This window comes from Microtus pennsylvanicus, chromosome 22 (assembly GCF_037038515.1).
Source record: "Microtus pennsylvanicus isolate mMicPen1 chromosome 22, mMicPen1.hap1, whole genome shotgun sequence".
Lineage (NCBI taxonomy): Eukaryota > Metazoa > Chordata > Mammalia > Rodentia > Cricetidae > Microtus > Microtus pennsylvanicus.
The window spans coordinates 5,411,554-5,483,642 of NC_134600.1; positions in this window are offsets into that span (position 1 = coordinate 5,411,554).

Here is a 72,089-nt window from a genome sequence, read left to right on the forward strand (position 1 = left end):
TGAGACTGAAATGGTATTCTGTGGACTCTTTCACCAGAGCTATATTTCATGACACAATCCAGCAGTCTAGGTAATGGAGAAAATCCATAACTAATTGCTGCTATATCAGTTTTAATATCCACACTCATTTTGAGAACTTGACATAGTCCAACTCTCAAGGGCATGCCTGCAATTATGCTTTCGAGGTGTTCAAGTGCTTTATCACAGAGAGACACTTGAACTCCAATGTGAGAAGGTTAATTATTTAGAATATCCCTGAAAACATTCCCTGGCATGAGAGGATTACATGAAGACACCCTGAAGGGACTACAGAGGTCCCAGGAAAGATAAATGTAGAAATTAATGATTAGGTCCATGCAGCGTCCCAGAGGACCGCCAGAGCATATTAACATGAGCCGTTAATCCTGTCTTCAGAAACTACTCTAAGATGCTATTTCTCCCTCTTACAATACATCCCTCTGGAGGACCGTGCTTAAATTGAGCCAAGACTTTGAAGTTCCCGACTTTCGATGTAGGATTAATCCATGGAAATTCCTGTGCTGATGAATAAATATGGCTTGGCCGCCATGTGTGTCTCTCCATGGTCTCCAGTGCACGCTTCCACGATCATAGGGCCTTTAAATGAATGTAGCAGGGAGAGGCTGTTTGCAGAGCTAGCTAGAACACCGAGTTTGCACCCTTCTCCACAAGTCTTACAGAAGAAAAATTAACTTCATAACTATAGCTGGGAGGATTAGGTTCTAATAGTTATTTCCTCAATCACTAAGTGTTTAGGATGCATTTATTAATTAGTTGCATCAGGATTGATGAAATGCATCATTATAATCATTATTTCCTTTCCCCCATTAACTGGAAGCCTCACTTCTTCATTAGAAAGAAGACATTTCTTCTTAAGAAAACTCAAAAACTACCTTCTGTTATTCTATGTAAATACTTTGAAGCTCAACATTCGTTCGCCAAAGCTAGGTTTTAATTCCTGCTGGTCTTCCAGTCTTATCAGTGATCCAAACAAAAGCCTTCCTGTCTGGCTGCCAGGACCACTTCTCCACGGTGCTGTGGTTCTCTCCAGGGTGGGCAGTCTGGCAACAACTGCCACTCATAACTGAACTTGGCTCAGCCGAGGCAGCAGATTGCACGACACAACTCAGTCAGATGACATCTCACAGAAGATATTAAAAAATATTTCTGACTGATTTTAAGGCTTCTACACTTGACAAAACCCATAACTCTCACTATTACTGAGGCCAGGAACTTGCATGTACATGGGCCCTAGACCTTGCAGTAAAACCTACTACTGCATAGGTAAGGAAGGAGAGAATGACTGGGGGGGAAGCGGTAGACGCGATCAGAACATTTTGTGCTGTTGTGAAGCAATTTCCTTTGACTGAAATGGCCGGCCTGAGGAAGGCTCATTTCAGGCTCAAGAAGTTTTTGTTCCCTCCAGGAGAGGTGAGGCTCCTGAAAATCAGGTATGAAATAATTCACAGGTCTCAAGGGAGGAAAGGAGACCATGGGACTCTTCCCTAAGGTTGTCTGCCAATAAATACCTGCTGAGGGGGGAGAGGCTCCTGCCAGTCATATTGATTGGCAGCCTTGGAAAGCGCTAGGGCTGCAGTGTCTGTAAACTGTCACTAGGCTTGGGACTGGGAACAATGAAGCTTTTCGTATCTCTGCTCTTGGTAGCAATGACTTCATCGTTTGCTAAGTTGGTCTTTGTGGACTGGTTCCTTTGGTCAATAGTTGGTCTTTGTTGACTGGTTCATTTGGTCTATTGCTGGTCTTTGTTGACTGGTTCCTTTGGTCTGTAGTTGGTCTTCATTGACTGGTTCCTGGTCTATTATTGGGGTCCTATCCTGGTGAGTAGACATGATTGGTTCATGACTCCCCAAGAAAAGTCTCACCCAACACACCAACAAGTCTACAAACCTGTCCCCAAACTATTTAGTAAGCGAATGAAATGGATTCAACAATGGCGTAATTTTCAGTCTCTTTTTATTTTGGATTACAAGGTGGCCCTTAGCTATGTTTAGTGGAATGCACTAATATATATATGACTTGGCTGTCCCACATCCCCAGAGAAGATCTTTATGTATACCCTCACACACTACTTTGTATTTTAAAACGCTCCTTCAACGTAGACTCAAATCTGGGTCCCATTTTAACTGCCTCCAAATAATTTTATAACGTTGGAACTGTTTCTCAACCTTTTCAAACCACCATTTTCTTAATGGAAAAATGTGGATTCCAATATTATCTAGATTTCCAAAGAACAAAATGAGAGGCAGCTCAAATTGCAGTGTTTTAAGTCCAGAAAAAGTCTAGTAAACTAGATATTTACTACTAAATACTCATTTTTTTCTATCCTTATACACTGCCCCTGTGATTATCATTATCATTCTACACAGAGAACAATCATTCCTCATACCAATTACTAAGTATTAAAATCACTCCATCCCACAAAACTCTTAGATTCTGTGCACAAGTACCGAATCAAAGACTATTTACTTGAATACAAAAGCCTGCATTCACGAATATAAAAGCCCGTGTTACAGCCAAATATTTAAGTGCTTATCATGATGCTGAACAACAAAGTAGTTTTTGGAGAAGCAGCATTTGAGTCAGTGTCTGTGCAAATGTTAGGAGATGACATTTGAGTCAGCAATGCTTATTAACTATCTGCTATGTGACTGACATGATATTGCATAAATGGAAAATTAAAAACAAATGAATAAGATAAATATGACTCAAATGTCATCAAGTTTCCCTTAAGAACTTTGGTATTTTGATTCCCCAAACAGTGTATTTCAAAATCATATTCAAGTTTTTATAATTTCCTACAAAGTCCTACATATGATTTCGGACCTATTTTGTGTACAGATCTGTATGTATTCTAGGCTGGCCTCAAACTCAACTATATAGTTGAGGATGGCAATGAATTCGAATTTCTGATCATCCTGCCTGTATCCTTTGAGTTGTGGGATGATAAGCATGCATCCCCATCTCTGGCACCCAGTTTCAGTGATGCTGGGATTGAACTTATGCCTCTATTCATGCTATGCAAACCCTGTACCAACTCACCAACATCATTGGAATAATTCCTAATGTATTACTTCCACTTCTACATCCCTAAAATGCTGAAGACTTTCTGAAAACAGTTTCATGGGAGAACTTCCATCACCACTTCGTGAAGCATCTCCGCTGTTCCACTCTTCATGTCTCCTGTCTACAAGGGTTCCTATTCATCCTCCTGCACCTCAGCAATTATGGGTCCGCAAAATGGATTGGTGGGCCTCACTAAGCTGTTCGGAAGATATAATTACCTTCTCTTTCTGTTTCTTGTGTGTTGGAAGGTAACTTTTTCATAATGTTTGGCCAGAAACAAAAACACTTAAGAAATTATATCAATGCTTATGATGCAAACTGTTTTATGACAGTGTATTCAATATCTTGACATTTATTTGAGTATCATTATGAGACTTATATAAAATATGATCAAATCAAACCTTTAAAATGCAAGCATAAGAAATAAAAACAGACTTGCCAGCAAGGAAATCTGCTGCAGGATTACATATTAAATATTAAATATCTCCGACTTCAGGTAGGAGTCACCAACGCTGGATGAGTCAATGTGACTCCATTTCAAACACCTGGGTACAACTGCCATCAACGCTGAGGTGGCGGCACACTGAAGAGGGTGTCTTCACTAGGACATGCATTACTGCAGCTTCACTTAGGAGAGCCCACATCCCCGCAGGTGCCCTCACAGGCAGATGGGGATTTCAGGGACGATTTGAACGTTCTCTTCCCAGGAACAAGTGTCAGTGTGCGGGAAATCTGAAGTGCAGTCATTTGGTACCAAGTCAGAATGCTTCCTTGATCGATCTGAATTTGTATCCTGTAAGACCTGGTATGGTGGGAAGATGTGCGGTTTTGTTTTGTTTTGGGATTAAAGCATGATATATATCCCATAGTCTCTCTTTCTGTAAAGGACTGCATTCCTTGCCTATAATTTTCATGAAACATTTCATGCTTTTAAATACCTAGCAGTAATCAATAATTTACTTTGTAATGCACCAGGAAGCTTGGAAATAAAATCTGAGTTGTTAGGTTGAGATCTGTGCACCCCTCTACACTCCCCAGACATCCTCTTTGCTCAAAAGTTTAGGTTTCCTGTCCATATGCATCGCCTCTTAGTTTTACCAGAACACTTATACTGGTACCAAATATTGCCATTCAGATGTTAAAGTTTGACTAATGCCTTAATTAGTCAATATACTTTTTTTCAATTTTGTATCACTTTCTGCTGAGGTTGTGTGGGTGATGCTGGGCCTGGGATTCTCCAAGCCCCATTTCTGCTTTACCTGCTGGTCCCTGTGAGTTATGCCAGGAGATCCCACAGTGGAAGAAAGGAGGGGCTAGACTTCCCCGTTTGTTCCCTGGTCCTTGCTCACATCCCTTCAGTTGACACTTCAGCTTTCTAAAGCAACCGCCTTTCCCTTAGCAGTGGCTGAATTAGTTCTGCAGGTTTTAATTCTAGAGCCAGTTTTTATTATTTTTACTATTATTATTATTACTATTACTACTGTTATTATCATTATTCATTGGTATTAAGATTTATTTTTCCCCTTTTATTGAAAATAGGTTCTTTTCCCCACATAGCATATCCTGATTATTGTTTCCCTTCCTTCTGTTCTTCCCGGTTCACCCCCACCTCCCTTCTCATCCAAACCCAGTCCCTTTCTTCCTCATTAGACAAGAGCTGGCCTCTAAGTGACAATATTAAAATATAACAAAGTAAAATAGAATAAGATGAAAGAAAACCTACTGTATTTATGTTGAACAGGAAAGACCGACAGAAAAGAGCCCAAGGCTTGAAGAATCAGACACCCACTTTTTTACACAGTCAGGAGTCCATAAGAACACTAAACAGAAAGCCATAATATTTATGCAGAGGACCAGTGCAGGCCCTGTGCATGGTGCCTCAGTCTCTGTGAGCTCAGATACCCTTAGCTCATGTTGATTGGAGGCCTAATTTACTTGGTCTTCTCCATCCCCTCTGGCTCTGATACTCTAGTCCTAGAACCAGGCTTATTGCTGGATCCTCAGATGCAACTCCCTGGCTTTCCATGCTTCTCACCTCCTGGGCTGGACCTCTCACCTCCTGGGCTGGAGCGAGAGCAAATTCCGTGGAGGTCAGAGTTTCTGCTGCTTTCACAGGGCCCTAGGGGTGTCGCTGCTTCCTGCCTTCACTCCTCTGTTTCACTGTTTTTTTTTTTTTTTTTTTTTTTTTTTTTTTCCAGACAGGGTTTCTCTGTCGCTTTGGAGCCTGTCCTGGAACTAGCTCTTATAGATCAGGCTTGTCTCGAATTTACAAAGATCCACCTGCCTCTGCCTCCCGAATGCTGGGATTAAAGGCGTGCGCCACCACCGCCCGGCTCCATCAATGGTGTTTAGTGAAAGAGTTTTCCCTGTGCTAAATTGTCTTGTGGCGTACACAAGTCACAATCCACCCCCCCCCCCCATTATTTTTGGGGAAGAACCACTTGAGATGTGATGCTCGAAAGACTTTGTAATGATCTGGGCCAAACAGTTTACACATCTGTTAGAGATTATCTGAGTGGTAATTTTTGTTGAACATCTTAAACGTGTTTTAGAGATTCGCAGTTGTTACCAACCAGTACATTTTCGGTATAGCACACGTGTTTTGGTGAACCTTACAAACAACGCTGGATTTGTTTGCACTATTTATAGGCCCACAAAGAACAAATGATTTCCCATTGTCCTGCTAAATATTGTCATGTTTCTTAATTCTGTTTTTCTTTTATGTCTCTGCGTGGGCTGCATGTATATTCATGCTCCAATGAGTAAGCAAGCCTGCGAGCATGCGTGGTGAAGTCAGCGACCAGTGTTGGGTATCCGCCTCTTATATTTTGAGACAGGGGTCTCTCACTGAACCTGTATCTCACTGACAGGAGCGATTGGCTGGCCAGGGAGCACCAGGAAATCCAGTCTCTGTCTCCTTTGCGTTGAGATCACAAGTGTGCCTTGTTGAACTCTCTTTTCTCTGTGGGTGTGAATGGTGAATTCAGCTGCTCATGCTTGTGTGGTGAACACTTTCCTAATAGAGCTCTAATTTCTTAAGTCTTAAAAGGAAAGACGTGTACCTGTGTGCAGATATCTTGTAGACAACAGGAGGGTGTCAGATCCTCCACAGTTGGAGACGGTGGTGACTTTGAGTCACCAGATATGGGTCCTGGTAACTGAACTCCAGTTCTCTGTATGAACAGTGTGGTGGTTTGAATGAAAATAGCTCCTAGAGGCTTATATATTTGAATACTTAGTCCCCAGTTGGTGGGACTACTTGGGAAGGATTATTATTTAGGACATATGTCACTGGTGGGGATCTTTGAGATGTCAAAAAACCCAATCCATTCCCAGTCACCACACTCGCTGACTTGTTAAAGCCAGAATAATAAACCTTTTTTCTAATGTTGCATTGTTCATGGTGTCTCTTCCCAGCAATAGACATGTAACTAAGTAGGCAATGTGAACCCCAGAGCCGACTTCTCTTGACTTTATTGTGAGATAGTTTCATGGTAGTCTGCATTCTGTGAAAGTCAAATGCTTTTCTTTATGTTTCCTGGCCATTTGAATTGGTTTTCTTGAATTCTTTGTTTTATGGATTCTTCTCTTGAGTTGGTGGTGTTTTATGGATTTGGTAATTTTTAAAATTGTTTTTGTGCTCTAATATTATGTTTTAAAAGTGAATTTAAGCATCTTTCCCCAACCTGCTATATCCCATCATTTTTAATGGAATCTTTTAATTCAGATTTATTTTTAATTTTTCTATATTTAAATTTAGCAATCTTGATATTGAAGTTCTCAGTTTCTCAACTTATTTTTTCCTGTCTTCCCCAGTATTATTTAAATTTATTTATTTTTCCATTCATGGATTTTTTGGATATCTTTAACCCTCATATACACAAACTTAGAGTTTTTGATATTTTAGTTTAAGTTATTTAATTTACTTAAAAAAATCTTTGCTTATTTCAAGTAGTACATATCTTTTTTTTCTGAAATTTAATCCTTTATTCTTTCAGTAATTAAAAAATGTATTTATGATTCTGGTGTATTGATCAGAGTTCCCCATAGAGACACAGAGGGACGGATAATTGAACTTATGAAGAGACTAAACATGTTAGGAGAGCTGACTCACGACCATGGGGATGACAGCGCAGGGTGAGAAACATCTCAAAGCTGGGTGAGTAATCTAGGAAATGCTATTCACTAGGGAAAGTTTTAAAAGATATTTCTTGAGATTAAAATATAACTACAAAATTTTCTCCTTCTTTTTCCATCTAATTACCTTCCCATGTACCCTTCCTTGATCTCTTTCAAATCTATGACCTCTTCTCTTTGATCTCTCTCTCTCTCGCTGTCTCTCTCTTTCTCCCCTCTCTTACACACACACACACACACACACACACACACACACACACACACACACACACACACACAGAGAGAGAGAGAGAGAGAGAGAGAGAAATAGAGAGAGAGATATCTCTAAATATATAAATGCAATCTACTCAATTCATATAGGAAAATTTGGTCCATTGCTATTACGTTCATGGGCTTGATGGTTAAATACATTTTCTGAACTGATTTAAAATTAAATGCAGTTTGTTTGAGTTTTAGATTACTCAACAAATGACATTCCTACTCCCTGTAAACAAACAAACAAACAAACAAACCTAAAAAACACCAAAAAACCAAAAGCCAAAACCAAACAAAACTTCTTCCTTTCTGCTGAAGTGTTTTCCAAAGCCCAGTTCCCATGCTTTGCTATAGTCTTGCTTTGCTGGTTACTTCCCATCGTCCGCAACTTTAATTGCTATTTCCTGTGGTTTAATGTCTTTCTATTGTCCAATTTGCTTTCCTCCATCCGTCTATGTCTGCCTTCACCTTTCCATGAAATGTTTGAATGTTGTCCTTTTTCTTCTGCTTCCCTGTATGCCAACCTTTTAAGTACACATACTGAAAACAATAAACATATATCAGACTCTCTTACTGATTTTGTCCCATAAATGTAAGCAATAGTGAAGACTTACTCAGCCTGTTGCTTTTTCTTTTTTCTTTAGATACCTTTCTTCAACATCTCCCCTCATCCTCATATTTATAGTCACCCCCAGTGCTGTGCCCTGATTTCGGGATAACTTAGACCGCATAGAAGTAGTTGACTGAACACTGCCTACAGCTCTTTAAATTCTCGGGTTTGAAGGTTTTTCAATGTTCCATTATGGGAAAACTAAGGGAAATCACTAGGTGGAAAATTAATTTCCTGGAATACAGCAGCAGTGACTCTCACGCTGGATGGAATGGAGCTGTAGACTTCCTGTGGTCTCAGTTCAGGGCGTTTTAATTCTCTGTAGGTTCTTAAACTCTCTTTGATGGCCAATGAGGAAAGGGGATTTGTACGGGAGTCTGGAGACCTCATCGAATGAATCTAGAGGCAGTAAAAGAAAGTGATTTGAAAAATCCTCTATTCTCCTTCATCCCATTTTCATTTGCTTAGCAGTCCCATCTTCACCTCTGTCTCCAAGGTCTCTTCACTTAAAACCTTGGCTGTCAATAGCTTTGTGTGGACACACATGCCTGCAGTGGGACTGTAGAACTCCTTTCGGTTTGAAGCTTTTGGCTCAGCTTCAAGAAGAAAGTAACGAGAAGGCTTTTTCTGCCCCCTTTTCTTGTGTCCATTACACAGAAGTGATTAAAATGTTTTTAAATTTGTTAAAATGCATAATTAGGTTATAGCTATGTCACTTCCTCATGGAAGTTCATGATTTTTGTTTGTTAAAACATTTATGGTAATATTCCTATATTTTTATAAAAGTTCACATATTGTTGCTCAGTTTAAAATCATGAATATTTTGGGGGAGATAAGAAACCTTTAGGAGGAAGCTGAACTCCATAGGAAAAATTAAACTGCTAACTAATAGACTGGTTTGGAGTGGTCAACACTCTCAGGTAAAAAGGGAGTAAATAATTTGATCTACTTCTTAATAACCATGTTGTGATGGTCTTGACATCAGGTTGACCAGATTCAGAGTTGTCATACACAAATACCTCTGAGAGAGTTTTGTATACACGTAGTTCTGCTATACACAATAAATGATAAGGCTTCTGGAAAGGTGGACCTGGGTTTTGCAATTGTCTGATCATTATGAAGAAGTCCTAGGCTTGTTTGAAGTGAGTCTGCTACTATTGAATAAAAAAAAAAAACTTGGTTAAATCACCTGCCATAGCAATTTTTAGGCATCAGTTTCAAGCAGATCTGGAATGTGTGGTACCTGCTGTGGTTTTGGCGGAGGTGAAACTTTTTGGAGCTAGGCCTAGACTACAAAAGTTAGTTTAGCTCATTAGGGATACAGATGCCTTTGATGGAGAATTTGGCACCCTAGCCCCTCTTTCTTCTTTGTTTCCTGGCTGCTTTAAGGAGAGCAATTTTCTTTATCGTGTGTAGGTCTCAAAGCAAATGGCCGATGACTACATGCTCAAAACTCTAAAATGGTGACCCAGACTCAACCATACCTCCTAATAGTCGATTGCATCGGTGTTTGTGATAGTCACAGAAAACTAATAATGTCCTTCCTGATGTGTCATGAGGTAATGGTTGTGGTCTTGTAACAAAGGATGTTTATAAGAAAACACGCCAATTTTATATGACCCTGGGAACTTCCTAATGAGGATCCACAGACTCCGTTTCTTGTGTTTTAAAGCTTAGGTTCAATCTAATAAATATAAAAATGACTGGAATGTAAAATTTAATAGTGATATAGTTTAGGGCAAGAGTAATTCTTCATGGTTGCTCTGAACAGCATTTCTTTCTCCTGGTAATGGGGCGGGACTCATCTGGCCCAGGCTGAGTGATAAACTATCAGAATTTCTTAATTGGCAGCCCCTACACAGAACAGTAATTTTCCTGACCTGTTTCTGGTTCTGTGATGCATTCTGTGGTAGAAGAAGGGATGGGAGAGCAAGGAAGAGAGGACCATAGAGAGACCTCAACCACCTAACGACCTTCACGTTGGCACTGAGCTTCCCAAAGCACTGTTGGGAGTACCATCTCTGAGTCTTTTTAACAGACTGAAATAGCTTACAGGCGTCCCTTAAAAACGTGCTATGTTCTTACAGACTTCAAAATATGATTGGATTTAAATATGTAGGTCGACTTGAAAGGGTCAAAGGGAACAAAGGCCTGGTGTTAACTAGATTGGCAGTTGTTTGCAAAGAGCCTGAATATGGGCAGGTGCTTTTTGGAAGGACTTTTGTTATTTCTTTCTATGGGGTCTTACCCACTTTCTTCAGCAATTCAGGGTAAGGATTTGCCATTATTTAATCATAATCACACATAACACAATTTATATTTAGCTCAGCACCAGAAATCCATCAAAAGGGAAGCTCTGTTCTTTGTTTGCAGAAGCTAATAATTGCCTTCCCTGAAAAACCTTTCTTCTCTTCCTGAGCTTGGAACAGCTCTATCTTTTGCTTGATAATGCCAAAAACCTTAAGGCTTTTGGTCATTTAAAATGGCTTTCTTTTATTATTTATTTCTTTTTTCATCTGTAAAAGGAGCCTATTTTTTTTTTAGAACAAATTCCCCCTTTTAACATTCCAAATAGAGGATCAGTTGCTAATATAGTACATTTGCATAATGCTTTGGAACTAGAAGGCTCCCAGGGAGCCTTATAACCTTGGGTATACTAGGAAAACCTGCACCCACTAGAGAAACACAATAGCATTCTAAGCAGAGCATATTATAGTCATTCGGTCTACAGCTCACAGAATAATAATCATTTGTGTGATTTGCGAGAGAGAGAGCCCAAAGTCTTTCAAATCATTTCCTTTCTTCCCGCACCAATTTTTCTTCTACAGGCAATTAGTACTTTTCTTGACAAGGGACTGAGGGAAATTTCTCAGATTCTTCTGCCACGTTGGCTGTTAGTATGCCATTCTGCTTGTCTGTTAGTTTATTATCATTTTTAAGGTAATGGTATATTTGCTATCAACTCTGAGGTAGGTTTTTGATCAACTAAGAAATACAGGGAATGAAGGGTTTTGTTAAAGGAAAAACCAAATTGGTCAGGCAAATTTTGTCTCAATTATACTTGTAATTTCTGGCATATTATTCTAGCTTTTTGTTTAATGATATTACTGTCTCTAAAGAACACATCAAAAAATACGAATAATGCATTAAAAAGAGTCAAAATTAAAAAATTTCACTTCTAAATAATAACCATTGAATTAATTTTAAGTAATTACAATTCAAATTTCTTTGTGTACATTATAATAAAAGAAAGCCAGCCAGAAATAATAGCTGACAAAAATGAAAAAAAAACAATAAATGCTACCTAGCACTATGATGCATTAATTTAATTTGCTTGACTTTAATAGAAGAAAAGCAGGCAAACATCAGGGACAGCTAAACTTGTTTTCATTGTACATATTCATAGTTTCTAAAGGTCTCTTTTCAATAGCGAACAAAGAACTGAGAGACAGGTTGTGTTACTGCCTCATCCAATCACAAGCCATGATCTCTTCTGAAATGGAACCCCATTTATTCACTTTCAGTCCAATGTCCAGATGCAGGCGGTATTCATTTAGGCCGTCCCTTCCTGACTAAATGCGTATTCTTCTGCAAAGCAATTTGGAGTTCTCTGAGAATGTCGGCTCATGTTTTATTTTCATAGACATAGATGAGCCCTGGTGCCGTGTTGTTTGCTGGCATTGCATATGGCTTGAAGGAGTCGAGACCAGCGTGGTCTGTAAGGCACTTGGTTTTTACCTCTGCATCCCAAGGAACAGTTCTTGTTCTGGAAATAGTCGATGTGGCTTTTCCTTGGGATAGTGTGTTGCATATTTCCACTAGCACGCTCAAATCAAATGGCCTTTGACTTAAGAAGCCGCCTTTCATGCATTGGTGTGTTTTCCATGCTACACTTGAAGGCAGCAAGGGTAGATATCTCTTTATGGAGACATCAGTGGTCTCTCCTATGCAGCTGATGACCTTGTCTCCCATTGCCTTCATCTCTTGGTCACTGCTGTCTGCATTTACTTAGGACCCTCTCAGCTTTACTCTGTGTCTTTCTCTTAACTGGCTGCTACACCACCTGTCAGATAAGATGCTGTCTGCCTCTCAGATCTTTTGAAGCTTTTGTTTTTCACTCAGTGCAAATGTTTCATGATGATCAAATGGACCAGGAACTAATTTGTAGACTAGAAGAAGCTCACAACCTTATATCGAAATACAGGCAGGGAGGCATGCCCTTGCTTCCTTTCAGGTAAGAAACAATTTACTGTGTGTATGTGACAAACTTTCTCTTTGACTGAACGTCAGACTCAATTGGATGTTTTCTTAATGATTTTTTAGCTCAGCAGATTGTTCCTTGTCACTGGATACAAGCAGAATTTGTTTCATTGTTTTACATCTCAATTTATTTATCCAGTGGGTTTCTCATTCCAAAAGGCTTTATTCCTGTCGGCTCTTCAGCTCACAGCTTATTGCTAACTAATTAGGGTGATTTTTCTTCTGTATCTGTTCTTCTTGACCTGGGGGCACAAAGTGTAACTGGCTTTCCTGAGAATATGCAGGAAGGGAAGGGACATGTATGTTTGACTGATGTGGGAAGTCCTTCTATATATGCATTGCTTTTATTGGTTAATGAATAAAGATTCTTGGGCCTGCACAGGGCAGAATAGTGGTAGGCGGGGGAAACAAAACTGAATGCTGGGAGAAAGAAGGCGGAGTCAGGGAGATGTGAAAGATGCCAGCTGCCAGCTGGAAGCTTGCCAGTAGGACATGAGCCTCTTAGTAGAATATAAAATATTGGAAATGGGTTAATTCTAGATGTAAGAGCTAGCTAGCAATACGCTTAAGTAATTGACTAAGCAGTGATTTAAATAATATAGTTTCTGTGTGATTATTTTGGGAGTCTGGGTAGCTGGGAAACAAACAAGTGGTTGGTCCTGCAACATTTGATGACTTTTTCAAACTTTCCAACAAGTACAGCCTTACCTTTGTTCTGTTTTAATTCAAATAGAGGTAAAGAAGGAGTCTGAGAAATGTACTGAAGAATTGGGGGATGTTTTTGCAGGGGGCGGGGCAACTTGATCTCTCTCTCTCTTTTCTTTGTAGAACCAGTTTAGGAAAGTGGGCATGGCAATGGGATTCACAGCAGACTGTGTATCATTATAGTGCCATGATCATCCATACATAAGCCTTCATCATGAAGTGTTCCATTTTTCTTATGTACTTTATATTTGCTGTCTTAAAATACATTGATTTACTTACTTATTTTGTGTGTGTGTGTGTGTGTGTGTGTGTGTGTGTGTGTGTGCTCGTGTACACACACTAGTGCCACCGTGTATGTATGGAGGCTAGAGGACCATTGTTGGGGATAGTTTCTCTTCTTTCATGATGTGGGTCCTGGAGATTGAGCTCGGGTTGTCAGTCAGGTTGCTGCCCAGACTGAGAACAAATCCTTCACCCGAGTCATTGTCTCTCAGCTAAGTCATCTGTGAAAATGCTGCTGCATCAATAGTTAGAAATATGGCCATTTACCTTTTCATTAATTGGTTAGATTTATTAGTATATCATGCACAGTATCCATAAATTCACCAGTGTTAACATACCACAACAGATAGTTTCTTTAATAATGCAAGTAGGCTTAGTTTCCATATGATCTGAAAATCTTTGTGCTTGCTGCATTCATATCTTGAAGCCCTAACCTCCACCATAAAAGATTTAGAGGGTGAGACCTTTGTGAAATAATTACCTTTAGATAAGATCCTGAAGACTGGGGACTTTATGATGGGATTAGTGTCTTTATGGGCCAAAGATAGCAGATAGCTCCCATATCTGCTCTCTCCCTCTCTTTGTTTCCTCCCTTTATAACCTTTATCTTAACCTTGGATCCTTGAGAACCACAAGGAGCGAGTGCCTTTTGTTTATGTTATACAATATGCTCTCTTCTATGGGGCAGACTGAGATAAGATGGATTTTGGGATGGATGTCGTAGTGCTGCCTAATACCTAAAAATGGGAAAGCAGTTTTGAGACTGGGTGCAAGATGGATGCTTGATATAAGCTTCAGATGCATGCTAAGAATTATTAATGATTGCTAGGGCAAGACCATTAAAGGTGGTTTGTGTAAGAGCCAGGATGAAAAGAAAAGCAAGGTAGAGGAACGTTCTGATAAAAACCAATAAGCAGATTGTTTATAGAAATATTATGGCAGGTGCTCTACTCATGAGATTTCTACCTGAAATGAGAATTATATTCTTAGAGTTTGGAGTAGATTCTGGCTATAAAATGACAAAGAATTTGGATGAATTAAATGTCTATTCTAACTAAATTCTAATCTAGAAAATCTGCACATGATGAAGAGGTATGTTCAGCTTAAACAAAGTATGGAAAGAACATTTTGGAACATCCTAATTAATTATCAATGATATTAATATGAATAAGTAATATACATCTCCAAGAAAGCATGGTTGAGCAAAAAAAAAAAAAGAATCAGAACGCAAAGATTTAGAAATTTTTCAGCCTATTTGCATTAAAACACTTGAGAAGACTTCAGAAGAGAATAGTAGGGTGTGGTTGGCCGTCTTGATATGACGTCATGTTGCGTGGGATGAAACTGCTAGTTTAAAGAATGCTGAGATGGGGTCAGATGAAGGAAGGCTGTTGATTATTTAGATTCTATAAGACAGGGCTGTGAAACTGGCTGAGAACATCCACTTATTTGAGGAAAGGAATGAATACTCCCACAGGTGTTTCAGGGATCAGGCCTCATGTCTCAGGTTCAATAAAACCAAAGATATTAGAGGGCCGTATCGGGTAGGGCTACCTATAAATGTGAGTGAGAAGGCAAGATCTCTTCATGGAAGAGCCTTAGGGGTTGGTTTGTACCTGGTAAAGCAGGTGGAATAGAACCTTGCTTGACGGAACTGTAGCAGCAGGACCACCCATCCCAGGGACCCGGAAGGAAGCAACACAGTCTGAAATGATCCAGGAAGCAGGGCAACATCCCAAGGAGAGTTATTCACGAGTCACAAACATAACGGTGATGAACAGGTTTATTTTTCTTGGAACCTCCCATTTTTAGGTTGAGATTTCTCCCTTTGGAATGGGAAGGGCTACCGCATGCTTGTCCAACCATTACATTTTAGAAGTATGGCATTTGTTAAGTTTTCCAGCTCACAGCTTGATAGAGCTTTGGACTCAGTGTGAATCATATTTTAGCTCTTATGTTTGACTTAGATGGCATTTAGAAGAGAGTTTCAGTCTTAAAAGTGGTATCGAGGTTAAGAAAGAATTGGAAGGTGCTAGATGCAGCCATGGTCTGAGTGTGAAATGTGCCCCAGAAACTGTGGCCATCACATGACCGTCAGTTGGCAGGCCTGCATTTGGAGGTTGTAGTATCTTTAGAATGTGGGACCAAGCTGGAGAAAGTTGGTCATTAAAGATTGAGGCTTAAGGTTTTATAGACGCCTAATTTCTTGTCTTCTCTCAGTTTCCTGATCTTCTCAGATGTAAACAAGCAGCCTCTGCTCCCACTGCCGTGGCGGGATTCCCTTTCATGCCATGAGCTCCAAGAAGCCCTTTCTTCTTAAAACATCTTATAGTCAGTTATTTAGTCCCAGCAATGAGAAAGTAAATATGGAATGGTTGTAATTTGACACAGACGCACTCGCTGTTTAGAGGGTGAGGAGGCAGAACATTTTGGGTAAATGGTTGTGCCTTTTTAGTCAACTCACTGACACTTTAGCTTCCAAAGTAATAGAATTTGGAGGGATTTTGGAGAGATGGGTCATTTAGAAGGTGATTTTGTTCAGATGGGCTCATGAAGTTGGGGTCCCCATGTTGGTACTATGTCTTGAAGAGACAGGGCAGAGATCTGGGCCCCCCTGTATCTTTGCTATGACAATAAGACAGCAGTCTGCATGCAACCCTGGATGGAAGGTTTTTTTAACCTGGCAACTTGGTCATTGCCACCCATCTTGTAAGAATGAAATATCCCAGTCACCTGCTTCCTCCGCAGAATGGTATCAACCTGAGCTATACTGCTTGGTGCAGATGGATCCTCGGCCGTTTGTCATTCATTGTAATCTGTTTTTCAAACACTTACTCTCTTAAACAATATTGGAGAAGGATGGAGATTTGGCTTTTATGTCATCATTTGAGCTTTTTAATTGATCAAAACTGATTTAAATGGAGTTGCTAACACAATGTAGTGATCCATCAAATTTTCAAGAGTTTCCCATTTATCACTCTCTTTTCTGTATATTTCCATATTAAGCATTAGATTTATGTAACTATATATACATATATAGATATATCTAAAGATGGAGATTCACATATTCTCTGCTTACACTTACCACTATCAAGAAGCTCATCTGTCTCTACTTAGTCGCAAACTCAGCATTCTCTTTTGAGTAAATTTTCTCTGATTCATTTATATCGGGCTCTTCTCTGTCTTTTAAACTGCCTTATTTTGCCTGACAGTATAACATGTGCAGTAGAAAATATCTTCTATATTCATGGGGAGTAGGAGGCACAAAAAGAAGAGGCAGTCCAAGAGCTGATGACTATCTATCTATATATCTATATCTATATATATTGTGGTATGGCCCCTTGGTGCTAAATTTGAGTTAAGATCCAAGTGTCTGATGTTAAAAACATTCTTCTTATTTTTTTCCAGGCTTATTTGCTTATATCTTCATTTATTTTTACCCTCACTTGTAAGATTCTCAACGAGCGAACTTCGTAGCTAGCAGTGTGGCTCCTTACTATCCAAAGGTTGGGCAGCGCTCATTTGCAAAGTATGTCACAAACCTGCCTGATACTACACAAAGCCCAGTGTGTTTGGATCTAATGAGAAGATGATGTCCAGATGGGCCAAGGTCATGTCCAGGGTTAGGGGAGAAAAAAAATTATTCAATGTAAATGTAAGGATAAGAAATGTCGTTTCCCCCTGTAAGAGAATGAGTAACACTATGGAAGTGTTCATGCTTTCTGAGTTTAGTAGCAGTGTACTTGAGGATTAGACAAACAAAATATGCGGGTTAGTGTTTATTAGGTAGATTAACTACTTTTGGCTAAAGAAACCTGGAAGGGACCTGACCGTGTTTCCAGAGTGCATGTCTTGGTGGTGTCAGAGATGACTGATTGGAGAACAGCTTCATTAGAGTGGTTATTTTTCTCATCACTGTTAACAAATAGCGGAGAGAACAACCTAAGACACAGAGATAGATTTCGGCTCACAGTTTCGGTTCATGACTGTATGGTTTCCTATACTTGGGCAGAATTTCATGGCGGTGAAAGTTCTTTACACCATGGCTGGCAGGAAGCAGTAAGACAGCCAGCAATCCAGGAGCAACTGCAAGCTTTAAAACCATGTCTTCAATAACTTAGTTTTGCCAATGAGGTCTGATCATCTAAATCCTCCCCCCCTCCAAAAAAAAAAAACACCACCAGCTTGGGACCAGCTTTGCACATAGGATCCTGTGGGCATTTGATATTCAAGGCAGAAAATGTAGGTAGTATACAGTTGGCGTGTACACACCTACAGTTGTAGTTATACCTATGCTCCAAAACATGTCTTAGTGACCCAGAGGTTTTGACTTCTCAGTATAATTCTGTCACATTTCACCATGTCTTTCTCCATAAATAGAAACCTCCCAAATCAAATAAACAAATAAGTAAATAAGCTTCCAATGATCTACTCCATTTATTTTTAATAGAATCAGCTTTTCTATTTTCATTATAGGATAATGAAGCCTTATTGAGAAGACCCGAGGAAGGCAGAGCCAGAACACTAATTTCCTATTCTGAACTTCTACTTAATTAATCCCTAAAACCTATCAATGATTCTATTGACAGCTGGCTTCTCTTGAGGATGCTTGGCAATTTGCCCTTTTGGGGTCCTTTTCTAAGCATTAAAGACAATGGTTAAATGGGACTCCAAAGGCTTCTCTGTTGGGATCCAAGCATTTTGTTTAGCAAGAATAAACAGAGAGTTAGTGAAATAAACAAAAAAGGCAATTGAGAAAAGCATTTCTAATATGTTAGTAAATTTGAGAGTACCATTACCGTCCTTTGATAAGGAAAGTAAATCCATCCTGTGGGGCAAAGCCAAGAGTTGACTTTCTCAGGAAATCCTTGGTATGCTGAACTATATTTAGTCAACAGGGGAAGATTTGATATTTATCATCCATTTAGGGTTTTGGAACTGTGCATGTCTAAAACAAAACATTTAAAATTTTTTATTTTCATGGTTCTTTGTGGTGGTGGTGGTGATGGTGGTGATGGTGGTGGTGGTGATGATGATGGTGGTGGTGGTGATGGTGGTGATGATGGTAGTGGTGGTGATGGTGGTGGTGATGGTGGTGGTGATGGTGGTGGTGATGGTGGTGGTGATGATGGTGATGGTGATGATGATGGTGGTGGTGGTGGTGATGGTGGTGGTGGTGGTGATGGTGATGATGGTGGTGATGGTGGTGGTGATGATGGTGATGGTGGTGATGGTGGTGGTGATGATGATGATGATGGTGGTGGTGGTAATGGTGGTGGTGGTGGTGATGGTGGTGATGATGGTGATGGTGATGATGGTGATGATGGTGGTGGTGGTGATGGTGGTGGTGATGGTGGTGGTGATGGTGGTGGTGATGATGGTGATGGTGATGGTGATGATGGTGGTGATGGTGGTGGTGATGATATAATGATGGTTATCTCTTTAGGTAGCTCATGCATTCACAGGCACTGGCAGTGGTAAATGGGTGATAGAAATAATGGTCATGAGTATTTAGAAATTAATTACAGTTTAAAAAATATTTGAAAGACAGCTCTACAGAAATCAAACAAAACTGTGTGCCCCAGAGATTAGAATCTATTTATACTGAAAGGTGCCTACTGCTTTAAAGGATATTAGGATTCTAAACTAATATTTGGGAGACCCTCTAGGAATATTATAGCAATTTGATGAACTAAAATTACTATTTATAAGGCAGGGAAGGAAACTATATAAAAGGGATTTATGAAAGCAATCAAAGCAGTTTTCCATATGGAGCTGAGAATTGTTCTTTCAAGATCTGTAAAGAATTGTCTTGAAATTTTGGTATTGATTGTATTGAATCTGTAGATTGCTTTTGGTAGGATGGCCAGTTTTGCTACGTTAATCTTACTGATTTATTGGCAAGATAGAGCTTTCCATTTTTTATTCTCATCTTCAAATTTCTTTCTTTCTTTAGAGAACTGACATTTTTATCTTACATGTGTTTTACTTGTTTGGTTAGAGTTACCCCAATATACTTTATATTATTTAAGGCTATTGTGAAAGGTGTTTTTCTTGATTTTCTTCTCATTCTGTTTATATAAAGGGGCTACTGATTATTTTGAGTTAATCTTGTATCCATAGTCTTACTGAAAGTTTTATCAGCTGTAGGAATTCCCTGGTGGAATATTAGAAGTCACTTGTGTATACTATCATATCATCTGCAAGTAATAATACATTGACTACTTCTTTCTTTCAAATTTGTGTCCCCTTGATCTCCTTCAGCTGTCTTATTGCCCTAGCTAGAACTTTAAGTACTATATTGAATGGAGAGAGTAGACTGCCGGGCACTGCGCTCGGTGCACTATTATCCAGTTTGCGAGGTTCAGGCAAGGGGGCTGGAGGTTAAAATATACAAACACACACACACACGAGACAGCGACACGGGTCATCCTTGAATTCCCCAAGAATGCCCCTTTATTGTGTTCAGGAGCAGATTATATAGAGATAGCCACGCCCCAGCCAAACCCACCAGAAACCACTCTCCTGCCATCAGGAACTCCTGAAGGTCTCGTGCTCAGAGCAGCTGTAGGCACTCAGATCAGGGGAAAACAAGTTGTTTACAAGGAATTCAGGATCTGGGGTCTCACTGCTCCCAACAGTAGACAACCTTGTCTTATACCTGATTTTGGTGGAATTGCTTTGAGTTTCTCTCCATTTAACTTGATGTTGGCTATAGGCTTGATGTAAATTACCTTTATTTTGTTGAGGTATGTTCTTTATATTCCTAATCACTCCAGGATTTACATAATAAAGGTATATTAGATTTTGTCAAAGATTTTTCTGCATCTAATGATAATTTTACGTTTTTCTTCTTTCAGCTTGCATATAAACTGAGTTACATTTTATGCAATTGCAAAAGTGAATTACATTTACTGATTTTCATATGTTGAACCATCCCTGCATCTCTGGGATAAAGCCTACTTTATTAAGGTGGATGATCTTTTGATGTGTTCTTGGATTTGGCTTAAGAGTATATTATTGAGTATTTTTGCCTCTATGTTCATGAGGGAAATTGTGATGTAATTTATCTTTCTTTGTTGAATTTTTATATTCATAATCCATAATTGTTGTCTATATCTAGCCACATGGCTTGGTACCTCTTATCAGTGAGGTATTCTCATCTTGCTTCCTCTGCGTCTGGTTTGCGACTGTATCTTTGCCTTTCCTCTTCCCAGAATTCGCTTAGTCTGGCTGCCCTGCCTATACTTTCTATATACTGCCTGTACTTTCTGGCTACTGGCCAGTCAGTATTTTATTAAACCATTATGAGTGACAGACTTTTGCAGTGTACCAGAGAATTATCCCATAGTATTTTGCTGCTTTCCTCTCCTCTCCTCTCCTCTCCTCTCCTCTCCTCTCCTCTCCTCTCCTCTCCTCTCCTTTCCTTTTCTTGAGATAGGGTCTCACACGTAGCCCAGGCTAGCCTAGAATTCAGGGTCATCCTGTGACAGTCTCTTGTGTGAATTTTGATCTTACTGTATAGACATATTTTAAACTGCTCCCACCTGCACTAAGCAGGCTGCATTTGAGATTAATCCTCATCGTTGTATCACTGGTTCCCTATGTTTTACTGCCAATGGTTATTTCATTCTATGATTGTATGTCTTTTCTATTCTCTGCGGACATTTGGCTTGTTTCCAGATTCAGGCTATAATGAATAAAGCTGTTGTAATTACTCAATTCCAGTCTTTCCTTTGACATATGTTTTCATTTCTCTTGGGCACTCATGAGGACTCATGAATGGGATTAGTGTCTTTACACAGGCACAGAGACCTCTCTTGCCTTCTTCCTTCATGTGAGGAAATAGTGAAGGTAGAAATCTGCAGGCCAGGAACCAGTCCTCCCCAGAACCTTACTGTCCTGGCATCCTGACATGGGAATTTTGACCTCCAGAATGTGAGAAAGGTATTTCTCTTATTTATGCCACTCTTTTCTTCTTTATAGTAGCATGATCTGACTGATATGCAAATTGTGTCTTGATTACTTTCTTTTTTTTTTTATTTGTGACAAGTCACTACCGTGAGGTTTTTGTGGCATTGGCCAAATATGGTCTAGTGATCCAATTTATTTTGATTTGCGATTTGTGTGATGAGAACTTTATTCTTCTTATCATTAACCTATATAGGTAATATACTACATTATTTGAAAATATACATTATCCATAGCCTGCTAGATATACTAACGCTATTGGTGCATATTGTGCTGTTTATTATGTCTGCCAATGCTAGTCATTTTATTCAACTTAGGGCTCAAAGTTCTCGAAATTCTGAATGCCAAACCAAAATTTTTATTCTTTGAAGTAGATTAGAAATTCGACAAGCCATGCCAAAGTCAGCCATAATAACCCACAGCAAATGGAGAGCCAGCACTGAGGGAAAGCATGTGTACACATGTCTAGATTTATAGATGCACACATGTCTTAATATGTAAGCTATTTTACAGAAACAGCTGCAAATCAGGTAGCTGGACATGGGTTTACAAAGAAAAGCACACTAGGAGATGATGTTTAAGGACTGAATGAAGCACAACAAACTTTAAAATTTGTAAGAACTTTAATCTAAAAAATGCGAATACCACAGTGGACAATTGAAGGCTGTGTAAATGACAGTACCTTAAAAATACATTGAACTAAGTATGCTATAGTTTGTGTTGTCGTACAATCTCATGCATAGATGTGAACATCTTAAGACTTTTTTCTCTAGGCAAGAGCAGTGCTTTACATCTTTTCAACTATTGTTTAGATCTGTGACCTTACATCCTAATAATGTAAGTATGTTACCAGTATTTGAGAAGCAAGTGCAATGTGGCCCAGGCTCAGTGACTTTGAAATCTGGTCCTATTACTTGCATGCACTTCCTTCCTGAAGTGAGTTATTCAGTTTTCCAAAATATCAGCTTCTATGTTGTTGTTTTTTGGTAGTGCTTGCTATGTAGCTCAGCCTGACCTTGAACTGGCAATCCTCCTGCCTCAGTCCACTGAGTTCAGGGATTATAGGTGTGTGGCTGACGTATTGCTGAGGATCCGTTTATTTATTTATTTATTTTTGGTAAAATTGCTGGCCTCCCAGAGTTTTATGGGCAATAAGTTTAAAGCACAGAAGGTCGTAGAACATTGCCTGTGCTTATGCTAACATGAGCAAGCTTCAGTTTGCTTGTCAACGAATTACCTAAAAATGAAGATATAAACAGACAATGACGGGTTTGAAAAGAATGAAAGCTACTCACATATTATATTATATACATATAATTTGTTTCATGAGGGAAGCTACACATCCATCCCACTACACACAATTTATATGCTGTTACTCTGAGCCACGTTATGAATATATTTGGACATGGAACCTTTGGGGCAGAGTGAGGAATAGGTGTGACCTTAAGCGGGGTCTTCATGGTGCAAATAGCATTGCTGGGAGAAAAGGAAGTTTCTAAAGCATCCTTCTTTGTGTTCTCCTCTCTGTCCAGTTTCTGGTTGTCTGTCATTAAAAGGTGGCTGTTGGTAGGCTAGAAAAGGGTCCTCACTAGGAACAAAATCCAGTCCGCTGGCCACATCCCTTTGCCGTCCCTGTCCCAGAACTGTGGAAAAGAAACGGTTGTTTGTATCATCAATGGTACATAAAAGTTTCCAATGGGATATAATATATTTATAGCAGCACAAGGAAGCTGACGCAAGGGACAGCTAGAACATCAAGCTCACTCCTGAGTGTTTTAAATATTCTCATTAGTCAGGAAGAAGCTTCTGTGCTTGATCTTCGTCAGAAGGGCGAGAAGCAAGGCTATGAACATGTTTCATCAAATGAAGTTTTTAAACTATAAAGAAACACAGGGATCTTTAATCGTAGAAAAACTGTGATGTGTTTAATGGAACAATGTGTTCACAATTAAAGATGAGGTCATCAAAGAAAGACACTGAGGGAGGGTCCTTTCTGGGCTCGGAGGTGACAGTAATCTTTCACAAAAGGGAATTAGAGAGAAAATTGAGTACATTCAGCAAGGTGCGCCTATCCAAAAAGAAATTATTCAACGTCTTTTTTTTAGCACTTGAAAAATTATTGGCACTTGTTACTATTGAGATTGCAGAAAGGAACTTTTCGTTTCCTAAGAAAGCAACGAAGATTAAGCCATTGAGTCAGGACTTGGAATTTTCTCACATAGACAACTGATTGCCTTTCTTGGGCACTCCGTTTGTCTCCCTCCCTTTGGAAGGTCTAACTGCCCTGCTCCTTAGCATATAAAATTACTTGTGAGATTTCTTGTTAGGAGAAGAGTGCTGTTTATTCGTTCCCGGCCGCTCGGATAGCTTAGACCCAAAATAATAATAATCACACAGAAACTGCTTTAATTAAATTACTGCTTGACTTATTAGCTCTAGCTCCTTATTGGCTAACTCTTACACATTAATTTAACCCATTATTAATCTGTGTATCGCCACATAGCAGTGACTTACCGGCAAAGTTTCAACATGTCTGACTCTGATGATGGCTCCATAGCTTCTCTCCTACTCTGCCTCCTTTCTCCCAGCATTCAGTTTAGTTTTCCCCACCTAGCTCTGCTATAGGCCCAAAGCAGTTCCTTTATTAACCAATGAAAGCAACACATAGACAGAAGGACCTCCCGCACCAATTTCTTTCAATTTTATACTTTCCACACTACTATAGAGCTATAGACCAAATATTCTGACTATTACATTTTCAAGAATAGAACATGAAGATGTGACTTTGGGAAAAACAAAGTCAGAGCCCTTGTGACAAATGGCCCTTGATGCACAGTTTACCCTCATCACGTTGCTGACAGTGGTATCAGTTAATAAGCTCAAGCCAGAAAAGCTCTTTCTTCCTCAATAGAGCATTATATAATTGAGTTATCAAACATATTGTTACTTGCTAATTATTGAAATGAATTCTGGAATGAATATTAATTTATAGCTGAATACTTGCTGCTCAACAGTCTTTAGTTCTGAAGAATTAATTTGTTTTCACAAATGACTACATCAAATAAAGGACATGCAATTGTTTAAACAATTTTGAAATATTTAACATATATTTATGCTGTACTTGATAAAAATGGAAAATATGCAATTTTACTGTTAAAGTGTATCACATTTGTTTAAGCAATGGAGTTTTTCTTTCATTACCAATATATAATTCTAATACATCTTACATTGATGAGTGTAGCACAGTTTTTCGGTATATGTAATGTTTATCAGCAAAATGACTTCAAGGCAGAAATAGCCACCCAAATAAATATTCATATTATTTTATAAATCTTTAAAAGTGGACAATCTAAAAAGATGACAAAATACAAGATCCTGTCAAGGCTAAAGGGAAAAGAATGTTCCTTCTACCAAATAAGTACAAACATCCCCGCACTTCAACCTAAAATACACAGACATAAATGAAGACTGTCACACACAGAAAATCCAACGGAACAATCGAACCGCCGACAGCTTGGAAATGGGTGCTGGTAGAGAAATCACCTAGCTTCTGGGAGCTAGAATAATTTTCCAGTACTGTATTTTATAGTATAGGGCTGAATTGTCTTCAAACTATTTTACTTTAGATTCCTTAATTTTGAGCAAAACAAACAATTCAGATCAAATACAAATGAAACAGAACACAAGGAAAACTCTTTTTTCTTGATGTATTGCTTTCTCTATTCTTGATACAGGGGCTATTAGTGTTTCTTGAACATGTTCACCATGGTACCTCTTCTCAAGTCTTTTAATTACCTCTTCTTTATGCTTGGGATATTACAGATACCTGCTAATTTTCTTATTCCAAATGCCAACTTTTCAATGAAGCATAGAATATAGTTCCTAAAACAGCTTATCAACTAAAATTGCAACTTAGACCCCTTAATCTTACGATATCTTCCATAGTATGATATATTCTCCAGTGTGGTACTATGATTCTCTTAGTTCATTTTTTCTCTTGCTGATATAACTACTGGGCAAGCTATACAGAAAGGGGTTGTATTTTGGTGTATGATTCCAGTCCAGGCCTCCTGAGCTGTATGTGGTGAAGCTTTGCCGAAGAGTCCTGTGGCTACTCAAAGTGCGGAATGGTAAGGAATCCCTAGAGGGCCTAGATCAGGTGACTTTTGTAGAAACCAGCTAATAAAATAACTTACTAATTTATCATCCCATTGACCAATACATCTTATGAAAGGGATAATCCACTCATGAGGGCAGTTTGAGTCTGAAAGGTATCACGTGGTTTTTCCTCTTAAGATTTTAGTCAGGGTATTCTTTGTCTTCATTTTATATTTTATTTTACCTTTTCAGCAGAATTTACATGTAATATAATTTATTTTGTATTTAGAAGTTTTCATGTTTATCAGTTTTTTTGGGGGAAGCACAGAATAAAATAATCCAGTACACAGATCCCAGGTGTCTTAGGTGTTTCAAGTTTCCAAGTGTTAAAGATGTTTCCCGTGTTGAATTATTGATATAATTTTATTAGCAAATGTGATTCAATTGACACATTATTAATTTCATAATTTTACTAGGATATTTTTTCAGAATGTGTTTTTTAATTAAAAAGGTGGGACTGTTTATTTTTAAACTAATTCAAGTGTTCAAGAATAGATTACTTATTGCTATAATAATGGGATGTTTGCATACATATCTTCCAGTCTGAGGCATGTCACATAAATGCAGAGTTGAAGATAGAAGCCATGCTAGGGTGATATTATTCAGAACTTCACTGTCTCATACAATGTTAATCCTTGACTAAATACCAATTGATCTAACTGTCCTAAAATTTACTAAAAGTAAAAACTTAGAAAGTAATGAATTAAATATCATTTCTCAAGTGGTCATTGGTATTATTTACCTTTTCCAAATTGGAACTCTGCAACAAAATCTTTTGCTGGATGAATCAAATAATTAGAATTCTACTTTTACTTAGAGTCATCTTTTCATGAAGCTAAGCAAATCATAATTGGGGTGAAATAAGTCCCATTGTGTTCAAATTCCCATTGTCTCTGAACACAGATTTATGCATTTTTGTAAAATGTTAATTTCTAGATTACAAAGTTTCACAAAGAGGTGGCAGACAGAAAAACGGACACTTGAGAGTAATTATATGTAGTTAGATTGGAAATTTCCTTTTTAGGTTGAAAATAATTACATTCATACTTATGCTTTTGACAGTATTGAAGCAGATTGTCAACACTTAAAAGAGCAATTCTATTTAAATGGCTGTGGCTCCCAGCATTCAAGGCATTTTGTCTTTTGCAACCTTTCTTCTTTCATTCTAACATTTTATTTAAGGAAACAAGTAAACCAGTCAAAAGTATTGCACTGTTTTCTTGTTTGATCGTCATAGTCAACCGTGGAATTAACGACAGAAGATCTACAACCAGGGTATTCATATTTGCACTTACGTGATTAGTATTGTATTAATGCATATTTAACATTTTCACTTATGTATTCAAGACAATTATGTCATTAACGGGGACATTTTAAATTGACACTTCAGTTTTCAACAAGCCTCATAGTAAAATACATAATAATAGAAATGGGTTAATTTAAGATATAAGAGTTAGTCAGGAATATGCCTAAGCTATTGGCCAAGCAGTGTTATGATTAATATAGTTTCTGTTTGATTATCTTGGGTTTGGGCAGCCGGAAACACAGAAACAGTCTCCAAACTACAATGAAATTGGATGGATAAGAAGATGGAACGCTCTGGGAGAAGATGGGGGAGGGGTAAACATGATAAAATATTTTGTGTAAAAATTAAATTTAAGAGAATTTAAGTCTCACTATGCTTAATGGTTTCAGCTCTTGGGTTAAAAAAAGATATTTTGGATCTCATGAATATCTCATATCAAGGATCCTAAGAATCAAATACATAAATCAGGAAGAATACAATATGGTATTTAATTTATGAACAGAAGTAAGCTTTACCAAACTATATATCAAATCATATAAAATATTGTTATACATGTTGATAAACTCATAAAAGCAATTAAATCCACAAATCTACTTTTAGGAATTGGAGATGACCTTGTATTTTTATATTCCATTAGTACATTGAATACCTGATTATAAAAAATCAAAGTAAGTGTCCCATAATAAGTATTCATCTCAATACTTACATGTAGCCAGAACTCAACTCAACTCATTGAAGTCTCATAGACATGGGTTTGAATTTAAAAATTTGGCATTACCACACTCCCAACTTATATTCAAATGACATAGTTCAAAGACATTTTATTATCTTTATTTTACACATTTAGCATATTAACTATTTGACATTGTTTTGTTATATTTATAACATATATATATATAATGTTAAAATGTAAATTAAAATGTTTGACAATTATGGTCTTGACATGTAATAAATATTTTGGAATTATTAGGAAAAATTTCCTTCGTGAAATTATTATCCTTCTTCACAATATAGAGAATTACTCTATTTGCTTTGCTGACTGAATATATTTGAGTATCATGTCCAGTAGCTATAAAATCATCCAAAAAAGGGATAAATGCAAATCATCAAAAAAGAGCTAAAAGCACATCACCTTCATTTTACTTCTTTGGATATGGTACCACAGGAATGATTTCCAAAATGAGTTGGGAAAGAAGAAAGAAAGGTTAAAAATAAATAAAAATCTGTCTGGACAAAAAAAATCTAAATGTAGAGAAAGCAAATTTTGGAAAATGCTATATTTACTGGTGGTGTTGGGTAGTGAGGGGGTTTGAAGTTAATTGCTATCAAATTTTTCCTAAAGAAAGATGAGGCATGTGATGGCAGAATTTGTAGTAGTTAAAATAGAGTGAGAAATAAAAGGTTATAGTTTTTAACAGCTCATGTTCAGATTCCAGAGATGAACACCTAAAAAGTTGGTAGTGTAGTGTTAGCCAGCTAGGCGAAGACACCATGCATCCTGAAGGAGGGGCATTTTTGAAGAAGCACAACCTAGATTGTGTATTGAACCTTTTGCACTTTCATCAAATGCCATTGTGCAGATGTCAGCATCTGTAAGAGCTACACATGCTGTACCACTGCAGTTCCAATAATGTTACCGATCAATAATTTTGTAAAAGCAACGTCTTCCTAAAACACTCATGCTTTGTAGAAGTGTAGAATCTCAGTCATCGAGTTAGATGTTAAAATGAAAATTCCTTCTTAATTTGTAGTGAAGCACAAGAAAATTATAGAGTAAAATTTCAGATATGAAGCTTAAGGCCCACTGTGACAATTGAGCACCCTCTGTAACATGTTTGTTGATTTAGCCAGGTCCTCCCTTCTAGGGACTCTTCTTGTTTATGTCAGAGGTAGGTGTCCCCCCACAGTCCTTTAGACCCATGGCTTCAGATTTTGTACTCAGTGGAGAGGAAAAATAACCATCACAAATACACATTATATCTGGAGAGATAGCCTCTTTCTATCGTGCCTCACTCATAAGCGTAGGATACAGCAATGATTTTAAATTGTGTTGACCTGTGCATCTTCTTTCCCAGTTCTTAGGCCACCAAGTAAAATAACAAAAACATACAACTACAAATGTATTAGAATGGCTCAAGACCAGAGCAATTATAATGTAAAGGTTTCTGAGGACATAGAGTAGCAGTAATTTTCAATGCTAGTAGACAAGCAAAATGGTTTAGCAACTTTGTAAGACAGTGTGGCAACTCCTAAGGAAATTAAACATATTCCTCTCCCACCGTCTACTATACTCCTTGATATTTGCCCAGAGGAGCTCAAAACTTAGGTTCACAGAGATAATTGCCCTGACTGTTTACAGCAGCTGTGTTTTTAATTGCTAAACTTTGGAAGTAATGAAAATTTCCTTTAGGAGTGAACAGATAAAGTGTACTACACCCAGACACTGAAAAAGAATGTGTTATGAAGCCATGAAAAGAAGAGGCCTCATCAAAAAGTCTATAGACCAGACATGCCCAAATATACGAGATTCTGGAAATGGCAAAAATATAGAGAAATTCAAATGAGCACTGTTTTTCCGGGGTTATGAAGGAAGAAAGGATGAATAAGCAATACATAGAAGACCCTTGGTGGTGAATATTTATTACCATGCACTCGCCCAGACCCACAGAGTGTAAAACACCAAGCATGAGCTCTCATATAAGATGCAGGGCAGTGATGAAGTATTCATGCAGGTTGGCTAGGTAGACAAAACTCAGCAATCTGGTGGAGGTTGTGGAAAACAAGAAGTGTGTATGTGTGTGTGTGTGTGTGTGTGTGTGTGAGTGCGCGCGCGCGCGTGCATGCGCACGTGTATCAATCTTTTATGGCTCCTCCGAATTTTACTGTGAATCAAAAACTGCTCTAAGACGAATAAGAAAACCTCAGTATATGAAAGTCTAGGGTGGTGGGACAACTTTTACATTGAATTTATTTGAGCCAAAGACCCACATTTGAGGCAAAAACAAAGGTCTGTCTACTCTTTTTTTTTTAAATTTTTTTATTGATAAAAGGAGAATAAAGAAAAGAAAAAAAAAACAAATTTCCACCTCCTCCCACCAGCCTCCCATTTCCCTCCCCCTCCTCCCACTCTTCTCCCCCTCCTCCCACTCTTCTCCCCCTCCTCCCACTCTTCTCCCCTCTTATAGAAAAATAATTATTCAATAACATTTAGAATGACTTCTGTCAATAGTTTTTGTGAGGTCAGTTATGGAAAGGGAATTAAAAACATATGATCAGGATAAGATTCAGATGGAATGATTTTCTCTTATGCAAATCACACCTTCATGTTACTCTGAAAAGTATGAAGGCAAGGTGTAGTTAATACCAGTGATGGCAATATCGTTTGCAAATGGAACCAGTCAGAAGATTTTAATAGGTCTCTGAAGTGTGAGCTGGAGATGAGAAGACAAATGTTTAAAATAAAGCATTCTTAAAAGTTCAAGGTCTTAAAGTCATAGTATTTATGGTCATTCCTGGTTGTGGGAAGAGTATATCCATAAAACTTTTCATGTGTGAGAATAAAGGACATTAGCAGCGCCGAGCACAAAACTTGGCAATGTGCTCGAACCGTGATGAATTCGGTAACATGTCTTGCTCTGTCCCTACTCACAAAGACGGAAGATTTGGGAAAGATCAAGAAGAGCCGACAGTTGCTTTCCAGGAAATGCTGTTTGAATTTCAGTTTTGAAAAAGCTGTAGAAGAATGCATAGTCTGTGATGGCATGATGGGAAAGCATTTTTTTTAAAGATTTATTTTATTTATTACATATATAGTGTTCTAGGTATGCCTGCCCAAAGAGGACACCAGAATGCATTACAGATGGTTGTGATCCACCATGTAGGTGCTGGGAATTGAACTCAGCACCTGTGGTAGGGCAATCAGTGCTCTTAACCTCTGAGCCATCTCTCTAGCCTTGGAAAAGCATTTTTAAGATTCTGTCTTGTTCAAGAGCAGGGATAGACATGGCGCTGTGTGCTCAGGAGTTGGGGAGGAGAACAGGTCAGTGCACAGTTGTATTTCAGCTTGTTTTATTAAATACTGACTTGAAGGACAAAGGCAAACAATTTGTGTTATGAAGAATCTACACGCTAAAATGAAGGGGAAGTGTGTAATGATTGAGAAATCCAGACTGTGGCTTTGGATGGGGGTCCTTTTAGGGTCTCTTTCATTCCTGCAGACTTAGGTCCCTGACAGTTAGATTCTGCCGTTGTCTGGGTTTACAACACGAGCTTGCTGCTCAGATGGCATCCCTCAGGATGCAGTGGTGACCCGTGGACCTTGGGGACAAAGAGAACCCATGGAAATGTACTTCTTTCTGTCCTGGGAGTGATGAAGACTTTGTCTCTGTCCCAGGAATTTCGCCTTCAGTCCTAGGCTAATTAATTCACATTCACATATGTGAAAATCAAATTCCAGATCTGACAGTGTTTTGTGCTCATGGGATTTCAACCCAGCCTCTTAATCCAGCTTTCATTAAATCATTTAGAGCTGTGTCTTCCCAGGTCTCTCTCTGTTTGCTCTCATCTGTTCCAGGAGGAAGCTTCTCTGATCATCGCTGAATAAGGCACTGATGTATGAATATAGCAGAATATCATTAGGATTTATTTTATTGTTACTTTTTGTTTTCTTAAGACCAGTAGTATTTGGTTTTACCAATGATGTATGGAGTTTCTAGTCTCTAGCTCTTGGCCAGAAAACTTGTGGCCAGTATTGGTTCCGTATCGTAGAATTAACTTTAAGTCAAACCAGACTTTGGTTGGTTACTCCTTCAATTATTTTTCCAATATTATTATTATAAATCAAAGATTTTGTGGCTGGTTTGCTGTATGTTTCTCTTTTGGTAGCCTACTGAGTACCTTCGCAAACCAATAACACTAGAACATAGGGGTGCCTGTTCTTTGAAGGCACCACCTCATCTTCTCCATGTTGACAGAGTTGTAGGGGTGTTGTCTTTAACAATAAGGCCTTGCTGACCATTTGTGGACAGCAACCTATTATTTTGGTAACAGCCTGGGTTGTTTAGGAATTTCCGTGAGATCCATTTGGCCAACAACTCAACTGGATGTAACCCAATCCCAGTACTGGAAGCTTTGGTGACAAAAGATTGCCAGTTGTGACTCTGTCTCTCTCATCATTTGGAGACATTATTGGGATCACCTTTATATATTTTAGAATGCTTCCACTGCATTAGGTTTCCACACCACCCCTCAAATGCCCCTGAATTCTAGCTGCCTCTCCCTGCATTCCTTCCCACAACATCCTCTTCCCTTCCCCCTTTTTACCTGATCTTCCCATTCCCATCCACCTCACCCCCACACCAGCCATAAAATCTATTCTATTTCCCCTCCCAAGGAGAGTCAATACATATGTATTTCAATGCCTGATGGCTTGAAAGATCAGTAACATTCCTCTTTTATTGCTCCAAACATTGTGCTGGATTTTCTTCTGGGCTATAGTATTTTTATGTTATTATGGTCTTGTTAGCTGTTAGTAGATTTCTTAGGTGTTTCATTTAATATCATATAAATACATCAAAAACCTGTCAACATTTTCCCCCGGATATACAATAAAGTACTATTTCAACTAAAATTAAACATAACTTTTACATCTTGCTCCATTGCATGTTTGCTTCCTCATGATAAGCATTCGGTGCATCTCAGATTCTGCAGGACTCTGGCAGGACCATGAGTGTATCCATGCAATATGTACCATTGGTCCCTGCGGTTTCTCTTCTTTGTACCTGGATTTATAAACTTATGGTTATGTATGAACCATAGGCTCAGAATTGCTACTGCGGATCAAAGTATGACTTTGTTAGTCATTGATAAAGTTTTTAGGGACCTCCATTATCTAGAAATAGACTACAAAAGCATGGAAGTGCATCCTTATCAAGGACAGTCTAATCTGTATTAATGCTTTTATTTACTTGAAAAAAATCTATGCATAGATCTAGTATTAGGTCCAATGAGCCTTGGTCCTTTTGCTGATAATACACATTAGATTTATTTCTTTTCCTTCAGGGTTTTCTTTCCTTGTTTTATGTTTATGAAATATTTTCTTAATATACATATATAGATACATATAATATTACCTTTCTATTCTTACTTTACCTGTATATTAGCTCCAGCATAGGTTATGAACTGATCCTGATGAATTTCAGAAAGTGACATATTTATACCCTCAAATTCAAGTGGACCTACCTATATAAGTATAGGTTATCAGACCTGTATAGGTTTAGGAAATCCATTGTTACACTTCATTGTTGTTTCTGCTGCATGTTCTCTGAGGCTAGTCAAGCCGGGCATGTTTGCTTTGGTATATCCCACAACATTTTTCTGTTGTCTGGGGACATGTGTGCCAATAGTATTGCATCAACTCTTTGGCTCTTTTTTAATTTCTACTTTGTTTCTGAAAATCTGAAGTAAAAAATCTTAAAATGGCCTTTGCAATTTTTTTAATTTCGAAGGTCTGAAAGGTTCAACCTTGAGCTGTTATCTTTGGTGCAAAGTGAAAGTTAAAAAAATGCTATTGAGTGTTAATTTGAATGACAATCAAGTTTTTCCTTTATTCTTTTCAGACTAATATGGCCTTCTGTTTATCTATCCACTTTCCATCTGTCTATCTACCTTCATATTTTGATGATGTCTGTGTTTGTGTTGAGCAAATTCATTTTAATCAATATCTTCTGAGTCCATGCATATAAAACCAGGAGAAAAGGGCAGCAAATGCTTTAATTATTCTTCTTATGCATTTGATATTAAAAAGCAAAATTATTTTATCTGAAATGTGTACACAGTGTCAATCCCATATGATTTTCATTTGGAGTTAGTGTTGGCATTAATAAAATCAGCATTGGTGTCTATTGCGATTTATAGATTTATTTTGTTGACCTATGCATGACATTTCGCTTAGCTTGAGGAAAGTAAATAGAGTAGTGCCTTATTAACAGAGGAAATCGTGTTTTATGTGGGCTATAATTGCAAATCACCGGAGGAGCTAACGTGATAAAATATGTAAAATAGAAAAGTTGAATTGAGTGTTTAAGTAGAACTCATAGAAGTGAGTTAAATATATAACATTTCCCATGTAGAAAAGCCAATGTGAAGGGCATTTCCACTGTGCTACCTGAACTGGGGAATGGGCCTTGCAGTGTCAAACTTCCTAGCAAACATAAGCATTATACTTGGCTCCCTGCAGGCTCCTAGACTGAGTACAGTCTCTCTTCCCCATATGTCAGAGTGCCTTGCAATGTGTCTACGTGTTCTTTTTCTCTCAGGGGACTCTATCCTTGTCCCCCTCACACATCTTCTCCTTTTCGCAATTATAGTGGCCACTGAATCTGGTCCCTTTGTGTTATTGTTGGAGCTATAAAATTCCCCCAGAGCTCACATTGTATTGAGTTGCCTTGCACAGCCATAACACATGGGGAGGGGATTGCTGCAGCTCGATATGCCATGTTTTGATGATACTCATGGGAGACCTGCCCTTTCCTAAACAGAAATGGAGGAGAACTGGCTCTGGAGGTGGGAACAGAGAAGGGATGGAGAGAGGAACTGGGAGGAGAGGAGGGAAGGGGAACTGCGTCCAAGATGTAAATTAAATAAAGAAATAAATGTATTGTTTTAAAAAAATTCTTATTAATGCTGAGTATATACAACATGTGAATTTCAGGCAGCAAATAAAACTTTCTGTAGGTCTTTTCTTTGAGAGAAAGTTAGTGCATGGCAAGACATAGCTTAGTTTACTTGTGGAATTCCCTAAGTCACATGCCTTTCCTTCGGTGTGACTCTCTGAACTGTTTTTAACTACATGTGTGGAAACCTTTGATTTTATGTTCTGCCTAATATAAGCTCACTTCAATTATTATAGTTCATGAATTTCTGGGTGTTTGCTCTTGGCTCAGGTGATTTTTGATTGGTCTCTGGACACTTGGAGTTACATGCGGACAGATGGATGTTGAAGACACAGGTAAAAAGAATTGGGGCTGCCCCAAGTGACTCCTTGTTCCGAAGTCACCAGCCCCAATAGCAATGGACATGGACCAAGGCTATTACAGTATTAACTTGGACCCGCTACTCTGGCGTCTCCATTGCATTCCATTGAACAAATCAATTAGTGAGCGAGATGATCTAGAGTTGTAGACACATTGGGACGAGCTGTGAAAGCAACATTTCTGAAGTTCTCTTCTCACAAACACAAAAGGACATTTGAAAGTATGATTTATCAACCACACAATAATCTATGACTTTGTCTTCAAGATGCAAAATCTATGACTTTGTCTTCAAGATGCAAAAAGTGACATAGGCCATAGGGTATATTGTCACGCTATGCCATCCTATGCCTGTTGCAATGAGTTAATCCATAGATTTCAGGCATGATAAAACTTAAGCAGTAATTATTTAGACATATGGGTTAAGTCATAGAAATGGCTAAAGTTTGATTTTAATAATAAGTTGTAAAAGTTAGATTAAAAAGAAAACATTCAATCATAACAATTTTCAGAACTAAAATTTTACTGAAACACATCATCAATATGATTGAAGATAATTATTTATGGGCATCATAATTATCCTAAACTTTATCTTCAAAACAATAAAGGAGCTACTTATGGAAATAAATACCAAATAATACCAAACACACACTCAAATGGGATAAAAGAGAGGCAGAATAAAATATGACAGGTTAAGAAAGTCTAAGGAAGCAGTCTCGGATTTCCCCAGGAAAAACTACAGATAGGGCTGCTAAACCGTTTTGAGAATTCTTCTCCAGCCGCTACGTGGAAATTGTCTGCGGGATGGATGGCTGCAGCTGATATTGTCGATTTGTCCCTGGCATGACTTCCAAGGGCCGAGCCCCTGCGGCTTGCACTCAGCTGATGGAGAGGCATGCTTGGCTGGAGTGGCACCAGCATATAAACAAATCGGATACCACTTAGTGACCTGAAATGCCACTGAGAGATGAAAGGCAAACTCCACTGGAAGGGACAGCAATAGTTTCTTTTCTGGATCGGGGAAATATAAAGGAAGACGATGAGACACCTCTGCCTTACCATAAGGAAAAGCGATACTGCTTCTTTAATCCCCCATATCGTGGATCTTAATATGGCTTGCTAAATGCCCTGAAGTAGAAGTACATTAAATGTCAAGGCAATCAGAACATAGCCAATGAACAGTTGTGATGTAGTTGGCTAGCAGAGATATCTGCAGGAGCCATCAAGCAGTCCATTCTTTAGAGCTGTTGGGTCTCTTTGAGAGCATACACCCAGGTGAGTATGAGCCAGCCTTCCTGGATCTACTTTGTGCTCCTCAGAAATAGCCCTTAGTGATAGATTTCTTCTTCGCTTAATACATTTTATATTAATTGATCCCAAGGGAGTGACGTCTCGTCAAACTTAAAAACCCTGACATGCTACCCACATAGCCTAGCCTGCTAAATAGTCTCATAGAAATTCACAGTTAACTTCGAAACTAATCAAGCATGGCTCACTCATCGCTCAAGACACAGCAGCATACTGAATCACTAAAGATTGAGCCTTTGACCCTTGAGATAAAGTCTCAGACAGTTGCTGGGAATGGCACCTTAGCAACAGTAAACTAAATACCATTTGAATCTTATGAGTGGAAATGTCTGCTTATAATTTTAATTGACAAATTCTCATTTAATTATTTTATTATACTTAAATACCTAATGATAATACTTAACAAATTAATATACTCTGTCAAATGTATTATATATTATAATCATATATAGCTATGTTATTATGCTTACATAGGAAAAATATTAGCTGACATAGTATGGCCTAGCAATGCTCAGACAAACTACGTGACTATGTGACTGTCAATCACGTTCTCTGACTTCTGTATTTAAGTCTTTAAGTTCCCTGTACAGGGAGAACATATTCATTTGATCACTGAATTAAAAATGTTATTTCCATGAATTTGAAGATGACATAAAATCGAAGACAGAGCATTTATTGAACTGAATCGTCAGATTATCACAAAGACATTCGAAACGAATTGACGATACTTGAATAACCGCTTCCGCAGGATTGGGGTTTCGAGTTGTGTTTCAAGCCCTGCTCTAGTTGGAGGGGCTGGTTGATCTACAGATCACCCATCGAGGTGACCAGTGGTTCCATTCACACTGAAGATCAAATAACTAAATTACGTTCCCAAGTTGTTTGCAAGTTCAAAACTGATAAATTTAGGATTCCTTCTTCTAAATGTTTCAAAGCAGCTCTCTCACATCCTAAGTTAATTTCACTCTTTAAAATACTGTGGGAAAAAACCCTGAAAACCATTAAAAGTCTTAGCAATGGCATGGTTGCCTGCTAACACTTTGATCTTGGCCACTTGGTTCTCCGTAGTTTCATTGTAAATTAAGACCAGATCAGCGATCGATGAAACTTACACTGTAGAAGGATTGTTTCATTCCTTTAGTGACCTCGGCAGAGAATAAAGCATTGAAAAAAATCTAACAGAAAGTCTAAGGAGAAGAGACCTTTAATGAAGACTATCTCAGTCTCTCTGAGTCTGTCTCCCCTACCCCCACACACCTAGCCACATGTATGCAAAGACACATCACAGAGGAAAATACATATTGACTGTATTGCCAAATGTGGTACGTTCTTATTCAAAGTTGGATTTTAGTTTTTACAAAAAGAATTAGTTATCCTATCTACTACCTACAATCAATGGAATGCATAGCAGGGAAACACGATTTTTAAGCAGTACACACACACATATATTACATATAAATACATGTAAGTTTGATGGAATTATGTCACATAGGGGGAGAGTGGTTTTCCCAAGAGCCATAGACCATCTAACCAAACCCAGTGCCAAGCATGGAAAACCTTTCTTTGAGTTGTTGGGACCAAACATTTACTTAATGACTTTTAATGAAAAATTGGCCTTATTTTAAGAATTCAACATTTGTTTTATATTAGAGAATATTAATAACATTACTAAAATATTAATAAGAAAAAGGAAGAAAGAAAATAAATCAATGTTATCCAATTCAATGGATGATTCATTTAATATTTTTAGAATTTCATACATGAATACTGTATTTGCAATATTTTTATCCATCTCCCGTGCTTCTCTATACCCTCTAGCTATGTTGAATTCATGACCTCTTCATCCATTGCTTTATATATAGCACTGGAATTATATAAATGCACTACGATATCCAGCAAACTTCTCTTTCTAAGTTAATTAGTTTAAGCATTTTATCACAGTGATGAAAAGCTGACTAATGACTCATTTATCTTATCTCCCAAGTCTTCTCATTTTCCTCCAGAATATCAGCAAAAGGAAATTAAACAGATAAGTTAAAGAGTATAAGAAAAAATCTAAAGTAGAAAAAAATGAACGGGTGTTAGGTAAAAAGGCACAGAAAAGAATGGATGGGTTATGCTAAAATGGAAGTTTATCTAGAGCATCAACTGTGCTAAAGTGTTAAAAAATGACGACTTCCCCATTTTTCGTCCTACAAACAGGAAGAAGATATGTGTCTTAGTTACTTTTCTCTTGCTGGCACAAAGCATCACGACCAAGGCAGCTTACAAAAGAGATTGTTGGACCTTCCAGTTTCAGAGGCTGAGTCTCCGACCATCATGTCAGGTCAAGCACACGGGAGCATGAAGGAGGACGTGATGCTCATGTAGTAGCTGAGAGTTCACATCCAATCCACAGTTAAGAGACAGTGAGAGACAGAAAGAGCTAACTGGAGTGCTGTGGGCTTTTTAAATCTTTAAACCCACTGACACTGACAAATTTCCTTCAAGGCCACACAATCTAATTTTTTCCCCCCAAACAACTCTACCAACTAGTGACCAAACATTTATATGAGGCTAAGGGGTCTATTCTCATCCAAACACAGAGAGGTCATTTCTGAATGGGAGTTGCATTGGCCATGACTGTCACCTGCTCAGAGGAAGACTTGATGCTGAACCATGACAGCTTTTCTTCCGTCAACGGTTCTAATACACAGCTCGACTCTTCAACATTATTCTACAGTCATACTGTGCTATGAAAATCACACATATTGGAAAGGAGAGCTGTTAAATGCTCGCACACTGGAAGACTAATGCTGCCTTGCAAAGACTTTGAAATAAAGTCACTGGCTTGTGAGCCCTAGCATGTCATGTGATTTTTTTTTCTTTCCAGGCTTTTTTTTTAGCTAGCGAATTAATACCAGTGTTTTAGAGTAGATCCACCCTAGAACTCTTAGAGACGGGTTTAAAAAAGTGATTAGAGTTTGCATGCCACCAATGGAATCAGAATGTCCACAAGGGGTGTGGCTAGCTTTAGGAGTTCTTCAAATCATGTTCCAGATGGCTTCCAGAACCACTGAAGTGTCAGAGTCGGAAGATGGGGCTGTAGTGGACTGCTTGCTGGCAAACCTGGGTTCTATCCCCAGAACTCAAGTAAAGACAGAGAGCATCAACTTTTGCAAGGTGTTTTCTGAGTCTCAAATTCACTCTGTGGCATATGCACAAGCACACGTTACACACACACACACACACACACACACACACACACACACACACAACAAACACATAGATACACCCTAAAAGAAAAAGCAGATTTTTTTTTTAAAAAAAACAAAACTCTTCTCAAATGTTTGGATGTCTAATAAAACTTAGAATCCCAAAGGGTATTCTTTACCAAATAAAAAGATGGAGATATTTTGAATGCACTGGTCTCTCCTAAGTAGAACCGACTTCCCTCCATCAGGTGGCTCTGCCTAGAGCACAGGAGACTTAGCAAGTCAGGTTTCCAATTACTTAAGGATTGCTCGACCCAAGCGCTCCCTGAAGGACAGAAGGAGGCTCAGAAGAACAGAGGAAACAACACTGCATTGCATGGGTTTTTATTTATCCCAGAAAATGTGGAAAATAGAATTCTGTCCCTTCTCATCTTTTCAAGCAGGCCAGTCAGTCAGTCTTCCCACACAGTAAAGAAGATCGAGAGCAGGGAGTGGCAGGTACGCCCATTCGATGTTGTTTACATGGAGTCCGGCAGAGAAGCATAAAAACCAGGAACTGCTGATTTCTGTTTTCCTACCGGAACGACTGTGCTCTTTGAAGCAGCAAGTACAATAGGTTTTAGATGGACACTCAACACCTACTTGAAAAGGAATTTTAATTAGGTGGTAATAATTTTCTCATTTTATCTAACAATTATAAAGTGTCTCAAAACAGTTTTAAAAAAATGGTTATGGTAAATGGCATACAGATAACACTTGCATTTTAGGATACACGTGTGTGGATGTCTGCATATATTAAAAAAGCTACTGTTTCAAGTTAATAGGCATAGCCCATGTTAACTTTCAGAGTTAGAGTACATCACAGTGGTAGTGCCTTTACACAGTAAACATCTATTTTCTCAAAGACCTGAAAGTTGGAAGTTCAACACCACCCCACTAGACTGTAATCTGAGTGTCAGCTGGGCCGTCTTCCTTTCTGGAACTGCCAGGGAAGAATTCATTTGCCTGACTTTTCTAGACTGTAGAAGTCAGCCCCAATGTTTGGCTTGTGGCCCTCTTTCTTCAATTTCAAAGCAATAAGGGTGCCTTCTCCCTTGACACGATTCTTCCTTCCTTTTCTGCATCTGTCATGTGCTTTTCAGGAATCTGGATATGACAGTAACCTAGGAAAAAGGGACGTGTTCAGGGATGAGATTCTCCCCACACATTTTATCTCCCAATTTTAGTCATAGAGTCTAGGAATTTATATGGGGATATATTTTGCGATGTCATTACACACACACACACACACACACACACACACACACACAATCTGTCCATCCATCTGTCTGTCTGTCTCGTCTGTAAGAAAATTCTAAAGACATCCATTATGAGAGGGATAGTGGGTAAAGAAATTAGCCAGATTTTATTTTCCTCATTTACATCTAGATTATACAGACAGGTTATAATAAGGCTAATCAGAATAAATGCTATTTTGAATGCAAACTTCAAAATTATATTTGCTACTCATTTACTGAGAATTACCGATACAAATACCATCCATCAAAGTTTATCACTTGGGCACTTAGAAAGTAATTTATTTTAAAAGTTGATGGTTCACTGGGTGAATATTACATGCTCAGAGGCTTAGGAGAGAGGCCAACCAGGAGAGACGATCTGGCCTCCTCAGCCATTGATTTCTGCACAATCAATTGACTCGGATCATGCAGCTAATCCAATTCAGTAGTTAAGAAAATTGAAAAACAGCTGTGTGGTTTTGGGGTCTGTTTTTTTTTTTCAAGAGACACTGAAAGCAATTCTCTTTTGTTAGCCTGTCTAGACCTTCAGAGAAGAGAAAAACACAAACACAAAAAGGTTTATTTTATCCTCTGCTGCAAAATATTTTTTTTCTAAAGGGAATAATAAAGCTATTACCTTAATTCTCATAGGGTGTTCATAAGAGCAGAAAACATACTAGTTTAAATTCCTATGAGTATTTAGCTGAAAGGAAACAAGTTTTAGTCAAAACAGAGCAGCCTCGGTCCCTAGAAATATTTAAAAATAGCTTTTCATGTCTGAAACAAAGTAATTCTATTTGCCCTTAAAGAGGAACAAGTATAAACAGGTCTCATACAGTGTCAACAAGTGCTTAGGGGATGTATTCGGTCGCTCTGTCACTCCTCATTATGACTTGACAGAAAGCTACATTCAAACACAATTCAAAAAAGAACAAAATAATTAAACAGTGCCTCGTTCTGTCATTCATGTAAAGCACAGAAAACGGCTCAATCAGACACCGTGGTGTGGACTGCATACTAACTGGTACCAGAGTGCAACTCGTTTCCTCTTTGTGAAATGAATCCATTCTTAAACCATCAAATGAAACCTTTCGTTCTCCCCACGTTACTATTAATTGCATAGCACTTCACAGGCTCCTGAGGAGTCGAAGAAGCGAAATTCAAGAAAAGGTCACTGTCCTCCCTTCTCGGTGGCATGCTAATTAGCCCTGAACATGAGGAGCAGTGTGTGAGGTGACTGGATATTTGAACTCGAGAGGGGAAGAAACTATACAGCATGCCTGGAATGGTGAGCCGAGCTCTGCGAGACCATGTGGTCCTGTGTGCACAGTTAGGAAATTGTTTTAAGCAGTAGACGCCTCTTAGTAAATAAAGGCAATGGTTTGTGATCTCCATTTTCAGAAAAACACAACTTATTTTCTTGGTCATCCAACTGCCCTAACTGTTCGCGTATTCTCCATGAGGTTTTTCCATGTCTGGTTACCCAGTTTTCTTGTGACTGCTTCTCTGAGACCCTTCTTTCCCCTGGTTATTTCCTCTCTTCCTCTTTCCTTCAGGGCTTCTGTCTACAGAATGCATCTATCTTATCACTATGATGACTACATGATCTGTCACCCAAACCATTACGATTTAGGGTCTCGTTATTCCAAACAGCAACCACTAGGCACCTGTGGCTAAAGTTAAATTTAAGTTAAATAATAGTTAGTGAGTGGTTGCCCCCAGTCACTGCCGAAGGGCTCAACAGCTAAAGTGGTTAGACGCTATCACGCTGGGTAGGCTGGATAGAGATTTACATCATTAGCCAATGTCTCTATAGAATAATGAAGGGATAGAGAGGAGATCTAGTCCGTATTAATAATAGCAGGAGAGAAATATTAACTGTCACTAGCATATGAAGACCTATGACCACCTTTCTTTTGTATGTGTGTGTGTTTTCTTTTTATTATTTTTTTAAAAGAAAACAAGTTACTGTTTTTATTTTACTTACCAGTCCAAGTTCCCACTCTTTCCTCTCCTCCCATTCCCTCCACTTAACTTCCCCCCCCATCCACTCCTCAAAGAGGGTAAGGCACATTGCTTTAGGGAAGGTCCAAGGTCCTCCTCCCTACTATATTTAGGCTGAGCAAGGTATCCATTCAAAGAGAATGGGTTCCAAAGAAGCCAGTACAAGCAGTAGGGATAAATCCTGGTGCCACTGCTGGTGGCCCCTGAGTCTACCCCAGTCATGCCCCTGTCACTCACATTCAGAGGGTCTAGTTTGGATCTCTGCTTGTTCCTTCCTAGTCTGGATGGTATTGGTGAGCTGCCATTAGCTCAGGTAGACTGTTTCAGTGGGTGAACACATCATGGTCTTGAACTCTTTGCTCATATTCTCATCCCTCCCCCTGTTAAACTGGACTTTGGGAGTTCAGTCCAGTGCTCCACTGCAAGTCTCTGCCTCTGTTTCCATCAGTTGTTGGATGACAGTTCTATGGTGATATTTAAGATATTCAAAATTGGGAGCATGGGGTGGGGAGAGTAGGGATAGTAGAAGGGAAAGAAAGGGGAGAAGGGGAGGGGGAGGAGAACTTGAGGGAATGGCATAGTCAAGATGGAGGACGAACAGAGATAAGAGCAAGGAAAGAGATATTTTGATTGAGTGAGCCATTATGGGGCTAGCAAGAAACCTGGCACTTGAGAAATTCCAAGGAATCCACAAGGATTATTCCAGCTAAGACCCTAAGCAATAGAGGAGAGGGTGCCCAAATTGACCACCTTTCTAAGAGCAGTTTTCTGTGCTTTGGCCTCCTCCTTCACTCCTGCAGGTCCAAATCATATTTCCATATTAAAAAAGCACAACCAACGTAGCAAACAGTATGTATGAGCCGTCAAACTCCTACATTGTTCCAATTTGGGACATTAGCTATCTAGCCCTTAATAAACCCTAGCAAAAAGTAATGCTAAACTATTAAACTGAACATTTGAATTGGGTTGATGTTACTGTCCCCCGGGTGATGAATTACACCTACTAATTTTTGCCACTCAATGTCATATATTCTCTTTCTGGAGCAGCACATGCCCCATATCTATCAGCAGTGTTTGATTTTGTTTTCACAGTGGCCACTGGCCCCCTACTGAGTTTTAGGAATTTGGTTAGGGTAGAGCATTCTTGTCTCAGTTTGTGGGAAGTAAATGGGAAGTCGGTCATCTGCTTAAACGATGATGGCATTTCAGGAGCCTTGGGGACTCTTAGAAACCACAAGAACTCAACGCTGACCTGAAAACCAAAAGGGAGAAACTGAGTCATAAGGATGAAAGCTAGGGTCATTAGAAGAAAATTATAGGTTAAAGTAGAAAAAAAATAGGAGAAAAATCCCACACAGTTGTTATGCATTTTATTCTTTTGTCTTGTTTAATAGTTGACTGGTGTGGGGTGTGTGGGTTTTTCTGATGGTATAAAAACTTGTCATAGAAGTGGGCGACCCCACAAACGTATAACACCGGACTTTTCAACTCCATAAATAGTCTCGCTCCATAACCGAACCCTGGTCTCATCCATTTCTTAACAATGCTGTTTTGAAATAGTCTTTTCTGCTCTGGATATGCTGAACTCTCCTTCTGAACTACAGTTATTGTGTAGAGATCACACGCTTCACTTTTTCACAATAAATCAAATAAAATCAGTTATTTTTAAAATTCTCATTCTTTTCATATGCTACTTCAATGTTATTTCTCTGTGACTCATGAAAAGTAATCAATCATTTAATTTTTTTCTTGAGAAGAAACTGTGCATTAGCAAATAAAGATTTAAATGTGAAAATCGATAGCATATGATTGCAGTATCAGAATGTTTTGAAAACTCAAAAATTATATTTTCGGCTTTTCGGGCTGGGGGGAGACTTAATTGGGGGAGGGGGAGGGAAATGGGAGGCGGTGGCGGGGAAGAGACAGAAATCTTTAATAAATAAATAAATTAAAAAAAATTATATTTTGGACGTTTGGTAATGTAATAGTGTTTAAATATTGAGTTCTGAATTGGGCTTAAAATATAGCACAGAAAACGAAACAAACAACAAAAAAAGAAAAAAGCTAAACACCTTAAAGTTACTTCTTTCATTTGAAGAAAACAAATATGGATCCTCCCAGACTCTCGGGTCTGCAGGGGCTACAATCAATCAGGAGCCCCCCGCCCAACCCTGGCCTACTGTGGTGGTCACACAGCCACTGAGCATGGGCAAGGGATTCTAACTTTGACCTGTAGTGGAACTCTGGCAGAATACCCGTCCCACGCCATAGGGTTGGACACTGTAAACTTGTGGTGAAGAAGCATGGCTGAGCATAATCTCATGGTGATCTGAGTGAGCCATGGAGAACCTACTGCAGGCCTGGGGCTGCCCACCATGGGCTCTGAGAATACATGGTCTCACTTCATAGGTTGCTGCACCACCCAGAGGCCACTATTAAAGTGAGCAGAAGAATGGCGTGGTGTCTTATTGAAGAGAGAGAGAGAGAGAGAGAGAGAGAGAGAGGGAGGGAGGGAGGGAGGGAGGGAGGGAGGGAGGGAGGGAGAGAGAGAGACAAAGAGAGAGAGAGGGAGGGAGGGAGGGAGGAAGGGAGAGAGAGAGAGAGAGAGAGAGAGAGAGAGAGAGAGGGGGAGGGAGAGACAGAGACAGAGAGAGAGAGAGAGAGAGAGAGAGAGAGAGAGGGAGGGAGGGAGGGAGAGAGAGAGAGAGAGAGAGAGAGAGAGAGAGAGAGAGAGAGGGAGGGAGGGAGGGAGGAAGGGAGAGAGAGAGAGAGAGAGAGAGAGAGAGAGAGAGAGAGAGAGAGAGAGAGAGAGAGAGAAAGGGGTATACAGTGTGACTTGTTCGGTCACACTGCAGCTTCCATGATGAGATTTTTAATCCTTCCTTTTTTAAAAAAATTATTCATTTTATTTTCTTTCTTGAATTTTGTTTTGTTTGAGGGGTGGTATGCAGGGGCAGAGGGCAGATGCAAAGGGACAGGGAATGAATGGGGTCAAGATACATGATGCAAAAAACACATAGAATAAATTTAAAAAAGAAAACAAATAAGATTTGGGGCTTAAAATGATCAATAATTATGGTCAAGTTCTCATCATGAGTTATTAGGTACTATAAAATGTAAATGTTTATAATTAAAGTAATAGAACAATACAATTTCTGTTTTAAAATATGACCAGTCTCTGAATTTTTGTTTTAAAAAGTCAATAAATAAACTTATCTTCAAGACATAATGATTAAGAAGCAATGAATTATTTTTTCATTGTACAGCTTGGTAATTTTTAGAATATTGGATTTCAAAACTTACACTGATTTCTAGCTGATATCTTGGTGATTTGACATATACTAAGCTTTTCTTTTTTTTCTTAAATGTGATAGCATGATTTTTGGTTCATTTAGTTCATTTGCAATAAGGAGTGTGAAAGGGTAAAACTGATAATTCTGAAAAACAGTAAATGTGAGGACATAGTTTTCATAGTAGGTATTAAAGTATAAAGGTCCAGTATTCAAGAAAACAATTTGGTAAGACTGTGTTTGGGTAGATAAGTGGAAATAAATGCAAAATCCTATAATAGGATCAAATAAAATGCTGATAAATATCAAATAAAAGTGAAGTCAACATCGGTGTGTAAAATACAAATTATCTGAGTAATTGTTTTGATGAGACTGGGCAGTAACTAGGGAAGTGGAAGGAGAGATAGTCATTATTCATAATTTAAAAAAAAAATAAAGTCACAAATTCATTGTAAAAATACAAGATGAATTTTGAAGGCAGAGTATTCCTTTATAAACTTGTTACTTAAACAAAGGTAAAAGTCACAGATCAAATACCTATATGTTATATAAAATATGTAAGCAAAATATATGATAAACTACATAAAATGAAAAAAATAACTTTTTTACTACAAATGAATCTGTATTCATAAAAATGTTCCTGCAAATAAGTGGTCTAGTTAGTTGAATCTGTGAGTTGCACTTCATAGTTTGAAGACTTTGAGCAATAACAACACTTTAATCTGCTCTTTCTCTACCTATTTTTCATGTGAGATCAGCTTATTCTGACTCTCTTGTGTTTATTTCACTTCAAGTCTCTATTCCTCACTTGCATTGCTATAGGGACATTTGAATACATGTGTCGCTTCATAGAGTTAATGTTGATTTGTTCCCACAATAATCTTTTAAAAGTTCAAGCCATCACTTTCTGCATTCACCATCACTAGAGGTTTTTAAACTGGCATACAAACACACGGCATATCCTTGCCTGTCTATGGTCCTCTTATTGGCTGCATGTCTGTCTCTGCAGTGACCGATGATGAGCCTTAGAATTCCCTCCCTCTAGAATTCCATGGTGAGCTCGCTTACCCTGGGAAAGTTTCAATCCAAGCTCAGAAGTTCTGTATTTGTCTTCAGAGGTAAAGCAGTTTCTGTTCTGCTTGTCACACTGTATATTTTTCCATATTGCTTGCTACTTCTGATAACCACCTGATTTTTTTAAATATTTATTTATTTATTATGCATACAATATTCTGTCTGTGTGTATGTCTGCAGGCCAGAAGAGGGCACCAGACCTCATTACAGATGGCTGTGAGCCACCATGTGGTTGCCGGGAATTGAACTCAGGACCTTTGGAAGGGGAGGCAATGCTTTTAACTACTGAGTCATTTCTCCAGCCCTAACCACCTGATTTCTTTGCCTTTCTTCTTTTCTTTTTATTCACAAAATGTCAGCTCCCTGACAGCTGGAGGATCCTTTCCCCATTTCACCTAGGACAGCCTGACACGTAGAACTTGATGCTTGGATAGAGTACGCCACAGTGCATCACCAGAGAGGGATGCACAGTGATATAGAAAGCCATGAATCGTAACAAAGGAAAACACGTTGCTGAATCAAGAAAGCATGATTTCTCAGAGATTATTGTTGCTTTTGGTGTTTCCCTGAAGCAGATGGTAAGACCCTGTTGCTGAAGATACATTCTTTGGTTGCACTGTATGAAGAAATCATGTCTGGAAGTTTCCTCCCTCCCGGTTACCTTTCATAGTACTAAAACATGTCAATGCAGGCAGCTGGGGTAGAAATGACATTATTGGTTATACTTAGAGGCAGACCTTACATGCCCCCAAATCAAAATGTCACATGAGATGTGATCCCTGGTTCAATGGTAGCACAGCGTTATGGCAGTAACCAACTGCTTTCTAATTGGATTTGGGGATTGTTTCACAGAAGGGAGTTATTCTTGGCTCTGTGGACCAAGCCAAAGACTAGAGAGGTCATATGTCTTAGTGGGGAACTGACTATTTCTGCTTTGATAAATGGATATGCTGTCAAGCTGCCCCCAAAATCTATGTTTCTACCCATAGGCTAGTGCTGTCTTCAGGGTTTTTCAGCACAGGCTGATGAAGGTGTTGGGACTGAGATATAGTTGAGTGCTCAGTTCTAAAGGGGAGATCTGTATTACCTTCTCCAACTCTCAGACAATGGAGTCAGAGTGCACTGTGCACCAAAAGAAAACAAAAGCCTAAGATGCAGGGGGGGCTGCGATATGTTTCCTTGGCCTAGCGTTGCTATGGAATTTGTCTTAGTCATTATCCTCTTACCATGAAGAGATGCTGACTCTGGAAACTCTTGCAAAGGAAAACATTTAATTGGTTTACAGTTTTCGTTCATCATAATCATCATGGCAGGAAGCATGGTGGCAGGCAGGCAGATACGGTAATCGGAAAGGTACCTGAGAGTTCTAGATCTGGATCTGCAGCCAGCAGGCAGGGTGAGACTCTGGACCTTACTTGAGCATTTGCAACCCAAAAGTCAACCCCTAGTGACACCCTTCGTTCAACAAGGCCACATATCCTAATGCCACCCCCTAAGTATTCAAATATATGAGTCTCTGGGGGCCAATCTTGTTCAAACCATCACAGAATTCTTGAATTTACAGAAGCTACAGTTAACGACACAGGGTCTTCCCAAACCCGTTTTTCAAGATTTGGTCACGGATGGTGGAGGGGCCCATGGGGTTCTGTCCCTCCCTGAAGAGCTATTGACAGTCAGTAGTAACTGAGGTAGGAGGAGCCGTTTTCTTCTATGATTCAGTCACTGATGACGTGTTCATGTACCAGTAGATAAATTCACACCTCAGCTCACATGGGTGACCCTTCTTAGAACCAGTACATAACAAACAAAAATAAATAACAAAAGGACATGAATTTGAGAAAAAATGTTTGGAAGAAAGTGATGTTGATTGAACAGAATATAACATATCCATCTGTCTGTCCATCCCTATCTATCTATCTATCTATCTATCTATCTATCTATCTATCTATCTATCTATCTATCTATCTATCTATGTATCTATCTATGTATCTATCTATGTATTTATGTATCTATCTATCTATCTATCTATCTATCTATCTATCTATCTATCTATCTATCTATCATCTATCTGTCTCTATATATGAAAATTTCAAGGAACAAATTAGAAGACAATTCTTTTTAAAAGTATGATCATTTATTTATTTGTTTGTTTGTTTGTTTTTTGAGACAGGGTTTCTCTGTATAACAGTCCTGGCTGTCCTGGAACTCTCTTTGTAGACCAGGCTGGCCTCAAACTCAATGAGATTCATCTGCTTCTGCCTCTCACATGCTGGGATTAAAGAAGTGTACCACCGCTGCCCAGTTAAAGTATGATTTCCATTTGTAAAGGTACCAATGAGTAGATAGAAACTTATGGAAAGTTCTATTGCATTCCTGCTAACGAGCCATACCAGAATGAGATGATTAAAATGTTTGTGATTTTTTTTTCTCTCATTTCCAACACAGATGAGTTTTTCTTATGGCTAGAGACCAAATATGTTGTTCATTGTTTAAAATAACTTTACCTTTCTTATCACCCTAATTTTGACCACTAGTAAATTCATTAATTAAAAGAACAATTTTGAATGCTTATAAAAGAAGAAAAAAGCTGTGTGACGTAGTAACTGGCATGATATCTTACTATATACAATAAACTCAGGTGAAAGGGGAAAGTTATAGGTTATTTTCTTTAATCAACAAAAAAGGCTTAATGTTATTCTTTGTGATTCCTGATGTGTCATGCAGTTCTGTCTTCCTGTATTTTTTTTCACATGAAAAATTGTGCCAGAATTTTTAATCTAATACGTGTGAGACTGATTACCTTTAGTCCTGTTTACAAGATTGGTCCTTGTTTGACATCTGGGAATTCTGATTTCCTGTCACTAACTGGTAAGAGTAGCTCCCTGCTAAATTGTTCTGCCTAACCCTAACAACAGATTTCCCTAAGTCTAAGCGAACGGCTTGCACAGAACACTTGCTTACTCTCTCAGAATCTGGGATTTTGATACTTGCCAGGTGCAGGCTGCCTACCTGTGGGAATAACCACCCTGGGCCTTGGGCTTTTAATGAGCTTCTCTGGTTGAAAACACTCCAGACACCTTGTCAGAAACATGTTTCTGGAGAATTAAGAGCATCTGCTTTTACTCCAGGGAGAGGCCTCAAGGAAGTACTTGGCTGGTTGTCCTTGGACATTACCTGTGTGGCTTTTCATTTTTCTTAGCATCCTTTTGCTGTAATAAATCATAGCACTGTGCGCTACTGTGTGCTGGGTCCCCTGGAGTGCTGATCAGCCACTGAACCCATGGAGTCTTGATGACTCCCTGTCATAGCAGCTTGCTTGCAGAGTAAGAGAGCTTAGCATTTTCATGTGCTTGTTTTAACTACGTGATGTCTGGCATATAGGATATCTTCTCTATACTATGATATGACTTCATAGTGTATTGCTTGTTGTTCTGCTATACTTTACTGATTCACTCACTTGTAATATCCAAATATAATTAGGTTTCAAATGAAATATTAAACCCCTAGTGACTCAATGGTAATGAGATTAGGTTAAGGAATCATAATTTTTTGTGGGGATAGTTTAAGTATTGTTGACACTCATAAAACCCTATCTCCCTATTTCCCATAACTGCAGGTTTTGATTGCTGCTGTGCTGTGAGTAGTAGATTAGGAGCTGGAATTCACCTGGTAGGTAACAGAACTGGTTGGGTTATAGCATGGAATCCATGACTAAGATGAAGGGAATTTTCTGTCTTAAAAATTGCTTGGGACAAACATAAATTTTCCTGTTCTCTAAAATCTCCTTGTTCCTTTCAGGATTTTCTATTGTCAAGAAACACAGTATCCTTTTTATTTACAAAGCTGAAGACATGGTATGGTATGACAGTCTGGAGATGTTTGCCACTGTTCTCCTGGTAGTGTAGTCGGAGAATAATCAAACAGAGAGTAAGCTCACGTCCTTACTGTTAGTCTCGCCTGTTTGACCATATATAAGTTATTAAATGTTTTATGCCTCAATTTCCTCATTGGTAAATTGATTTTTAAAAATACTCTCTGTTCTCTGTGGTTGTTGATAAGGTGATAATAGGTTTTGGATTTCTAGGTAAACTTTATAAGGAATAAAGGATTTTTTTTTTTTACATAGAATGTAGGCTCAATGAAGATAGTGCCAATCGATCATAGGGGAAAGAGAAAGTCATTGCAAGGCCACTGACAGAGATGGTTTAGGTGTGTAGTCAAGTGTGTTTTCAGTACTTCACTCACGAATCAATCTTTCTGACTAACTCACAGAGTGATTCCTCCAAAGGCTATCCCTGCAGGGACATTCTAAGGAAAGGGTCCTCCTGAGCAGAGTGATCAGAAATACCCATCTGCGGAGCAGACCGCTGTTACACAAATGACTTTGGACTAGAGCCATAGTTTCCCCAAACTCACATAGTGGGGGATACAGCTCTCTATTTAGCGGGAGTGTGCCATGGAAAAAAGGATTCGAAACTGAAACCTGCTCTGATTGATATCTCCCCAGAAGAACGGAAATTGTTTTATGGGCTTAGTATCATGTACCTCAGAGAAACTTTCTGTTGAATGCTTACTTTTATTTTTACTTCAAGTATTTCACAGGAGGTTGAAGTCCTAGAGACCACGTTTATATCTAACTTTCCCATGATCGCAGAGGAGTCTTGTGGGTGGTATTGACAAAAGTTTTGGGGTGAGTATGTGGGGTGTAGTGTGTAGGATGTGGCTGCTCTATTTCTTTTCTTCTGGTCATGTGAATAAATTTGGGTATTAGAACATGGCTACCTGATTGAGATTAGGACTTCCTTCTTACACTTCATTTGTTAAACGTGAAGAGTACTCAGACTTATGGGGGAGCCTGATATGTGGTCTGACTGTGGAAGCTGGTTATGAGTTTGGGGATAATCATTTATTTTGTTTTACTAAGGTAGGATGTTGATAGTATCTCTACATATTTTCCATTAATGAGACAGAGCAGAGGATAGGAACATCCTTTGAGAGATGTGTAAAAGGCAAGTGTTAGAACAGGACTAGTTACACCAGGCCTATGTTCCTCACACTGGTTTTTGTTTTAATCTTTTGTTTATGTCTTGAGATTGTGTTTTGATTACAACATCTCCCTCTTCCCTTTCCTCCCTGCCATATACCTCTCCCTGCTCTTCTTTAAATTCACGGCCTCTTTTTTCATCAGTTGTCATTGCATGTTTATATGTATTTGAATACATAAATACATATCTTCCCCTCACACAAGAAAACAATCTGTTGAGTTCATATAATGTTACTAGTATGTGTGTCTTCAGAGCCGTCTGTATGGTACTGGACAACCAACTGATGTGCTCTCCTCTGGGAAGACCACCACTGTCTCTCCCAGTTTGACTTAATTGCCTGTAGTTTTTTGGGGAGGGTTGATGACTCATGGGCTTTTCCCCATGTTGTCTGGCAGCTTTGTTGGTGTCATCCCTGTTCAGCTCATGTTTAGGCCTTCATGGTGTTGAGATTTTATGGGTGTAGCTTCTGATGTTACTGGGATATGCAATCTCATAGCAAACTCCCCGATCCTCTGGCTCTTAACAAGTCTTTCTATCTCCCCTTCCACAACGTTCCCTGAGTTTTTGGTGTGGGGGTGTTGTTCTTATACACAGATAAGTGGTCTTCAGGCTCATCAAGTAAACTTAATGCAATAGATGGAGACTGTTACAGAAAACCACAATCACTCTGTATGTGGATTTACAGAGCCCAGTCCCAGTGGGTACCTCTTCACATTGACTTTCCGTGTATCATAGTGTATTTTTAAAAGACCTAATGTAATCTACTAACATCTCTGCTCATCCATCTTTTCTAAGAGTAAAAAGACTTAAATCACCCCAGGTGGTACGAAGAGGTGCTAATTTGATTTCCTTCTACTTTCCAACATTTTTTGATGTAATTTTTATTGATTCTTTGGGAAATTTCCATAGTACTTTCAAATTTTTAAATAAAATGTTTTTTTTTTAAAACTTGAAGTGCAATAGAAATTGCCTACTCAAAAACACTTTCCACTGGACTACACAATGATTAGAAAGGAAAACCATAACTCCTTATCAAATGCTCAGATTTTTTAAAAAAGCAGTCTTATCTCTTCTTGTTTAATTATTTTTAATCATTTATTTACGTTTTAATAATGTACATGTATGTGTACCTATGTGAATGTACACCATACATATGTGGGTACCCAGAGAGGTCAGATGGTTGAATACCCTGGAATTAAAGGGGAATGTGAGCCACTTGCTATAGGTGCTGGGAATTGAACTCTGGTCCTCAAGATGCATACTCACTCTCAAACCCTGAGCCATCTCTCTAACCTGTCTCCCCACCAGTCTCTCTTTGGCTTCCACTTTGTCTTCCACACAAAAATAATTTTATCTTCTATAACCATTTCCTCAGATGCTATTTTATGCTGTCCCCTAGATCTCATTGTTTCAGATGGATGTTGAGTTCTAATGTTTTCTAGTTTTTCTCTCATGTCTCTATCTAGAAGTTTCTTTCTTGCATATAGCATTTTGCTTGGTTAAATGTGTTTTCTTATGTCCAACCTGCAGTCTTGTTTGTATGCATGTTCAACACAGTGCCTAATAGTGCGTCTTGATCCTGTACTCATTTCCTAAATGTTTATTGGTTAGAAAAAAAGCTACAATAAAATAAATGACCCAACGATGCCTCTCCCTCAGTGGTTTTACCCCAAAGCACAAAATTATTCCCTTAGGATAGCATAATGCAGAGAGATGAAAGCCACAAAGATTACCCTGATGGTTTTTAAACCTTTAAAAGCCAAGAAAATCTAATAACGAATGCATCAAAAATTTGTTTTTCTGTTTCATTATGTCTCTGATCTCTGTCGTACTGATTAACTTGTAATCACCATGCTAATGAGGTCTCTTGTGGGCTACTTCACATCTTTAATCTATGCCCATAAGGTGAACTGCAAATACACTCCTTAATCACAATTAGAATAGAAAGAAAAACTTCCAAGGCAGCAACCTGTTATTGCCCTCATTTCTTAAAAAAAAAAGCTTAAAAACCATCAAAATGAGAAAACTGCATTAATGTATTTCTGTGCAAAGGACACTATTTTATTTAATGTGATCATTTGACACGTGTAAGGAGTGACATCTGAACGACATTGTTATCTCTCTTTACAAGTACAGTTTGTGATATAGTTAATAAGAAAGGCGATTATATATTCATACATAAAGATACCCACGAAGGAATAGTGAATAAGAAAAAACTTAAAACTGTAACAATTAGTTCTAATATGCAGAACCAAAGATAATAAAAGTTTTCACCCACATATCTGATAATGTTCAAAGCTGATTATTAACTAAGCATGAAATACACAGCTCACACATGCCATGAGAATGGATAACCTGCCATGGTGATACTCTACTTTGTTTTTCACAGGACATGCCAAAGAAAAGCCTTCCTTTTAGTACTTGTGCTTCTGAAACAGGTGATGCTTGTACCACCGACTTAATAATACATCTTGCCGGGCGGTGGTGGCGCATGCCTTTAATCCCAGCACTAGGGAGGCAGAGGCAGGCGGATCTCTGTGAGTTCGAGGCCAGCCTGGTCTACAAGAGCTAGTTCCAGGACAGGAACCAAAAAGCTACGGAGAAACTCTGTCTCGAAAAATCCCCCCCCCCCGCCAAAATAATACATCTTATTCAACATTTTTATGGCAAAGTATACAATAATATGAAAGTTAAAATTAAAGAAAAAAGCAATCTTCTTATTCAAGTTGAAATATACGTGTAAATGACTTTCACCAGTCTCTTAAATGTCAAGGGTGAAATCTGGCTAGTTATTCCCAAATGTACCTTACAAAGTCTTTGCCATCTGAAATACCTACTGGCTCCACTCCATCTTGATTTGAGGAATAATAAATTCAAATAATAAAATAATTTCTATAAGAGCCAAACAATACTCAGAATTCCTTTACAATACTGTGTAGCTAGTTTCTCTAGACACACCTTTGTAAATGTTTAAAGTACACTATTGAGTTTCTTATGAAGCGAACATCCTTCCATAGTTAAAATTTCCTTATTATTACAGGAATGTATTGTCACAGATATCTCCACTTAGTGCTGCCATAATTATTTTTATCATAATATCAACTTAAAAATTATATATTTTAAGTGAGGGTAATTTATCCTTATTATTATTATATATTATAAACTCAAGTTTTGCTAAATAATTGCCAACACAAAGTCTAGTTTATCTAGGTATATTAGTGTAAGCTGTGATGCAAGCCCTCAGGAGGCAGAAACAGGAGAATTTTGAGTTAAAGGTTTCCTGGGTGATTAAGTGAACTGTTTTCTCAAAATTTAAAACTAGTTAAACAATTCCTCCATCTGAAATCAATACAAACAGACAAACAATAAAACCTCTTCAAGAATAACTAAATCAACTAAACATTTTTTAAAAAAATATTTATTTATTATGTATACAATATTCTGTCTGTGTGTATGTCTGCAGGCCAGAAGAGGGCATCAGACGTCATTACAGATGGTTGTGAGCCACCATGTGGTTGCCGGGAATTGAACTCAGGACCTTTGGAAGAGCAGGCAATGCTCTTAACCACTGAGCCATCTCTCCAGCCCTCAACTAAACTTCTTAATTTAATGGCTTGATGATAATACTTTGATCTTTTTATATTCTTGGTCCTTATTGTTAGTTATATGACTTGCAAATGTTCTCTTCAATTCTTTAGTTGAGTTTTTCAAATACTTAATAACATATTCTGTTTTCTCAACTTTCTGATGATTTTAAACGTCCAATTTTGCATTTAATTGTTTCTGCTATGCTCTGGCTCCAGCCTAAGCACCCACTGGTAGATCTAAGATTATGACAACTTTAATTTTAGATCTAAGATGAAGACGATTTCCCATTTGTTTTCTTTTGAAATTCTTGAAAAGTTTTAATTATGTGCTTATATTCTTTGTCAATTTTCAATTACATTTTGGGCATAGTATGAAACAGAATTTCAGCTTCAATTGTTCGTCTTAGAACTGCTTGCTGGAGCTAAATATTTTCTCCACTCACTGACTTTATCAGTCTTGTAGGAATCAACTGGTTTTGTAGGCATGATTCTATTTTTACATTTTCCATGAAACTCCATGTGCTTATACATTAATATGATTAATGCTTGATGTTGTTTCTTTTGAAACTTGAAGGATGAACTCTGCAACTTCATTATTCTTTATTGTTTTATCTCTTTATGGCTACTTTAAATTGTGTGAGTTCACTCTTCATAAATCAACACCCGAAAGGCAAGGCAGCAAGTAAGGCTGTGACAGTGCAGAACAAATATAAACAATGTTAAAGCCAGGTTTATAATTCCAAAGTGTATACGGACTATTGTAGGTGGTAGAATAGATATCGCAGTAATAAAATAAGTGGTTCTGGATTGATACAAGCATGATCATTAACTCAAATCAGCTGGAGTTTTGGTATTGATTTCATGCAAGACCAGCCCTTCCTTTCAACACCTACTGAGGGAAGAGGAACCACTGTCCTTAGTTGTGTGTCCACTGCTGAGTAGGTTCCAAAATTTAGCTCCAAACCCTTCATGAACATGAGAGATTCAGGGCTCCCCCTGAAAGGTGTGGCTGGCAATGGTGGTAGGCAGGTTTGAGTGAGAGTCATCATAAGCATTATGCATGAAATTATTTAAGAACTAATTTAATAAATGATAAAAATTTGAAAAGAAAGAATACTTTTAGCAATGGGATAGCACTCTCTCATAATTGTAATTACACAACTTTCAAGGTAGATTCCTTGGTTATAGCATTCTTTGGTGATGTCAAATGTCTATGTAAAACATTATTAAGGGGATATTTCTTTTGGCACATATATTTTTAGGAGAAGCAAAAGCAAATGAAGACGTCCCCCTAAGTCAGATAGTGACTGGTCATGCAGAACTTTGTAGTAGTTACTTCTCATGTCTTAATTGCAAACCAGAAGCTAGCTAGGAACAAAATGCATAAGTTCAAGGTGCTGGCCCATCAGCGCTAACCCAGCCTTCCACATGGCTGTCATTAGAACCGCCACGGGAGTAATTTCATCTCCCTAAGATTTTTTTTTCCCTTCTAAGTCTAAATTGGGATAAATTAGTTTGTGAGCGGCTCTTGGTCAGGTTGTACTAATCAGGGTGAGCGAATGCTGCAATTCAGAGACACCCTCCTGAGGAGCATCGTCTCGTACACACTGCAACTGGCTCATTATGACAAGCCAACACTCCATAAGTTGCCTTCCCTCTCTAGTCTTGTCCTCCTTATATGGCTGATCTACCTCTTGGCTTAGTGTTATAAAACTAATTATAATGTTTGGGAAAAAATAGGCCACGAAGGTACGTAATTCCAACTTGGGAAAATTAGAAATACATATGAAAACGTCTAAATATGATTATTAAATTTTTAAATTTAATTTAATTTCTTAATCTAATTTTTAAATTACCAATTAATTATGCCCATCTCTGCATAACAAATGACAGCTACCAGGTGGTAGCAGTTTTCTTAATTCATTTTCTGATTTAATTCCTAAGCCAATCCCATTCTACTGATATTAGGATCTACATATTCCAATTAAATTATGGAAAAGTGGAACAATATTAAGTCTTCATTCAAACCGGTAAGAATGAATTTCTATGCAGCCATTCACGTGTTTGACATGCCCTTCAGAACCTCAGAAACCCAAGGATACAAAAAAGAACTGAGTTATTGGCAGGCTGTGTAGACAGATAATGAGCAAATGTTCGAAGAGTATTTGCTGCTTTTTCTCAGAGAATGGAGCTACCATCCTGGTGTCTGATCTGTCTCTTCAGAAACTCCTAGGGATGATACAGCCTTCAACGGAACACCGAAAAATACATTCGTGAGTGTATCATTAATAGGGAAAAGCTTAATTCCCATCTTCAGGTGCAGAAATCAAGGTGTCAAGCACTCCTTCTGCACTCACTGGTTACTGAAAAGGAGAAAACTAGTATATTTTTACTGCACGATAGAATTTTTCTCCTGAGGAGTGGGTTGTGTGTTCCTTGTCTATTTCTGCCTGCCCTGACACCGTTCTCCTGGTCCCATTATTCAACTGCGCTTTCAAGATCGTGGGAAGACGCCGAAATGGTGAGGACTGCTGCACCACGAGGAATAAATGAGCTGCCTTTATCACCTTCAGCAAGGAACTAAATTAGACCTGCGCTAATGACGGTTTCTATTCTAGGCAAGGTCTCAATGCCTACCTATGTATTCTGTATCACTCAGAAATCTAACGGATTGGGACAATGTAATCTATATATTGGAATGCTACAGAAAAGCAATTTTGGAAAACCACCTCAAATTCCTTAATTTTTTTTACATTTGAATCTAATTTCTATTAACCAGGTTAATTTTTATTTGCATATCAAGAGTACTTCACTGTGTACCCTCTATTGGGAATTGAAAAAAATGTAAGTGATTAATCAAAATAGTAAATCTGTAGACAAAACTGGAACAGTGGTTAGCAGGTTAGCCTGGTCCAATTCATTCTATAGATATTTTTTTTCCAACTGTGCACGAGACACGGTGCTTTAAGAGGAAGTATGCAAGGAAAAAAAATGGAGTTTTTGTCTCTGGGGTATCAGCAAACATAACTACAGCTACCTGTGGTGATATTTTGTTTGTGCTTTTAACAAATAAAGCTCGCTTGAAGATCAGAGTGCAGCGTTAGCCACACTAGGTAGTCATAGAAGCCAGGCATTGGTGGCACACACCTTTATTCCCAGCACTTGGGAGACAGAGGCAGATGGATCTCTGTGAGTTCAAGGCCAGCCCGGGCTACCTGAGATTGAATCACTCTAAAAGAGAAACAGAGCCACACGTTGGTGGCTCACACCTTTAAACCCAGAACTAGAGAAATGGAGAAGGGCAGTGATGTTTCTGGACACACAGAGAGGAATATAAGGCCAGAACAGACAAGAGATCAACGCATCCAGTCTAAGGTTTCACAGAGACAGCATTCAGTCTGAGGATTCATAGAAACAGAATCGTCCCTTTGCTCTGATAATTCAGTAGAGCTAAGAACTAGTGGCTGGCTTCTCTGCTGCTCTGATCTTTCAGTATTAACCTTTATATCTGACTCCAAGTTTCTATGATTAATACCAACTAGATTTCGCGCTACGGCTCCCTCCGTAGAGGGCAGGGTCAAAAATTCGATGAATGCAATGGGGGACTGAAGAGAAACATGGGAATGTTTGCCATGTGCTGATTGTTGTTCAGTATCATGCTTTGTACAATTGCAGTTTCCAGGTAGTGAAGCTGAGATTATCTCTACTATACTAGTGGGAAACATGAGAGCCCAAGAAGGTCTGGCTTGCTTTCTTTCTTTCTTTCTTTCTTTCTTTCTTTCTTTCTTTCTTTCTTTCTTTCTTCCTTCCTTCCTTCCTTCCTTCCTTCCTTCCTTCCTTTCTTTCTTTCTTCTTTCTCATTTGCTTTTTCTACTACACCAATGTTTATACAGTTTTCCTGATAACAGATCAGCCAAAGAACTTCTTAAAATACACATGGATGACCCCAACCCTGAGGCTCTGCATTAGATACTTCAAGCCAAAGACAGAGAAGCTGAATTTTTAGCAAACAAGTTTCAAGTGTTTCTTTTTTAGCGACTTTTAGAAGCTTAGGCTATCGTCACACCATAGTTGATACTTATGAAGGGCAAAGGCGCCACTGTGGGGGATGGAGGCTAATTTTTTGTAAAAGTTCTATATATTTGACCCTAACAGCTGGAGAGATAAGTTTCTAAGTGGTGTGATCAGAGACATCTTATTAACCAAGTTTTGTCAGAAATGTTTTTATGGCAAATATAACATTGATTTTTATTTTTCCTTGAGTTACATGGTGCGTAGTATAAGCAACTATTACATACACACACACACTGTAATTAGATATTTAGTCAACATAATCTTTCATGATTCATAGTATATATAATATATTTAAGATAATATCTCATAATTTGTCAAATGGTAATATAAGATCAATACCAATTATATACATATATCATGCACACACACATACACAGAAAGAGAGATTTTCAATATCCTGTCTGAAATTCCAATACAGCAGAACAAACTTTATCTATGGCTTTACTGCCTACAGCTTCAGACCAGCTGGAACCTGAGAAGAGTAAGTAGAATTTCAGGAGAATCCACAGGCTTTACCATTCATTACTGCATTGCTTCTTTTCAGTGGAAGCTGTGTTAGGTACTTTTCTCTTTGCTGTAACTAAATACCCAACGAGAAGCAGCTAACGGAGGAAGGACTGATGTGGCTGGCTGTTCAAGGGGATCTAGTGCATCAAGGAGGGAAGTTTGGCAGCACGAGCAGCCATCTGAGGGTCACTTTACGTTTGTACTCAGGAAGCCGGAGTGAACAGGAAGTGAGGTCAGACTCTAAACCTAACAGCCTGTCCCCAAATGAACTACCTCCTTCTATAAGGCGACCATAAATAGAAGACTAACCCTATGAGCCTTGTCCTATGCTAGGTACTCTGTTAAGTTGTGGATCTGTGTTCCAGCATTTAGTCATCTATCAAACCTCTGTGGTGAGTTCAGCTTCTGAAGGAAGGGTAGCCTTTGGGAGGTACATATTCTGACCTGTGTCATTCATTTAGTTAGAAGTCAAGTCGGAGCTTACTTTTAGGATCTTTCAGAGCTCCTTTTGTATAAGCGTGGCCCTGCTAAAACTGATCTTGATCATGGTCTTGAGAGAAAGTTATGTCTAAACAGAAAACTTTTCCATGATCGCTGCATGGCTTATGATCGTGTTCCTAGTTTAAATGAAGGAATCACATTGAAAGTCTTAGTTTAATGTTATATTTTAATTCTACTTAAATATTTACTGTCATGATGAATGGAATTTGAATATTTTAGCAATTAAAAATAGTTATGGAATATTTGATAAATGATTCAGTTTTATTGGATATGTAATTACCCACTTTTATATGAATATATATTTTTTAGGATAGTTCAGAGTGACAGAAAAATTGGTAAGAGAGCGTAGAGAATTCTCATTTACCCCCACACAGATTTTTTTCTATTGTTAACTTCTGACACTAGTTTGGTACGTTTATTGTCCGTGAATGAAGTGAAGTTATACCTTCCTATTAGCAAGAGTCCTTCACTGACTCAGTTTGTTCAGATTGCATTATACGATTACAGCAGAGAGTCTCAGATACTGAGACCCACAGTATGACACTAAGCAGAGAGAGACCTGGGAACTTGGGACTCTAAATGGGATGGCTGAATCAAATACCCCTCCTCAGAGCTCAGGGAACCCCATAGAAGAGTAGGCGGAGAGAGCATAAGAGCCAAGGTGGACGGAGGACACGAGGAGAACAAGGCCCTCTAAATAAGCTCACATATGAGCATGTGAACTCACCAAGACTGAGGTAGCAAGCATAGGGCCTGCCTGGATCTGCACATGGTCCTCTGTTTATATACTATAGATTCCAGCTAGTATTTTTCTGGCATTCCTGAGTATGTGAACAAGCCTTTCTCTGACTCTTGTGCCTGCTTTCGGGCTCCTTTCTTGCTCTTGGGTTGCCTTGTCTAGCTTTGATGAGATAATTTCTGTTTCATCTCATTATTATTCAATTTGTAATGTTTGATTGTTACCTCTTAGAAGCCTGTTCTTTTCTGATGAGAGACAGTAAAGGAAGTGGATCTGTAGGGGAGGGGAGGTAGGGAGGAACTGGGAGGAATAGGGGAAGGGGAGACTGTAATCAGGATATATTGTTGAGAAAAGAATCTATTTTCAATAAGAGGAAACAGAGAATGGTTGTGAAAGCAGAAGAGGGACTATTGAGGACTGGGAAGGGGCTTGGGGAAGCAGGAGAAGACATAAAAAGTGGTGAATTCAATCAATACATAACATATGCATTTATGGCAATGTAATAAACCCACTAACTTATACCATTAGTGTGAGATAGGCATTGTACCAATGAAAGAAAACTTAATCAGGTTGACTTATATAACTAAAATGTTACACATGCACTGTGAAAAACAGAAGCAATCTATCTCATGGCCCAGAAAACAGTTTCAATGGTTCACAGGAAACCTAAACAATAAACTTGCTGGAAGCTCAACACAGAGCTCACATTACTAACAGGGCTCATCAGTTCTTAGTTGTGTTTAACAGGGCTCAACAGAGCTTAGCTCCTGTTTCCGAGCTCTTACGGAGAGGAGAGTGCTTCCATCTGCCTCATGAATACAAACAAGAGTCCGGGCATTTCACTCCCGTCAGTGTTCTTTCTGGCGATTCCACTTGACACAGCAAAAATATGTGTGTGTCTTCTGTCTCACATATAAACACCTCCCCAAATCTATGAGAGCCGGAGTATAGCTCTGAGGCAGAATTCTTGCCTAATATGTGTGAGACCTTGTTGTCGTGGTCACTGTTCTCTCACTGTGAAGAGACACCGTGACCAAGGCAATTCTTATGAAGGGAAGCATTTAATTGGGGCTTGCGTACGGTTTCAGAGGTTGCATCCACTATCATCATAGCAGGGAACCTGGTTGCATGCAGGTAGATGTAATGTTGGAGAAGTAATTGAGAGTTCTACATCTGGGTATGCAGGCAGCTGGGAGAGAGAGACACTGGGCCTGGCTTGATTTTTTGAAATCCCAAAATCCACCTCCAGTGACACACTTCCTCCAACAAGGCCACACCTCCTCATCCCTTTCAAACAGCGCCACTCCCTAATGACCAAGCACTCAAATATACGAGCCTAGGAGGGACATTCCTATTCAAATCACCACATCTAGGTTCAAACTCCATTATCGCCGAATAAGGAAGTGAAGTACAAATGAGTCAGTAAGTCGCTAATATTTACACCTATCTGTATTATGCTGATATATTTATACTTCATTATGACATGGATCAATCTTGCCTCCTTTGTGTCCTTGTTTGTAAATACCTGCTTCAATAATGAGACATTGGTTCTTGCTATTTAACAGATATACACTCAACTGTGTAATTCCAGTGTACATATATGCTGATACATATACTTTTCATAAAGTGATAGTATAAGATAAAGATTAGTTTAACACCAATGCTCCTGAATGTAACGCAGCCTACTGCGGAGTGTGGTTGGCTCACCGGGCTGACTCTAGGCATGACTGAATACCATGCCCGCCCTCGACATTGCTCAGCGGCGTCTGGCTGTGTCATGCTGCACCGCATGGCTGAGGACATGGTCAGAGGGCAAACCCAGAATCTGAAGTTTAGTTTCTACTTACTTTATTGCTTTAGCATCAAAAACATCAAACAGACAGGGTTGAATGGACGCTCTAAGCTGAGGATGACCTAGGGTATGGCTGCATTAGGTTTTAACTTTTACATGGGGAACAGCGTTAGCAATGAGAGTGCAGTGCTGATGTGCAGTTCCCTCTGCCTTTCATCTCGACAGACTACACTTAGGTAAAGTTTTTTTTATCTGGGCAACATTTCCCTTACATCTCCTTCAGCAAGATCAGTTTCTACCTTGGTAGCACAGTGAAATTCTCTTGACATGCAGGTTCAGGTTTTGTTTTTTTTCCCTGTGGTAAGGCAAAATTAATTTTGGAATTAAAGTTTTGTGACATGAGAGTCAAGTTTGTACTTTTGCTTATTTCTCGTTTGTCAAATTAAACCTTCGGCTTGGCTCAGGCTTCTCATGCTTACAGTGGCGAAGTAAGTGGTCAGTGCTTAGCTAAATCCTCAGTCTCAAACCTTAAATAGCTTTATTTCAAACACTTAATTATACGAGTATTTACTTTGTTCACATCCTTATTCTAAATTTTATTTCATAGACAATCACATGATGTTATTAACATTATTTATTGCTAACTTGTTTTAGTGCTAATCTGCTATAGCAAGTAAACAGAACCTTAAAAAGTGTTAATTAATTTAGATTAATGTACGCGCTTTATTTTATCTTCCAGTTTGTCCTTTATTTTATGCCATAGGAGAATTACAGTATCGTTGAAGGCTAGACTTTTTAACAGGGAGATGATTTATGAAAGCAATAAATTCTAGATCACTCACCCCGTTAATTTAACCTTTAGTTCTCCAAGGCATATAATAATAACTGCAGGTAGGCCAAACTTGAGCTCTGCTGATGTGGGTCTCTGTAGGAACTGGGAGGACTGATATCTGGGATCCAAGGGGATGCTGAGATTCCAGAGTTTGAGTCCTCATTTGGAAATGACATTGAGAATTGGGTTCTCGTAGAGTTCTAGATATTACAGCTAAATCGTTTACTTTATCTCTTGAATAAAATTTATTTTTGCTTCACCCAATTGCCTTTTTTGTTTAATTACATTATTGTCAGGTTATAATAACAAGCACATATTTTATGTTATATTGTGGTTTCACTAGTCATAATTCATTTATTAAAAAAAACTATCTCCTTCCTCGACTTTCAGAATTACACTTTATGCTTTCAACATTTCCGTCATGGCTGATTTTCATCTGTAATCTTACTTTTCTCTGTATGTGTGTTGCCATGGAAACCATCACAACGTCTGCATTTTACAAACTGTGGTATAAATTACAGGCTATCGCCATCATTATGGCACGGCTTTGCTCAGAGTACTGTATTTTCACCTATGGCAAACGTTATGACTGCTGTTTAGTGCGAGCGCATTTGGGTATTTTGGTGTAGGAGTAGATCAGTTGTGTCGTGGTTTTGCCCTCAATCAGTGCCCTGTAGAGATAAATTCCAGCTGGGTAGCATTGAACGGCCGCTTTTAAGTTTACTTTGAATGGTCACATTTCTAATTAAGGTTCTTGATTGTGCTTTAATTTTCCCTTAAATATCACACTTCACCAGATTCCTTCAGAAACATAATTCCACACATTTGTTAAACCTTTGTGTTAGGTAATACGTGAGGTGAGTCAGATATGCAAATGAATATTAAAATACAATATAACTATTATTTAGCTATAAAACAACTATTATTTAGAGACCTGCAAAGGAAATAATAAAAAAAAACAGTCAGTGTATTTAAGGCTTAATGTAATTGCATGGAGAAAATGGGTACTTTTGTTAACAAAAGAAGCTGTGATTCTAATCAAGAGTGAGAAAAAAAATCAATCCAGATATCAACAAAAACCCAAGAAAATTAATCAACACAAAGCTACCATGTCTGGGCTTGAGGGACATAAGTAAGGAGTGTTACTGTAAACAAAAAAATATAAAAATGTGACTGTTGAGTCTTTGGGTTGAAGTTAGATTCTTGGGGAAACTCCTGGCAGATGGTGAAATAGTGGAAGCTCAACATTCTCCAGAGACACTTATGTTGTAGAAGCCTTCTTTCTTCCTCCTGAGCTCTCATCTTCCATTATTGCTCTCCAAGGGTCTTCTGAGAAAGATGTGGACAAATCCAGCTTATAGCCATCTGCCTCCACTGGGACAATAAGAGAGTAGCCAACAGTAGAGTTCATTAGCAATGAACACGAGAGAAGTGTAGCCAGCACCCTTAGAGAAGATATTAAAATTCAAAACAGGCTGCGTGAAAAGAAATCACTGCAAGTTCTTTTTACTTGCAGAACTGACTTTATTTTGCCTTTGAATCCAGATGTGAGGAGAGCTACATTAAGAGAACAGAAGCAGCAGCAAATTGAGAAGGCGTCACTTTCCCGTAGGTACTCAAAGGCAAACAAACACCAAGATGGCCGAAAGTATACAAATTAACTTAATGAATGTCCTGCAATTTACTGAAATTTATCATGTAATTGAGCAGTAAGTTTAAAGTCAATCTGGGATTCAGGAAACCTTACAGTATGCCACATATTCTATTTTTCATACTGTATTTGTCTTAGTCAATGTTCTATTGCTATGAAGAGACACCATGACGAGAACACCTTTTATAAAGAAAGGCATTTAATTTGGGCTGGCTTACAGTTCACAGGTTTAGTCTCTTATCCTCAAGGTAGAAGCGAGGCAGTGCCTAGGCAGACACGGCCCTGGAGACGGAGCTTGAGAGTTCTATGTCTGGATCCACAGCCAGCAGAGAGAGAGCGAGCCACTGGGCCTGAATTGAGCTTCTGAAACAGCAAGTCACATCCCCAGTGACACACTTCCTCCAACAATGCCACACCGACTCCTACAAGATCGCATCTTTTAGTCCGCTCAAATAATGTCACCCCCTCTCAGTCTATGGGGACCATTTCCATCCAAACCACGAGCATATTCTTCTATGTTGTCTTTTTTCTTCATCACCAAGAGATAAACAAGGTCTGGACACTTTGATCTAACCAGGAAGTGACTAGTTATTTCTATAATATTCATGCGACTATTGTACCCACTGTTATCGGGAGAGGCTGATCGTCATTGCAGTTCACAGGATTCACATCTGGGTAAAACTGTAGGTCGTTTCTCTAGCCCACAAGCTTATATAGCAACTTGCAGGATTAGGAAAGTCACCTGGTAGAAGGGAAGCTTCTGGGTCTGTAACAGATTGGTTTCTCTATTTTCTGTGGTTCAAATTTGCAATGTCCTCAGCAAGATTTTTATCATAACGTTTTGGTGTGTCACCAAGAGCAAGAACCTGTATTGCTTTGAGGGTCTCCACGCTTTCCCTGAGTAAAACTTCTCAAGAAGGTGTCCCAGGCTCAGCAACAGGCTTCTGATTCAACTGGTAGTTCCTTGAACTCTTTATAAACATATTTGGATCCTTATAAAATGTAGATTTCTAAGTCCTCTTTTCAAACACTTTTATCTGAATTATCTACCTGCACTCCTCCTCTTCCTCCCTCATTGCTTCTTCCTAAGTAGCCTTCTGTCCTCACTCCCATTTCCTCCTTAATGCCACCTGTATTTTATTATTCTCCCCTTCCTTAAGTTCTCCCCCACTATGTGGTCTCTTTCTAGTTTCAAGCCTTCTATAAGTACTCCAAGCAAATGCAAATCTAAATATTTGGAGCAAGGATCCACATCTGAGAACATGTGGCATTTGCCTTTCTGGGTCTGGATGATCTCATTCAATATGGTTTGAAATTTAGCATCAAATTTTGTTTCCCTTTTACTTACAGCTAAATCTACATATATCACATTTTTTTGTTAAACATTCAGGGTTTGATGGATGTTTCGACTGCTTCCAATGCATGACCGTTGAGAATCTGTGCGATCACAGATGTGCAAGTGTCTCTGTAACCAGAGCTTTTGGGTAGATGCCCAGGAGCTGCTAGAGCTACCCCATATGAAAGATTTATTTCCAGTTTTCTGAACCTCCACTCTGATTTCCATAGTGGCTGCAACAGGTTGTATTCCCACCAACAGTGACTAAGGTGCCCTTTTTCTAGCTCCCTATCAGCCTGTGCTGTCTTTCTTTTCCTTGATCTTAGGCATTCTTCCTGGAGCAGGATGAAATCTCAAAGTGGTTTTACTTTATATTTCCCTTGTTGGGAGCTGTGAACCCCCAGATCCTGAAATAACTAGTTTCCCCCTGACCTGAGTGCCTACAGCTGCTCTGAGCACGAGACCCTCAGGAGTTCCTGATGGCAGGAGAGTGGTTTCTGGTGCGGTTGGCTGGGGGTGGCTATCTCTATATAATCTGCCCCTGAATACAATACAGGGGCCATTCTTGGGGTATTCCTGCATTAGAGAGTCTCTGTCTCTCTCTGGCTGTGAGTCTTTGTGTGTTTCAATCTCCAGCCCCTTGCCCTGTTCACGAACTGTATGGTGGCGCTTTCGCCGCATTCCTTGATGGCTAAGTAGGTTGAACACTTTAAAATATTTCTTAACCACGTGTATTTCTTCTTCAGTGAACTCAGTCCAGTTCCATAGCCCTTTTAAAAAGTAAGGTTGTTTGTCCTTTTGGTCTTTAGGTTTTTGGGTTATTTATATGTTCTATAAATTAATATTCTGTCAGATATATAGCTGTCAAAGAGCCTGAAAACAACCTAAATGCCCCTCGACCAAAAAAATGGATTACACAAAGGTGGTACATTTATACAATGAAGTACTACACAACGGAAAAATAATGACATCTTGAAATTTGTGGGATCAAATGGATGAATCTAGAAAACATCATATTGAGTAAGGTAACCCGGACCAAGATATACAAACATGTACTCACTCATAACTGGCTTTTAGACATAAATCAAAGAAAAACCAGCCTACAATTCACAATCCCAGAGAACCTAGACAACAAAGAGGACCCTACGAGAGACATATATGAATCTAATCTACATAGGCAGTAGAAAAAGGCAAGATCTTCTGAGCAAATTGGGATCATGGGGATCATGGGAGAGGGTAGAAAGGGGGGGGGGTGAAGGGAGGAGAGTGGAGAAAAGTATACAGATCAATTAAAACAATATAAAAGGAAAGAAAATGCTCTCTAGTCCTGCCTGCCAACAGCCTCATTTAATGGAGGAATTTTTCTCAGGTGAGGGTCTCTCCTCTCTGATGACTATAGTTTGTGTCAAATTATATAAATATTGTAACAATCATATAGTTATAGATTCTTACGGCCCTCAATTCCCATCCATGGTGTCTCCTTTCCCATGTATGTTGGTTCTAGAGACTAACACTTGCTCATTTACTTCACAGACATTTAGTCTTTGAACTTTTAGCAAGTGGTTGCAGAACTATTAGAGGAGCCAAAGGCTGAGGATCGCTGCAAGCCAGTGCCCACTGGAATGGCAGAGCTTCTTCACTACGACCTCATAGCAGCGGTGGATGCCAGCACGAGATGAAGTCAGTCAGTAGTCCTAGAAAAAAATATAATTTTCACATACATGATTTTTTTTAGATTTGTTTACTTACTTATTTAGTACAGTCTTCTGCCCACATGCCAGAAGAGGGTACCAGATCTCAATATGGATGATTGTGATTCATGAAGTGGTTGCTGAGAATTGAACTCAGAACCTCTGGAAGAGCAGCTAGTTCTCTTAACCCCTGAGCCTTTTCTCTCCAGCCCCCATACCTAGTTTTTTTTTTTTAAGTTCTTTGATCCTCATTGAAAAGGTTGCTAAGCAAAATAGGAGAAATACAAAACACAAAGAATACTGTTTCTATGTTTGGAAGAAACGAAGCTAATTGAACCAATATATATACAAGATCCAACAGGAGTACATGTGTTGTTTAGATGCAAAATCTTTGTTAATAAAGAAGAAGGCAAGCAAACAAACAGGCAAAGAAAGCAAGACAAGAACAAAGCAAACAAAAATTAAACCTTCCAACACAGCAAAGCCAGTCCCTAGTGTGAGCCAATCAATAATGACTATGAGACTCAGGCAGAATTAGGCTGAGAATTTTTACGACAGGCACCCCATGGAAGACTTTATTTTTCCTGTTGTAAATCACATGCTCTACGGTGAGGTTCATGAGACATTGTTCCTTCCATGTAAGCCACCAAAGAAGCAGAGAGGTTTGACAACGAGTTAATGACACAGCAATTTTCAAGACCACTTCCTGATTTACTACACTTTTTTTTTTATAATTGAAGTTACTTTTTTTTTGGTAGAGGAATTAAAATTGAAGGTCCAGGAGAGATGAGGTTATTAGTTAAGTATTTCTTATAAGCACCAACCCAGAATTAGCTTTCCCTTCATGTTATTTTAGGGTGTTTTAGAAACAGACATTTGCCGCAGTATCCCTGCTTGCGGCATCTGTAAACTCTGCATGCCTTAATATGTTAATGGATCTGGAATTACGAGGCACTAAATGTAAACTTTTTATGGGAATAAAACACTTTATAGTGTGTTGTGCCTTTATTAATACTATATACATAAACTTAAAGCTGGAATAGTGTACTTGTATCATTATGCTTCAATAAACGGGTCCTTAATATAAAAAAAATAAATTGCACAACTATTTCCAGCCTGCTTTTGAGGTCTATAAAGCTTTTAGTTCACTGTTTTATTGACGTGCCGAAAGTGCAAAAAGTACAAGATGGCAAAGAATGAGCAGACTGAGTATTAGCAGGAAGCAGCTCTGCTACCTCCCATCTCTCTCTTGAGAAAGGAACACACAGAAGTCAAGCCCAGCCCCCACCTAGCTTCTTCCTTTTCTCCATCATCTCTTCTTTGTCCCCAATGACAGTGACTATCTACACACCTACTGTCAGAGTTGAATTGGTCTGAGCTTCAATTAAGTGGAAATGTGCCCATTACAGACCTTCATCTCATTTCATTTAACCAACCTTTTATTGTTCCACATGGAACTTGAATATTCTAACCTAAATTGACATTGTTTTGAGTTCTAGATTTTCGTGAAGAATACTGCGAATTTTCTATTGGATGTTCATGTTTAGACATTTCTTTTGGAAGTATGACTAGGAATCAAATTGCATGGATGTGTTCCTGTAAATTACATTGGAGCAGTTTCCAGAGTTAGGGTACCAGTTTCTGCACCACCAGAAGTAGATGAATTTCTGCATTTGGTAACCCTTGCCATGGTTTCTTTCGTGACCTAAGCTCTCCTAGTTCACTATGAAGATTTTTATTTACTAATCCACATCATTATATTTTCCCGGCAAGTATTCCCATATTGATTAATCATTTAGAAATCCCATTTTATGAACTGTTGGATCAAGTCTACTTTCCTTTGAATAGGCTTTTTAAACTTTTAAGGTATAATATTCTATACTTTTAAAACTTGAGTATGTAATCATTGGAATATTTCATAGCATTTTGTATTCTAATGCAATCATAAGTAATATTTTACAATTTTTTGTTGTGGGTTATACACTTGATTTTAAATGATGACTATACAAACTTTAATAATTTTAACATTCTGTATCATTTTAAAGAGACATTTCCGGTGTCCTTGAGCTCTCTCTGTGGTTAAGGAAGAACATAAGAACATGCCAATGATGGAAAGAGGAAACTGATATCCAGAAGTTGTTCTCTAACTTTCATACATGTGATGTGACATGCATGTATACACACACACACACACACACACACACACACACACACACAGAGAGAGAGAGAGAGAGAGAGAGAACAGCTACTCTAAATAAATAGTGTAAAAAATTGAAAACATCTTATTTTAAATCAAATTGTTGACAAATAATGAGAATTTTATGCTTCATTTTCAATACACAAAATCTGATATATGTTAGGAGCCAATTTCCTCCTAAAATCATTACAGGAACCATCACCCTGGGGAGTCTGCAGAGAACCCCACACCCCTAATTGTGTTAAGAATGGTTCTATTGACAGAGCCTACCCCACACCCAAATTGGCTGTTAATGAGAGCTATCTGTTAGCGGAACCCACCCCGCATTCCAAACTATCTCGAGAACTAGGTGTGTCATCTCCTAGTTGTAACTTCCAGACCTACTGTGACTTGACCGAAGATAACCTCCTGCCTACGTGACCAACGAGGACCATGTGACCAACGTGAACCACGCGGCAAGAGCCCAGAACCCTGTGCCCATTCCCCCAACTCCTTGCCCTATAAAAGGTTGTATCTCGTCCCTAATAAACGGAGGCTCTGACAAACTATGCATGGCCTTCTTCCTGTCTCCTAGCCCATATCTTCCAGGTAGTGCCTCTCCGTGACCCTGGAATAACTGAACTGCCAGGCGGGCTACTAACCCTAGACTAAGTGGCCCGCCAAGGCAATCGACAGTGGCGCCCGAACCAGCGACTCGGAGCACGGTCAACTATCGGACGACAACGCGCAGTCCCGGGACAACAAGAAGAAAAGAGAAGGTTCTGCGGCTGTAGGACTCGGACAGATCTGCAGGATAAGGTAGGCGCAGGCTCACCGTCGTCCAAAAAGATATGGGACTTTCAAGGGAAGAGAAATTCATACAATAATTTAATCAATCACTCAGGGAGAGAGGAGTAAGAGTCAAAAACAGAGATTCATATGTTTGCTTTATATGTTTGCTTGTGGACTCAAAAGGGAGTCCCTCGAGATGCGAGAAGTTAGGGTACAATCCACACAGCTACGCCTGCCAAGCAGGCTGGCTGCTAGGGCTAGAGAGCCTATGTCTTTAACCCCCTGCCACATGGAGCGAAAGCTGACAGGCAGGTTTGCTATACAGGAATCTAGCCTCAAAAAGCTGCAGCTTCATTTAGGACAGTAAATATGCTTCTTTTCCATTTTAAAAATCTTGCTTCTT